The sequence below is a fragment of the Alosa alosa genome, chromosome 21, assembly GCF_017589495.1.
Source record: "Alosa alosa isolate M-15738 ecotype Scorff River chromosome 21, AALO_Geno_1.1, whole genome shotgun sequence".
Lineage (NCBI taxonomy): Eukaryota > Metazoa > Chordata > Actinopteri > Clupeiformes > Clupeidae > Alosa > Alosa alosa.
In genome coordinates, this window is record NC_063209.1 from 24,680,169 (window position 1) to 24,752,257 (window position 72,089).

General features: G+C 43.5%; 1 protein-coding gene across 2 annotated transcripts; it reads right to left on the minus strand.

Moving 5' to 3' along the window:
* Positions 1–2,528: 2,528 nt before the first annotated feature.
* Positions 2,529–49,280, minus strand: glra4a (glycine receptor, alpha 4a). 2 transcript variants are annotated; one of them, XM_048232051.1, is made up of 10 exons: positions 48,849–49,280; positions 22,651–22,757; positions 20,745–20,812; positions 19,257–19,480; positions 17,959–18,041; positions 9,361–9,498; positions 9,045–9,259; positions 8,477–8,626; positions 5,054–5,116; positions 2,529–3,548 (listed from the first exon to the last, which is right to left on the minus strand). In XM_048232051.1, exons 1-10 carry the CDS (start codon positions 48,914–48,916, stop codon positions 3,246–3,248), a joined length of 1,419 nt encoding a protein of 472 aa, XP_048088008.1. In that variant the 5' UTR covers positions 48,917–49,280; the 3' UTR covers positions 2,529–3,245. The 2 variants fall into 2 exon arrangements, with proteins under 2 accessions (XP_048088008.1, XP_048088009.1); XM_048232052.1 differs by lacking the exon at positions 5,054–5,116.
* Between the last annotated feature and the right edge of the window lie 22,809 nt (positions 49,281–72,089).

Below are 72,089 nucleotides of genomic sequence, written 5' to 3' on the forward strand. Positions count from 1 at the left end.
TACTGTACTTAAGTAGAAATTTCACGTATCTGTACTTTACTTCGCTATTTAAATTTATGTCAACTTTCACTTTTACTCCACTACATTTTCTAGATAAAATGTATATTTTTACTCTGCTATATTTCCACTAAGCATCTTCAAGTACTGCTACTAAAACAAAAAATTAGAAGAAATGTAAAAGTACCGCAATAAGGAGGTTTTGGCGAATCACTGCTCCTAGATTTCATTACACACGCGCGCTGCCGCTTCTATTTCAGCTTTGTTTGTTGCTAAAGGAGGACGCACAACTGAAACCGCCATGGAAGCACTAGCACCTACTGGAGGAGCTCCCGTTATCAAGGACGACCACCCCGACCATAGTGGTGAACTCGGTGAACAGGGTAGTGTTGAAGAGAACGTCATACACCCGTGGCCATATTTTCAAGAAAGGTTTCTGTACATTGGCAGCTTCTGTGAAGCTAAACACTCCGCTACCTGCCTCAGCGGCCTGAGAAAGGCTATTTAGCATCGCAGGACTTGTCTTCAGTCCAAGAAGAGTAAGACTGAATCAGGCCCGGATTAGGTAATCGGGAGACTCGGGAGAATTCCCGGTGGGCCGCTTCACTTTTGGGCCGGTCGAGGAAAAAAATATTGACATTTGTCACGTTAGTCTATCTTTTCTTAAAGTAGGACACGTTCCGCATTCTGTGCATTACACCAATGCAATGCCTCTCTGCATGGGTTGTAGCCTACACGAGGGAGTTCTCCCCTCCCAAAAAGAGTTGGTTGGGTCCATAGCCCGTTTTTTCCAAAAAGTTTTCTCAGATATGGATAGCCGAGCCGGCCCTACAGTAAACACATCCGTCAGGAAGGATGGATGGTAGAAAGAGACCAGGAGAGACTGAGCAGCAGATCAACCAGTCGACCAGTGAAAATGATGTGCCCGAAATTAGTGATGAGGAGGCCATGACTACAGGGACAAGTAGAGAGGATAAATTAAAGTTATTTAATGTAAGAAAGAGCAATTACCCTACATGATAAACCTGTATGCCTTGTTTGCTCAGAAGAGGGTGTAGTAAAGGAACAGGCTAAATCACCAAACAACAATATAGCCTACCCATGCAAAAACATGTAGCCTATACATTAGTCAATATGCCTCTTTGTGGAATAGGATAGGCTACATTTCAAAGGCTTTTTTCTTTTTCTTTCTTTCTTTTCTTCTTTCTGTTTTTGTTAACTTGTGGAATAGTGGAATATTTTTTGTTAACTTCTCAGTTGAAGTGAATTATTATTATGGTTTATTATTATTATTACACATTTGTGGTTTATTATTATTATTATTACACATTTGTTGAACCACGGTACTAATAAAAACTACAGGATAGTAAGAGCTGAAATGTTTTTTTTTTTATTAATAAATTTAATTAATTTATCCAATTTCCACCACTATGTAAAACGTTGGCCAGTCTTGTGCCTGAAACTCCCAGGCACTGAATTCTGGCAACTTTGAAAACAAGCTTCTTTTGAAGATGAACACCTTTCAGTTTCAACTAATGACTGGCATATTAGTAGCTGCTGGACATAGGTGGCCTGTGTGTGAGAGTGAGATGGTGACCTGGGGAGTAAGCCCTAGAAATGCTCATACCACATGACCAAAATGTTCTCCCTACCAGCAGGTCATTTCTTTTTTAAAGAAATAAGTTATTTATTTTTCATTTTTACCTGAAGTTCATACAAAAGTGAAATTTCTGTTTCTGTTTTTTTCTTTGACGTCAGCTCTAAAAATATGCTTTGTTCTTTGAACTTAAGAGAATTGTGCCTGAAAAGTGTGATTTTAAGTGAGATTAAGAAGATATGGGAACCCTGAATATGCTTTATGCTTTACTATAAGAAAGCCAAAATAAAGTTCACAATAAAAGTTCAAAATAAAACCGCTTGCTTTTTACTTTTTACTTTTACTTCAAATACTTAAGTACATTAAATATCAGAAAATTACTTTAGATACTTAAGTACTGTATATATCAGATACTTTAAGACTTTTACTTAAGTAATATTCTAAAAGGTAACTTTCACTTCTACCAAAGTCGTTTTCTAGTATGATACTTGTACTTTTACTCAAGTATTGCTTTCTAGTACTTTATACAATACTGCACACATGCAGCATGTTCTGCTGGTAGTAATGGGGGCCTTTGTTTGGGAGGGAAGCTGTGCAATTTCACAAAATGATAGAACGGCTCATGTATTTTATGTTTTCTTAATGGAATCAGGAGCAGCATTTCTGACATTCCCTAATGGAAACTAATGGAAAAATATGACTCCAAACAATTGTCCTCAGAAAATCAATCTGTAAATATCCTGACTAAGTATTTTCAGTGAACAGGCCAGTTTATTTGCTGAACATTCCTATTGCTTTTGTGTGGCTGCAACAACAGAGCCCCCAGCCCCCTCACAAAGAGATAACCACAAGAAACACACTACAACTCCGGTTTCCTGGCAGAATATCCATTTTATTCAAATTTAGACAAAAAGAGATACACATTTGTGCTGTCTGCAATCATTGAGGAGAGGAACTCTGTTTATGTACAGTTTCTTTTTACATTATATAATATCTGTGTAGCCTCGTCATACATAAGTGAACAACATACCATCACCTGTTGATTAGTCACTGATATTAAAGACCCCCTTAGTTGTTTGGCAATTGGAGGTTGTAAAAAACACATTATTTTTTAAAAACATTCATTCAAAGATGCGCTGTGTGATGAAATTCAAGTCAGTGTATTCCATCTGGTTAAAGGACGAAGAAAAAAAAAGAAAATCAGTCCGCTGAAGACCTTGTCTTTTTGCCTCCAGGCCTGGACGGAGTTCTTGAGGCACTAAGACCTGCATCGCTAGTCATCTGAAGCCATCCTCTCAAACATAGATGGACTGTTCTAGAAACAACAGCTCAGTGCCACTCAGAATCCATGTGGCTGGAGTGGACACTCTCTCTCAGTCACTTTTTTACTTTTCTCTCGATTCTTTTCATATGTTTTTTGAAATCCTGAAGTCACACCTGAGTGAGCACATAGGTTTAGCACTGACAGCACTTTTTTTTCCTCTTAAAATAGCAAGTATATGCCACCGAAATATTTCATTCTTTTTTTTTTTAAATGTGGTTCTGACAGGCAGTTTTGGTTTAAAAGAAGAACAAAAAAAGAAAAAGAAAAGAAAAGTCAAAGTAGCAATAAATATTCTGAACACAGAGAGCCAGAGAAGCGAAGGGCGGGTTACAAGTTTGCATGGATGTCCTCGTGTCGAAGCACTTTGTAGGTGATCCAGTAGAAGATGTTGAAGATGAGGAAGCTGAGGGGGAAGAACGCTCGGGAGATGGTGTCGATGCGCTTGGCCCGGTCCACGAAGCGTTTGCGCACCGAGTCGCTGTCGTACAGCAAGGGTATCGGGGGCGGTGGTGGCGGCGGCGCAAACACAGTGGACCCCTCCACGGTCGTCCCGTCCTTCGTCTGCAGGCAGTGGCCCAGGCCGTAGCCACGGAAGTAGAAACCTCGACCATCCCTCACCAGGTCCTCCTCCTGGAAAGAGAGAGAGAAAGGGAGAGAGAGAAAGGGAGAGAGAGAAAAGGAGAGAGAGAGAGGAAAACAGATGAGCAGTCGATCTGCGTTCACTATCAGCGGGTATTCTAGCCTCTTTCATTTACCCTCGGTGCGCACTTTCTAAATGGTGATGTATCGTTGGTGTCATGGGTAGGCTACTGTGTGTTGCAGAGATTATTATATTAGAGGATGAAATGCTGTGCTTCCTGGATTTTATAAGATGATCAAGGAGCTTGTATCCTTTAAGTGTGTACTTTCTCCCGTGTCATTGATTTTGTGATATATCCTCATCAGATGACTACTGCTAGTGTACTACTACTGATATAATTATCCTCATCAGGAGACTACTTCTAGTGTACTACTACTGATATAATTATCCTCATCAGGAGACTACTTCTAGTGTACTACTACTGATATATCCTCATCAGGAGACCACTTCTAGTGTACTACTACTGTAGTGCATCCATTTGGATGATGATAGTGAATACTTAAGTAGCCTAAAAAATAAAACGGGCAAAAATATTAACCTTTAATTTCCTTAATGGATGGAGGGCACAGACACACAATTATTCAGGAAGTAATGGCCCTTTCAGAAACAGCCATGTGAGAAGTCAGACTCTCAACAAAAACTCACAATAGGTATTGCGGTTTGATGGATGACCGTGCACTGTCCTCTCCCCTGAAACCTAGCCTCTCCTTTCAGTCCCTCCCTATGGAATATTAATGGACATATGGCTGGCTTCTGACATTCCCCTTGAAAGACGCAGTCGGTGCGACCGATGAGAATGTATGTGGGCTCTATTTTGGGTGCCCTAGCAGCTGATCCACCTCCCCTGACCCATAGCGCTCATCCCTGCTCTTCCACCCACAATCCTTTGTGATCCTACTACACCCTTGTCATATGGACTGACACTCAAGCAAGGATATGTGTGTGTGTGTGATTGTAGCTCTAGCAAGTGTGTGTGTGAGTGTGTATGTATGTATGTGGGGGGGCCACTAAGTTAGGCTGTAGCTATCTGCCAGCAGTTCAGCGTGTCTAATCAATGCCTTCCACCAACAGTCCCACTGGGTGGTCGTCCTGTATCCAGCTGTGCTAGTTACTGTTACTTAGCAACTCTGGTTTTCATCCCGTCCTGCTCTCCAGCTGCGTGTGATTCGGGCCCCTCGCATCACTTTGTCTGTTGCCCGGTGACAAATTGCACCTTGTTGGGCGGGGCGCAAACTTCCTGTGCGCCCCTTAATTACGTCCTCTACCTCCACCTAAACCCTGCAGTACATCATGTGCTCAAGTGTAATGAAGCGTTAGGCTTGAGATAATAGAGCCTCATTCTTTTTTTGGCTAAGGCGCTCTCGCGTCCTCTCTGAGGAGATGAGTTGCCGTCTCTCTCTCTCTCTCGCACTCTCTCTCTGTCTTTCTCTCTCTTTCTCTCTCTCTGTCTCTCTCTCTCTTAGGCCTCTGTGGTTAGGTGGGGGATTGTTCTTACCTCATTGATCATCGCCATGCAGTGTCCTGAATCGGGTGAGCTTAGCGTGTAAACTGACTGTGTCTGTGGAAATGTTTCAGTTTGAAGTTACACAGCACAGGTCATTTTGCTTTCACATTCAAAAGCCCAGATGGAGGTACATGACACCACACTCAGTACAACTTGGAGAGGTTTAAGGGGAAAGGAATGAAAGGACTGAAAACAAAATAATAATAATACCGATAATAATAACAATATTAATAATAAAATGATAATAATAATATGAAGACGTAAAATTCAAAACTGTAAAATGTATTTAGTTGAAATCAAATGAAGTCAAATAATACAAACAAATAAAAAAACATCTTGACAACATGAGGGAACACTGGGTCACAGCAGGTTAAGAAAACAACCACTGCACATTTGAGTTAAAGTTCATGTAGGTGGGCAGGGAACACAACACCTCTGAGATTGCTAAGGTAGGGGCTGGAAGGGCAAGTCCAAGTTTACTCAAGCACATCTCACGAATGCCACTGCTACACCAGGTTTAAGGTGTGAGGTTGAAGAGGGGGAGGGAATGTTACACTCAGGGATCACACACTGGGCTCTAATTGTATTGACGGATAACGAGCGAAGTTCATCGCGTATGAACTAAAGTTGTAACATAGCACACGGGGTGGGGTGGGTGGGGGTGGGGGGCATTACACTGACCCTCCCCATGTTTTGCGCTTTGGATCCTGCTCCTGTTATCAAATTAGCCAAATGACTTTGGCTAGACATTAAATCAGCTTCAGTTCATGCCCGGTGGACTCGTTCTTTGCCAGTTGGCCGTCAATAAAAGCAGGGCCCGTTCTGCCTGGGCACACAGCGGCTGTGCTTTACCCGTGGATAGGTGGCGCTGCAGTGCTGCTGGAGGCTGCTGAAGCTGGCGCTGTTAGCGGCTCTCCGCAGGGAATCGACACTCCCGGTGGGGCATACCAAGTCCTCCATCAGGTGGGGGGCATGAGCAGACAGATCAGAGTAATGTGAGTCTGTTCCCTCCTTTGCAACTCGGCAGTGTGTGGTGTCAAGCTTTCAGCTCGTCTTAGCAGAGCTGCTCTAAAAAAATAGTCTGACTGTACACAAGTCTTACACATAACACAGACAACAGTGCTCATGAAGGCCAAAGAGAAAGAGGTGAGAAAACGAGCTTTGAAATTATGTGAGAATGAGACAAAAGGGAAAGAGGGTGGAATGTCCTCACACTTGCTCCCATCAGGATTTTTTAATGACTATTCACCAGTGTTACGTGTCGAGTTTATGCTCTTTATCAGACTACTGACTGAAGACTGAAGTCTGATGAAGAGCGTAAGCTTGAAATGTAACACTGGTGAATAGTCATTAAAAAATCCTGATGCGAGCAAGTGTGCGGACATTCCACCCTCTTTTCATTTTATAGCCTAACACTTTTTGTCCAGCACCTGCTTTGGATGTGCGCACCTACAAACAACTTTTTAATGTGACAAAAGGGAAGTGCCTGACATGCTAAGACAACAAACCGCACAAGATACAACGTTCACCTGGAAATCCAGAATTCTCGCGCTTAACTATGCCCTTGTAGCTGAGCTGCACCAATCACATCGGTGTATCTGATATAGGCGGACCAGAGGCAAGCTAAACAGATGACGACAGCGTTGCAACACAGTCAGTAAACATTGATCGTAGTGTTATCCAATTGCATCGAAGTCCGGATTGGTGCTTGGTGCCGTCCCTTGAGTTGGGCCATTTCCATTACGCAATGCCTGACCCTTAATCTTTTGGATTTGGGTCTGGATTTCCAGGCTAACATTCATCACCAGACAAACACAGAAGTGAATTAAGTTTGATCTATGTGTACTTATGTTATGTTATGTTTATGTTAATGTTTATGCCAGTATATGAGTAAGTAAGTGTAGTATATACTGTAAGAATGTGAGGAAAACAAAATGCATGAATATGAAAAAGTAAGCTGTCATGTGCCAATGAACATAACTCTTATTCTTCATCATAGCAAAAGCAGGGACTTAAGGACTTAATAATCATGTCATAGAGGTCTGCATATACCCAGCTGTGACAGAATGAGATCAGCCTCCCAGTCATGGGGCTGCACAGCAGATGTGGGCAGCTTGTGTAATGGTTCTTTAAAGGTCCAGCTAGGAGCAGGAGGGAGACAGTATTGATTAAGCCTAGTCAGAGGCCGGGCACCACCACGCTCCATCGGTCCAGCGGAGACGGCTCTGTCAGCCAGCAATCCCCGCCATACCGATGGGGCCCCAGCGCCGTCTCCACTGTCTGGGAGACCTTGACTGAGTCACGGGAGGGTGGAGGGAAGGGAGGGGCCACCCCACTTACACTCCTATGGAGAGTTATGCTGATTCCAGTCCCATTATTGATTTCGATCCAAGGACTGCTTCCAGTAAATCTGGAGGATTTGTAGGTTGGGATGGGGATGGGGGTTAGGGTTGGGGTGGTGGAGGTGGGAGCCTTGACTGGGAACGGCGCCCGGCCCATTTGGAGCAATGTTTAATGGGGTTGTTGTGGGCTTTGTTCCTTGCTCCCGAGAACAACTTTGCCATTTTTTAGTAATGTCCTACAGCTGGTAAAACGCCCATTTAGCGCGAATGAACATCACTCTCCTGCAGACAGACAGCCTGGCTGTTCCACTGTGCGGGTAGGGGATGCTGTGAAGCAGTGCAGTGCCATAATCCAAGTGCAGCCTATACACCACCCCCCCTTCACTCTTTCTTTGGCTTGTTTTTGCTCAAGTGTTTAGCTCTTCAGTGGCTTTAGAACAGCTCTGAAATTGGTGGGCGTTTTGGGCCTTTGTTTATGGGGCTGGAGAGATGGTTCATTAGGCAGCAGAGACGGAAAGTGAGAGAATGAAAGAGAGAGAGAGAGAGAGAGAGAGAGAGAGAGTGTAAGAGGAGAGAGAGAGAGAGAGAGAGAGAGAGAGAGAGAGAGGAGAAGAAGAGAGAGAGAGAGTGTAAGAGGAGAGAGAGAGAGTGTAAGAGGAGAGAGAGAGAGAGAGTGTAAGAGGAGAGAGAGAGAGAGTGTGTAAGAGGAGAGAGAGAGAGAGAGTGTAAGAGGAGAGAGAGAGAGAGTGTGTAAGAGGAGAGAGAGAGAGAGAGAAAGCAGGGAAGAGACAGTGAGTGTGGATTCTAGACAAAGGTCAGTGATCACCATGGAAACAAGCTGATGTGAGTTCCCCCACATGTAATGTGGCATGCTGCTGTAGCGAGGGGGAAAACGTGTGCAGGCTAAAACAATGTGTATGGACTCCTCCAGTCTGGGTATAATCAGACATGACAGAAGCGCTGTAGTGTGTGTGTGCTTGTGTGAGTGTGTGTCTGCTTGTGTGTGCTTGTGTGTGTATGTGTGTTTGTGTGTGTGCTTCTGTGTGTGTGTGTGTGTGTGTGTGTCACTCACCATTCTCTGCCTCCTCTGCTTCTTTCTCAGTCTGATAAACTCCTTGTGTTGCCTGGAGACAAAGTTGACCGCAGCGTACTCAAGCAAGGCGGCGAACACAAACAGCAGGCAGACGGCCATCCAGATGTCAATGGCCTTCACGTAGGACACCTGGGACACAGCAAGGTCACCCAACCCCGCCCACCCACAACCCAGTGTCAATAGGCAATCAATAGAGACCACACCAGGAGGAATAATGAGAAACTGGTCGTAACACCGATTCTGCCTGTGGCTAGTCACTGACCCACAGCCCCTCAGAAGTTAAAATGGCGCTCGATTACAAAGTAATCTTCCCATTTAGCTGTAGGATGAGGTCCTAAAGCTTGACCTTAAGAGGGATGATCTGGCAGTGATCTCCAAGAATGGCCTGGATCTATGCGACGATGTGAGCTGCGCAGGCACTCGACATCTGGCACACATAAGGCGCTTACGATGTGGTCACTAACTCTCTTTCTCTGCCCTCGGCCTCCTCTGCCGCTCTGAGGCTCTGAGCCGGCCCTCGACAGACCCCATGACTGGGCGGTCTTACCTTGGGCAGGGAGGCCCGCGAGCCGGAGCTCTGCGTCGTCATGGTGAGCACGGTGGTGATGCCCAGGCCCACTCGGGCCGGTGCGGCGTCCATGTTGATCCAGAAGGACACCCAGGACAGGATGACGATGAGCAGGCTCGGGATGTACATCTGGATCAGGTAGTAGCCCATCTGTCTCTCCAGGTGGAACTTCACTTCGATGCAGGTAAATTTACCTGGGACACAACACAGAAGAGGGAGGGAGCTCATTGTATACGTCCAACCAGTTAAAGGATTGTAGAGACAAAAGAGAAGATGTATGGTGAAGACGTAGAACCTGTGTTGTAGTGCTTGGTGCAGTAGCCAAGGTCTTTCTCCTCTTTCAGGACAAACTGGGGCAGCATCAGTTCATCTGCCACTTGGACCGGGCCATCAGATTTCCATTCAAAGATTAGGTCATTCATGGTGTAACCAACTACATGGAGAGAGAGAGAGAGAGAGAGATGAGAAAAAAGCAATAAAAGATTTATCAAATGTCCTGCATAAACCATGCTGGCTTGTGAAATGTGAAAGGACTGAGAGAGAGAAAGAGAGAGAGAGAGAGAGAGAAAGAGATGGAAAGATCAGTTGTATTTTATAGAAATTAAGGTACAAGCTTATATCAGCATTTTACAGACACCCTGCATATCTTTCACACCATAACCAAACAATACAATGTTTATTTCACGGATTTTACAGGTCATCAGTACCTGAACTTCATATGAAATGCCCAAGTGACATTTACAATGGTCAACACCAAAGATCTGACCTCAAGAAAGTATACGAGTTAACTGTCTGAAGAAAAAAAACAGTCTGATCCTGTACAGTTAAGGGCTCTGCTACCACTGTCTGGTTGTGGAAAAGGTCAGAACATGGCTGCCAAGATAGCAGAACATACGCAGTCACTACATGACACATATAAACTAAGGCTCGCTCTCTCTCTCATTTGAAACAATACGCAGTCACTACATTACACATATGATCAAAACTAAGGCTTGCTCTCCCTCATTTCAAACAATACGCAGTCACTACATGACACATATGATCAAAACTAAGGCTCGCTCTCTCCCTCATTTGAAACAATACGCAGTCACTACATGACACATATAAACTAAGGCTCGCTCTCCCTCATTTGAAACAATACGCAGTCACTACATGACACATATAAACTAAGTCTCGCTCTCCCTCATTTGAAACAATACGCAGTCACTACATGACACACATAAACTAAGGCTCACTCTCTCCCTCGTTTGAAACAATGCGCAGTCACTACATGACACATATAAACTAAGGCTCACTCTCCCTCATTTGAAACAATACGCAGTCACTACATGACACATATAAACTAAGGCACTACATGACACATATAAACTAAGGCACTACATGACACATATAAACTAAGGCTCGCTCTCCCTCATTTGAAACAATACGCAGTCACTTCATGACACATATATACTAAGACTCACTCCCTCCCTCATTTGAAACAATACGCAGTCACTACATGACACATATAAACTAAGGCACTACATGACATATATAAACTAAGGAACTACATGACACATATAAACTAAGGCACTACATGACAAATATAAACTAAGGCTCGCTCTCCATCATTTGAAACAATACGCAGTCACTACATGACACATATAAACTAAGGCTCACTCTCTCCCTCATTTGAAACAATACGCAGTCACTACATGACACATATAAACTAAGGCTCACTCTCTCCCTCATTTGAAACAATACGCAGTCACTACATGACACAAATAAACTAAGGCTCTACATAACACATATAAACTGAGGCACTACATGACACATATAAACTAAGGCACTACATGACACATATAAACTAAGGCTCGCTCTCCCTCATTTGAAACAATACACAGTCACAACATGACACATATAAACTAAGGCTCGCTCTCCCTCATTTGAAACAATACACAGTCACAACATGGCACATATAAACTAAGGCTCACTCTCCCTCATTTGAAACAATACGCAGTCACTACATTACACATATGATCAAAACTAAGGCTCGCTCTCCCTCATTTGAAACAATACGCAGTCACTACATGACACATATGATCAAAACTAAGGCTTGCTCTCCCTCATTTGAAACAATACGCAGTCACTACATGACACATATAAACTAAGGCTCACTCTCTCCCTCATTTGAAACAATACGCAGTCACTACATGACACATATAAACTAAGGCTCACTCTCCCTCATTTGAAACAATACGCAGTCACTACATGACACATATAAACTAAGGCACTACATGACACATATAAACTAAGGCACTACATGACATATAAACTAAGGCACTACATGACACATATAAACTAAGGCTCGCTCTTCCTTATTTGAAACAATACGCAGTCACTACATGACACATATAAACTAAGGCTCGCTCTCCCTTATTTGAAATAATACGCAGTCACTACATGACACATATAAACTAAGGCTCACTCTCCCTCATTTGAAACAATACGCAGTCACTACATGACACATATAAACTAAGGCACTACATGACACATATAAACTAATGCACTACATGACACATATAAACTAAGGCTCACTCTCCCTCATTTGAAACAATACGCAGTCACTACATGACACATATGATCAAAACTAAGGCTAAGGCCTACATGACACATATGATCAAAACTAAGGCTCGCTCTCCCTCATTTGAAACAATACGCAGTCACTACATGACACATATAAACTAAGGCTCACTCTCCCTCATTTGAAACAATACGCAGTCACTACATGACACATATAAACTAAGGCTCACTCTCCCTCATTTGAAACAATACGCAGTCACTACATGACACATATAAACTAAGGCACTACATGACACATATAAACTAAGGCACTACATGACATATAAACTAAGGCACTACATGACACATATAAACTAAGGCTCGCTCTTCCTTATTTGAAACAATACGCAGTCACTACATGACACATATAAACTAAGGCTCGCTCTCCCTCATTTGAAACAATACGCAGTCACTACATGACACATATAAACTAAGTCTCGCTCTCCCTCATTTGAAACAATACGCAGTCACTTCATGACACATATATACTAAGACTCACTCCCTCCCTCATTTGAAACAATACGCAGTCACTACATGACACATATAAACTAAGGCACTACATGACATATATAAACTAAGGAACTACATGACACATATAAACTAAGGCACTACATGACAAATATAAACTAAGGCTCGCTCTCCATCATTTGAAACAATACGCAGTCACTACATGACACATATAAACTAAGGCTCACTCTCTCCCTCATTTGAAACAATACGCAGTCACTACATGACACATATAAACTAAGGCTCACTCTCTCCCTCATTTGAAACAATACGCAGTCACTACATGACACAAATAAACTAAGGCTCTACATAACACATATAAACTGAGGCACTACATGACACATATAAACTAAGGCACTACATGACACATATAAACTAAGGCTCGCTCTCCCTCATTTGTAAACAATATGCAGTCACTACATGACACATATAAACTAAGGCTCACTCTCTTCCTCATTTGAAACAATACGCAGTCACTACATGACACATATAAACTAAGGCACTACATGACATATAAACTAAGGCACTACATGACACATATAAACTAAGGCACTACTTGACATATAAACTAAGGCACTACATGACACATATAAACTAATGCACTACATGACACATATAAACTAAGGCTCACTCTCCCTCATTTGAAACAATACGCAGTCACTACATGACACATATAAACTAAGGCTCGCTCTCCCTCATTTGAAACAATACGCAGTCACTACATGACACATATAAACTAAGGCTCACTCTCCCTCATTTGAAACAATACGCAGTCACTACATGACACATATGATCAAAACTAAGGCTTGCTCTCCCTCATTTGAAACAATACGCAGTCACTACATGACACATATGATCAAAACTAAGGCTCGCTCTCCCTCATTTGAAACAATACGCAGTCACTACATGACACATATAAACTAAGGCTCACTCTCTCCCTCATTTGAAACAATACGCAGTCACTACATGACACATATAAACTAAGGCTCACTCTCCCTCATTTGAAACAATACGCAGTCACTACATGACACATATAAACTAAGGCACTACATGACACATAAACTAAGGCACTACATGACACATATAAACTAAGGCTCGCTCTCCCTCATTTGAAACAATACGCAGTCACTACATGACACATATAAACTAAGGCTCGCAGTCCAGGTTTCTCCGAATTGTCTGGACAAAATGTGTCTCTCTTAATGGATGAAGGGACAAACAGCTTCCTGACCCTCTCAACAACCCCGCCCCCACACACACACACACACACACACATCATGTACCAGTTCACATACACAAACTCATACATGCATGGATTTTCATGACTGAATACAAATACTGAATAAACAGCTTTGTTTTATTCAGTTTTTTTTTTTTTTTTTTTTAAATAGCAATCCATATCTTGTTTTCTGATCTTGCAAAATGCTTGGTTTCTGAGAAGCCAATAACTCCTCATGAATTGAAATTGACAAAGAGAGGAAGAGAAATCATGTAGAGGGTATATATCCCCATCCAGCCATCACCTCCCTGCTGTTCCCCATCTGTCATGTTAAAGGGCACTCTCACTGGAAGACGCCCTGCTCCATCCGCTTGCCATGGGGTTTGCGATCAGTTGGACCATGCGTTATTATTATGCTAGTGGCACGAGAAGACATGTTTGTCAAATTATGTCAAAAAGACATCTGTCTTTTTAAGAACTGGCTAGGGACAACGGATGGAAATTAGCACTCACAAGCTAACTCCGTCTTATTTAAAGCTTGTCTGTTAATTAATGAGCATTGTTCTAATAAATAAACAAATAAATAAAAATAAATGTTTGTGCATGGCGGATGGTGCTAGGCTAATCCACGCTGGCCGGCCTCTGTTTGCGGTGGTCACTCTGGAGGCCCTTTCACCTCGCTCACCCGCTGGCTCACTCACTCTCTCTGAGTAGTAGTGGAGGTGTGCACATGGAACAGGGCAAATGGAACTAGAACTGCAAAGGAATGAAATGCCCGCACTCTGCTAAATCTCCCATATATTTAATGTGTTGCAACGTTTCGACCCCTGAGGAAGACCGGGTCAAACGCGTTGCAACACATTAAATATATGGGAGTTTTAGCAGAGTGCGGGCATTTCATTCCTTTGTCCCTCGCTCTCTCTCCCTCCCTCTCGCTGTTTGACGAGGCAAGTGCCCGTGTTGACCAGGACGTCACGCGTGGGCGACTATGGCGAGAGATGTTATCGCTTTATCCCGTTTAACCACACTTCACTCTATTGGCGTCTCCAAACCCTTCTCTCTTTTGCACACCTTCAACCATTTTTTATCTGTTCTGTGCCGAGGCGAGATTACGGTGCCCATAAAAAATGCATGAAGCATACAATAACAGTGTAGAATGCTCAACGCATCTGAATAAAACCGATGTCTATTGGGGAGCCCCTTGAGCTCGGAGTTCGAAAGGCATCAATTATTCAACATATTACGCCCTCCACCCCTCTCACATCCCTCCAACGCCCAGTTTCTTCCCGCTGGCGGCAAAAGCAACAAGACTACTGGATAAAAAAGGAAAGCCCGGGCGGTGTTGCTTTCGAGCCTTCCAGTTTGATGTCATTCAAAACAATCTTTTCAAACAAGCGTGGAGAATATCATTTTTTCCCCCCTCTAAGATGATGAAATGCCTCTTTGCCTCTGTATCTCTGAGCTACGGGAAAGGACCACTAGCTGAATTAATTTATTCCATATTTGTTATCAAAGTGAAAAATTCTTGCATAATGTTTTCAGAGAGTGTGGCTTTTGAGTGGTTACCTATAAACTCTCAGTGCATGCTTGTGCATACTCTAGCTATCATTTTATGGGTCATGTTTCTCCTATTTCTTTAATGGGGAGATAAAAACGCTGCCAAAAATAAAATGTCCAGCCTTAGATTAAGAGAATGCTATGAGAGTGAGTAGATTACTGTATGAAATGTGCCACTGGGCACAGCCTTGAAAACTCAACCTGATGGATTTACTGCATATACATCGACTTTAATGCTCCGTAATCCCAAATTGGGTCATGATAGCCCCTGGTGGAGCGTGTGTTGTGTGTGGAATGGGCTGCGAGGGTAATAAATGTAAGTGCATACATTAAGTTCAGTGGTCTCGTGGCTATTATGACTCCAAACCATGTGTGTGCATCAAGGATTCTGCAAATCCTCGAAACAACCTGTGCACACAACTTACTTGACAGTATCGACATAAGAGTGACATGACACCCTTAAACCCTAACCCTAATCCTAACCTTAATTTGTTATGACAAAAAACTTAACTCACTCAAATGTCACTTAATAACAGAAGTGTTATGTCATAAACGTTTAGTGTTCATGACACGTTCATGACAGTGTCATGTCACTCTTATGCCGACACTGTCAAATAAAGTGTAACCGAATTTCAAAATTGTAATCTGGAGATGACTGGCATGATTTCCTGTCCCTTTTGTTCTCAGTGCTCTACATTAAAGGATAATTCCGGTATTTAGCACTTTGAGTCCCTTTTCTAGTTTGTTTTGGATGAACCAGAGTGGTGGACACTGAAATTTTGACGAGGGGTCCTGTCTCGACTTTCTGGCTCGTTTTGAATAGCCTTTGACTGTTTCAGAGTGGCTGGCTATGGGCATGCACAAAGATGTCCTTAAAACAACACTTAACGTTCGTTTTCAAAACTGTGCAACTCAATTAATCTCCTTTTAGTCTGTTTCAAGCACATTACTTTCCTTTATCACTAGATGTAGGCCTAAACCTACCACTCCCAGGCTCTAATCACCAATACATTATCCTAGCATCATAACTACCTGAGCTAAGGATGTCCTAAGATCATTCACTCTTTGGTTTTGAATTAAACTTCTCCATTGTAGAATATCTACTAGATTACATGTCATAAAACTAGCTGACTATGCAGATACACCTAATCAGTTTGCTTTCACGCAGTTCCACCCTTTTGTACGTTTCTGACAGGAGGTTTTCCAGCCTCGGTTGACAACTGTCAGCGTAATTGCAATTCTTGTCACCCGTCAGTCAAGAAATACTCACAACAACTCTGACCAATTAAAAACTCAGAACTCAGCTTGCTGCCAATCACACAAACTCTCCTCCGGCTACATGTCCAACACACTCCTCCGAAGTCCTGATAGAAAAGCCCTTGATTTTGCACACCATAAATCCTTCAATCCTCATTCACTCGGATTAAAAAAAGAAATAAAAAAAGATTCTCTCTTCCGCCTTCATCAGCGGCACTGCGCCCGCGATGTCCTTCCTGGGAAAGGTGATCTCACCCTTCGGCGGTGTCCCAACACTTGTCAAAACTGCGCGCTGCTCGCCTGAAGCCAAGGTGAGGACGCAGCCTCTAATCAGAAATGATTAGCCCCCCCGTAATAGACTTGTCAGACTGTAAAGCTCTGCTGTCTGTTTGCCAGGAGCTTTCATCTCCCCATGGACTCAAGTAGAGGGCATGAGTGTATGCCTGATACACTGGCATACTCTTCACAGAAACAATATCTGCGGATAGTGTGAGTGAGAGCACCAATTCTGGATATATCAGACAACGGCTCGTTCATTATCAACTGAATGTTAACTATTTTTGTCAATGTCATCATTATATAATGAAGGGAAACTTTAAACAATGAGAGCTAAAACTGTTGGGATATCGCTGAATGTTCTGCATGAACAAATACGTCTGAGTTTGTTAACTAGCCTCTAAAGCACAATCCTCCAAAACATCCCTATCACCATATTCAAAACTTTCCTTAAGAATTTGGACTTCTTAAAAAAAATGAAATCTCTTCTAAATAGTCATGAAAATCACACCGTGTAGAATGGGGAAAGAAGCTGTCACGGTGTGATTAGGGTGAACATGACCTATCTCTCCATGTGTTTCACAATCACCTCCAGCCAGTGTGTGGGAGACAGTCTGAGCAGCTTTCGTCTTAAAAAGATGCATTACAGGTGTGTCCCATTGGGTTCACCTGCCGCCTACATCTAAGCTCCCTTTTCTCTCTGGGGGGGGGGGGGGGTTGGGTCACCCAAGGGGCCAGCCAAGGGGCCAGCCAAGGGGCCAGCCAAGGGGCTGGGTCATCATATACGGGACACCAAATGAAAGTTTCATTATTGATATCCTGGAAATTGGTTTCCAGAGTTGTGATGGTATCAGGGCTAGGGGGTACGGAGGGGGCTGTGAGTCATTTATTTTTCTTCCGTTTCCTTTTTATCAAGGTGACCACGGGAGGTGCATTTAAGCGTGGGTTTAGCTGATATGTTTTCCACATAGGCAAGAAATGCACACAAAACACATAGAGATGGATTTTTCAAATGTTGTTGTGGACCAATCTGAATGTAATCACCCTTGAGGGACATCTCTCTCTCTCTCTCTCTCTCTCTCTCTGTCATTTCTGGGTCATAGAGTTGTCACTCTGAATAGCAGTATCTTAGCAGCTATCACTCACACCATTTAAATAGTGTTATTCACGCTGTATGTAGTGACATTGTTTATATATATATATATATATATATATATATATATCATGGTTACTCCTTGTGCTGTTGGGTTTTTATGGTCACACATACATCACACATTATTATGCTGTTTGAATGTCAGGAAACCATTGAGGTGCTATGCTGACGAACTATCACGAAAGTAGAGTGGGAAGCAAATAGAAGCAGAGAAAGAAAGAAACAGAAAGAGAGAGAGAGAGAGAGAGAGAGAGAAGGGAGGAGGAGAGAAGGAGAGAGAGAGAAGAGAAAGGAGCAGAGAGAGGGGATAAGAAATGACTCACAGCTCTCAAGCTGCATGGTGCAGGTTTGAATATCCATCGGGAAATTCTTCAAGTCCATTGGGCAGGACAGGATAAGCGTGAGCCTGAGAGGAAGAGAAATGAAAGACAGAGAGAGAGAGAGAAAGACAAAGACAGAGAGAGAGAGCAGAAGATGGAGACAGGGCAGTTGGAGGAAAGATACAGGAAACAGGAAGCATGCAATAGCAGATAGATAAGAAGCTGAAACTAAGGGGGAAAGGCTCAAAGAGAAACTCGACGATCATACATTTTACTTCCCTTACGCTCAAGTCATGACTACCCCGTCGCTGTTTCTTTTTTGTAACTTGGTCTCACACACACACACACACGCACACACGCACGCATGCACGCACACACTGGCAGCTCCGTGGTAATAGCAAACTAATTGCCGAACAGAAAAGCCTTCTTTTTTATTTATTGCCGAGCTTGTGCATTAAGTCCTCACGGAGCCTGGGGAAGGAGACTGAGCTATTAGAGAGTTTGGATAGAGCTGGGGGCGAGTGGGGGTGAGGGCTGTGTAATTACCTGCCCTAATGCATCGCTTCAAGCAAAGACAAGAGCCGCAAGCGCTAGATGCTCAGAGCGCCCTATTTCTATAGCACTGTGATAGGGTGAAATCTAAGCCTGTGGAAAACACACACCGCCCCCCACACACACCCCCAGCTTATTCACTCACATATGCGCTGATTGATGAACCTTTTAAGGTCTCCAGAACGTGTGTAATTTATGCTTCGCTCCGGACAAGGCCCCAGAGCGTGGCTTTTTTCGTGTGGTGCTCAATGATTTGTTTGCAAATAAATACACACACGGAATCAATATTTTGTGCCGCGCTGCGCATTTCACTGCCACACATGGCAGACAGGCGTGCTCCCAAAAGAGACCAAACAATAACAGTGACCTGCTCAGAGTGGAGGGATCACATTCTTATTATTGTTTTGAATTTGATTATCTCAGAGCTACAAGTCATGCTTTGTGTCAAACGCACAACCACTGTGTACTGAACAGAGTGTGTCTAGACAACATAATTAGTATTGGTTTAAATTTTCAGTATGGTTTTCAATGCAACAATGTGTTCTTTGTTGTCAAACAGCATATATTAACTCCAGAACGAGTGATTTACTGCATAATATTTACATGGCAGGATATATTGACTGCCATTTTGTTCCAATGGTGAATTTCTTATGCTTATTTCTTCAGCACTGCACTCCTCAGCTCAGTGTAGTCACATGTAACTTGAGACGTTCCAGTCTGTGAGTCCATTTCCAAATGCTCCTCTGTACCTGATGCTGTAGAGCACATTCCCGTCCTGAAAAATGCGAAGCAGCTTGTTATCTGTTGTGACCTCGTGAAAGTTCGCCCCCTTCTCGTTGGCAAAGAACAGGTCAGGCTTCCAGATGGAGTCCAACATGGAGGGGTCCAGGTCCAAGGAGACGTCAGGGTACTCGCTGTAGGCCAGTCGAGGGTCATTCCACTGTTGCCGTAGAAACACATTGAGTCTATAGTCCTGTTGTAGTAAACGAAAATAGTCTGCATAAGCATGATGGAGGATTTGGAATTACTGAGAAGAATAAAGTGATTTAATTCATTCAGGTACGGTGCATTGTTACGAGCAGAGAAGTAAATTGATTCTCTACAACCTAGACATCTTAGCTGAGTGGGAAACAGGAACGTTAATCCTTTGTATGGCAGTGAGCCCTCACAAGTTTTTATGTCCGTTCCTTTCATCCTCACCATGTTATTCATCTGTGATTTCTCATCAACATAAGACTAAATTGAAGCACACAGTAAGACACAAATGTAACATAAGACTAAATTGTAACTTACAGTATGACATAAACGTAACATTTCACAGTCTGTCATGATGAGTACGGTAACATGAAAGGTGATTTCAGTTTTACTCTGCTCTGAAGATTCACTCCACTTACCAAAAAAAAAAAACTTTTTAAATCTCCAACCTACTATCCCCCTGAACCACACCAAAAGAACCAAATAACCACTGCCATTAAGTGAACATCCAGTGACACTCTAGCGAAGCCTAATGAATATGTTTAATGGCTTTCCCTGGGAGGAATTTCCTCCAGTCCCCTCATTGCCCTATAACGCACAGTAGCTGGGCGGCTAATGAACTGACTGTAATAGAGGAGCCTTGCGATGGGTATTCCTCAGGCAGTCGTCCCAGCCTGCCTCATCACACCGCTGTCATGGCACAAAGGGCAGCAGAGAACATTTATCACCAGAAACTACATTACGAGGCCATAACAGCCATCCCCATTTATCCCCCACATGGTTATACACAAAAGCCATAGGCAGAGGGGAGGGATATCCACATGGGTCCTTCCGTCCGAAAGTATTTTTCTCTAGAGGCCACTGAGGGCAGTTGTATTCTCTGCTGATCGAGCGGTTTGCCTCCAGATGAAGCTCAAGGGACTGAGTATTTTATTCAAGGTCTGTTGTTGCTGTTTCCTACACGCATTGTTTGACTCATTCGTTTCTTTTCCCACCCCCATTTTCCCTTGGTTTTTAATTGCTTGGTGGTGAGCTCATTATCTGCTCATGAGCTGATGCTGTGGTCATATGGGTGAAGCTGGAGGTCAGAGGTCAGATGACCCCATGGGAATGGAGATGATTTTTCAGCCATTTCACTGACATCCAGTGAGTCCATTGAAGTAAGTAACTTATTCATAGGTGCAAGGATATTACAAGCCTGGATAAGATATATACTGTAGATGAAAGCTGTATCTGAATAATTAATAATCAAGGTCACTTACCATTGTTGTTTCTGTGATGGACCCAAAACTGTTGATAAATATGTTGCAGGTGACATTTACAGGAGGACCTGAGAAAACAAAAACAACACTGTTTATGCATCATACAACTCCTACAGCTGCTGAATTCAGTTAAACATTATCAAAACATACATTCTAATATGGCTAGTGTCTGAATTCAGTTAAATATTCTCAAACACGTTCTAATATGGCTAGTGTCTGAATTCTGTAAGTGCAGCGTAAGCATACACTTAACACACTTAACAACACAAACATCCCATATGCAAAATTAATTTAAATCTAATCAAATATTTAAAGGAAAATTCCGGTATTTAGCACTTCGAGTCCCTTTTCTGGTTTGTTTTGGATGAACTAGAGTGGTGGACACCTAAATTTTGACGATTGGTCCTGTCTTGACTTTTCTGACTCGTTTTGAATCGCCTTTGACTTCTCAGAGTGGCTGCAAACAGGCATATTTTAGGCTACTCAAACATGTCCTAAAACAACCCTTAACGTTCGTTTTTAAAACTGTGCAACTCACCGAGTGGTTAGTGGTGTTCGTTGATTATTAAAAGCAAATATATCGGCGCAATGTATGATTTCCAGCCGTCTTATTTGCTATTTTGGAACTATTCACAACCGCTCAATATTTGAACCTGAAGCATAGACGGTGGCGCAGTAATATCAACGTGCAATGAGTCTTCCAACAGAAATCAATGGGATTTTGCAAAATGCCAAATAAAACACGACAGAAACTGTATTTCGCTACGCTACTTGTTTTGGAACATCAACGAACACCACTAACCACTCAGTGAGTTGCACAGTTTTGAAAATGAACGTTAAGGGTTGTTTTAGGACATGTTTGAGTAGCCTACAGTATGCCTGCTGGCAGCCACTCTGACTAGTCAAAGGCGATTCAAAACAATATTCAAATCGAGTCAGAAAGGTCGAGACCGGACCAATCGTCAAAATTTCGGTGTCCACCACTCTTCATCCAAAACAAACCAGAAAAGGGACTCAAAGTGCTAAATACCAGAATTTTCCTTTAAGGTGCAGTGTGGTAAAACATCTGTGGATTGCTTCATGGCTGTACAAGTCTAAATTATGATAATAACAACTTCCTCTCAACTAAAGTGTTTTCTCACGTTCCTATTCCACAGTAATAAATCTTAATTAAACAGTTATAAACACTTAATTAACAAGTGTTAAGGACTGAAGTATAAGACATCTGGATCTCATAATAAATGACATTAAATTGTTTAGATTAAAAAGTAAAGGCAGCACTGACTCATACAACTTTGTTACAGCCTGAGATATTTAAAAAGTGCAATGTAAATAGGAATGTAGCACATCTGTAATTTGTGCATTGGCTAGTTTACATTTTTCTGATATCATGATATGGCGAGTCTATCACCATGGGTCTGTGGCTCTATATGCCAGGATGTCTTTCACTTCATTTTGTTTGTGCCAATCAAAAGCAGCACGGCCATTAACACTGAGCAGTGACCATGCTGTGGATTAACAGTCTGGATTAACACTATGAGGACGCTGCCACAAGTCACATGGTTTTAACAGGACGGAATGGTGTTGACATTCAGGATCAAAAAAAGCCTCAGTCTGCCTCAGTGTTTCGATTTGCTTAAGCAATGGAATCAAGCTAAGCATAGCAGCCTTGGGGCGTATCACCACAACAACGCAGAAAAGGATCAAGAGAGAGGATTTGCCTGCAGAAAAAACCGGTGGCCGAGGCTGTGGCCGTGATTATGATACTACGTAAAAGAGAAATGAAAATGCAGGACCAGTAAAGGTTGTCCTCAATCAGCCTAATTAATGCTGAAATAAAGAGGTTGGGGGGTATAGGGGTAAGGATGAAAGTGAATACTCAGTCATGACAACTTTGTGCAATCACCTTTGAAGTTGGGCCTGATGCGCGCGTCGTAGCCAGAGGTTCTGCCCATGAGTTTATCAAGGAAGTCAGATGGGGACAAGGGCTTCTGGGATTTGGAGCTGCCAGGTCTGAACGAGAGAGAGAGAGAGAGAGGGTGAGTGGGTAAGGTTAGTGAAAGGGAGAGAAGAATAGAAAACAGCAAAATGTAAAGAAACAGGTAGAGTGCCTGAAAGAGAAGACTTTTCCCACAGGTACATTAATGATCATACTGAATGAGCATAATCAGTTATAATACACTAACTCTACTAGTCTTATTGCTGGGATATTATTATTATTATTATATGCTAATTTAACAGTAGACATGTTTGTACTCCTGTGGGTTACAGTATGTGCTATTTTGTAAATTAAACCTTCAGACATTTGTGTTCATCTGTTCAGTGAGGCTAGGGTGGACAGCAGGAGGTCCATTGGACCTCAACCCATCAAACACACTCACTTTCTCTCTCTCTCTCACTCTCACACACACACACACATAGACTCTTAAGAGCTATCACTATCTGCCCCTGCGCAGGGCAGCTGTTCAGATGTGTGAGTGAAGCGGGTCAGGCCTGTGAGTGAGAGCGAGAGGGTGCTAACTCCAGCTCCTGACACACTGACGGCTCAATTGAAATGCTGAGAATGTCACACTGGGGGAGAGCGCTTTGATTCAGGCCCCAAGCCCTGGCACAGTGTGTGTGTGTGTGTGTGTGTGTGTGTGTGTGTGTGTGTGTGTGTGTGTGTGTGTGTGTGTGTGTGTGTGTGTGTATGATAGAGAGAGAGAGTGTGTGTGTGTGAGAGAGAGAAAGATAGAGAGAGAGAGAGTGTGTGTGTGTGTGTGAGTGAGAGAGAGTGAGTGAGGGAGTGTGTGTGTGTGTTTGTGTGTGTGTGAGTGAGAGATAGAGAGAGAGAGAGTGAGGGAGTGTGTGTGTGTGTACGCGTCTGACAGATCCGACAGGCCACAGAAAGAAATCCCAGGGCCCAAGGGCCTGTCCTCCTGTGCATACCCCTCCCCCCCCTGCTCCATCCCTGTCCCACCACCTCTCTGCACCCTCACTGCGCTCCACTGTGGTGCCACAGATTCCTCTCCTGCTCTTTTGATGCAATTGTGAGCGGATCACAACCTTCCCCCAGCCCCCTTCCCTCCACTCCCGCCCGCACGCCTGTGAAGTCTTGCTCGGCCGCCGCAAATCCTGTCCCCGAGGGCTCTCTGTGTTGGGGTGACTCATGCGCCTTTTAGACTCTGATCGCTGAGGCACCCTGAACTCAGAGCGTCTGCCCACTTGGTCTGGGGCTGTTTCGCCAAATGCTAAATGGCGCCGTGCCGTTTGTGGCGTATAGCGATTTACTCATCTATGCTGACCGCCTCCGTACGGGTGACTTGAGACGATTTAATTCAGCCGAGTGTACACGTGAGCGTAACCCGACTGCATTTTTTTTTTTTAATCCTTACTGCTGGAAAATATAGGAGCACTGCATCCGAAACACATTTTAAAAGTGTTTTGTAAATAAAATAAAATAAAAAAAAAATAAAGAGTACGAGAAGGTGTTTCTTTTTCTCTGTTCCATCATTGCGTCTACTCTAGTGCTGGTGCTTGTGTTTTTTTTTCCTGTGAGAGAAAATCAACATGAAGCATACATTTTTAAAGACGACGGAGCGAACCGGGGCGGAATTTTGATTCGTGGCAGTTCATCAGAACATGTTCACTGAGATGGTAATTGTTGAAAGCCTGCCAGATCCATATCCAAGTCTTTCAGAACTGCAGTTGCTAGGAGTTGTTTGATCGACACACATACTCATCACCACTGTATTCAAACCTCACGGATTATTGGAGAGTAAGACTTACAATATACCTCAAATATCATAGAAATGCATACAATAAGCATACAGCTCATTTAGGAAGAGATACATGTACACGTTAACATGATTATGCGTTTCTCATCAATGGAATGTTTTACGCTGAAAAAAAAAAGACTTAGTTCCAAAAAAACAAACAGTTATTTTCAAAGACAAAAGCTGCAATGACAATCACATTTCATTTGACAACTGTAGAAAACTGATTTTCTCCAGGCAGAGGATTTGCAACTGGCTGTGGCTCAGAGCATTCAAAAGCGAATTGGCGCATGACAGTTATCTTTTTAGCCTTATTGAAATATTGACACATGATAAACAAGTCTCCTTTAATATGATGGCCCATGTTAGTGTGCATTCCAGAGAATCATTTCAATAGTGCATGGAGAGCATCACCAACAAAACAAATAGATACATAAATAAGACATGTTCCATTTATATTACTATCAGATAGGTCCAGGTTAGACAATATGTGTGTTCACACAGACAACAGATCCTGCTTGCATCCTTTCAACATGTCAATGAAACAATATCTTTTTTTCAATGCTGACAATATTGTTTCTCACTGAAACTGAGTTGTGTGACTCAACATGTATTCTTATGTTCTAAAGTTGCGGTCCTTAATTACCATCCATTATACTCTTCCTTAAATGCAGAGAAATTCTGGCCACGTCCCACTAGCTGTTCAAAAACCTTTTGGATCGAAGAAAGCACCTTTACCTTTACCTTTCTAAGCATTGCTTCTATTTGTACATAGTTAGTTACCTTAGATAAACCCGATAGTTGTTTTCAAGGTAGCACAGAAAACATTCACGTTAGTGACATAACTTCACAGAGGTATCTGAAGCTTTCACTCACGGGCACAAACAATACAAGGCACACACACTCACTGTAGGAGGTCTATGCCAATCTTGTAACGCTCTGTAGCTTAGTCATATGTGCTGACCACAGCATTTTTACTCACTATCCTCCAGAGGAGTCGGTTATGGAGGCCCAGGATGACCTCTCCGATGGCCCTCATACATTCATAATTGGCCGCATGCATATTCTTCTCTTTGTAATTAGAAAAGACACAGATTTCTTTTTTTTCTTTCTAAAAAGCGGATAAAAACTGCCACCCCGGAGAAATGGAAGTGCCAGCGAGTGAGAACAAGAAAGAAGAAAAAAAGTGGCGCTCTGCTGAATCACCTGAAGTTTAATGTAAAGTGTTCCGCTGCGGTCTGACAGTGCCGAGGTGGCGCCATGGCGGTGAGGGTGTTAGGGTTGTCTGTAATGATCCTTGACAGGGCTTTAGCGAGGCAGCGGCGAGCTGTTCAGACCAGACCGCCGCATCACCGGGGGGCATTAAGATGCGGCGTGGGGGCAGTTAATGAGACTGACCTTTCAGGCTCCACCTCCACCATGCGTACATTCCCCCCACCGCCCACAACTCTGTACCAGTGACTGAACATTGGCACGAAGCCTTCAGCAGAATACCTTGCAATGGCATTTAACACATCAAGAAACTTTGTAGATGCGTAGCAATTTCCATTTGCATTTAATTGCTTAATGTAAATTGCTTAATGTGATAAGACTCTAGACAAGATATCCGCAATAAGGCCCCTAACATGAAAAGTCAGTATTTTTCAGCTGGCACGTCATAAACAAGTGATGTTGGACAAATTGCTGGCTGACTCAGCTGCATCAGAGAGAATTGGCTAAACAATTGGTCAAAACACCTGTCAACCATTTATTATCCTCCCCAGATTGTTTCTTGCAATTTATGTCAGCAATAAACCTGTGTACATTTTGCCATTTTATAGGGATGTAACTCTGCTCTGTAATGCTGTTCGCTAATGCTGTGCGCTATACATTTACACTTTGCACTGTTTGAATTTGCAAATCTACAAAGAAAACATTAATTCTGTTGTTGCAGAAACTCTGATCAAGAGCAGTCAGGTGACTGCAGATCCGCGCCCCGTTGCGCAATATCAACCAAAGTGAAGCCGCATTACAGAATCTAGATTCTGAGCCGATCATTTGACCGAGATGACCATGTAGGAGGACCAAGACGTGGTGGCCTTCTGCTGTGTATAAAAATTTGAAGGAAATCGGACCAGTACTTTTAAAGGTGGACACACACACACACAGAAATTATATCAATACCCTCTTCCCCTCTTTTGGGGGAAATTAATATTAAAGTGGTAATTAATATTAAAGTGACACAATGTAGTTCTTTTACCTTAAAACAATGACTTCAAACTCATTTTGACTCCAGACTGACTTGGTGTCGCTGGCATTGCCCATGTGTGCCCTGAATGCCTGGGATTGTACTATGTACTATGTTGTCATAGGTAGGACACAGGTAGGTTGGTTTTTGTCACTTTGGGTACCCTTTTAGCGCTGAATGGATACCTAGTACGTCGAAAATGGAATCAAAGGGGAATTTCTACATTGTGTCTCTTTAATAGGGTAAGACACAAAACCTCCATCAATCTATCTTCTCTTTATATGAGTGAACACCTTCAGCCAACGTCTACACACTAATCCCCAACAGCCTGAGGAAAGCCCAGTGCAGTGCAGTGCCGTCCCATCATCGTATCGACCACTTGTGCAGGGTGTCAAGTTACATAACAAGTGGACTGACAGAGGAAGTGGATGCTACCCAGTGCAAGGTACTGACATTTTTGTATTCGTGAATATGAGATGAGACATTTTGATATGCATGATTTATAGATATGCTCGTTGATATTGAATATTAAGTCTGAGATTCTTTGGGGAGCCTCCTGCACTGTAAAGCAGTTGCTGTCCTTTAAACAGCTTGAGAAAAAATAGTTCACGATAACCAATGTGTAACCCTCTGAGAGGTTGTTAAAAACATGCAGAGATAATGAGCACAAGACTCATTAAAAGCTATACAGTACCCAGAACATGCAAGCAATGCTTCGAAGTTCAATGTAGCCTCACTGCCACAGGATCTCTATATAATTTCATTTCATATTTGAATTCCATGTAATGTATTCACATTGAATGCTGAGCGTGGTGGAGTTGGCGCAGTGAAGACCTGTCATCATTTCATTTTCAGTGAAAGGTTTATCTCAAATAAGAGGCAAAGTGGGGATCCACCGTACTGTTGCACACAAAGAGCCTCATTACTTCAGAATTCTGCACCCTCTCCTGGAATATCAATTGAAAAAAAATGTAACAGTTTAACTTTTTCACTTAGGGAATCCCAGACAGTCCACTGGTTGTGGAGTTGAGGTGTGACTTCATTAACTGACCCCATGTATACACATGCTGCTGCCCCACATCTATATTGTTCTAGCTGATATTAATGACACACATATCGTTGGGGATCACTTTCAGAGCTATAATGACATGAAGAACGATATTGTTGGGGATCACTTTCAGAGCGATTTGTTTTGAGAATGATAAAAAGCTGATGGCCAGTCAGAATCCATAACATTTTAGACATCACATTCATTAACACAAGGGGAGATGTTCCTTATCGTTTGCCAGCTCATATTGCTACAGTTATAGTTATCTTTATAATTATCATTCCTGATGCTGTTTGTTGTTGCTGCTCTCCAACACCTGCCACAATAGTTCCAAAAATATTTGCACCAATGTCTCTGCCGACGCTCCAGTTAACAGATAGGTTTCTGAGGTCTCATATAGCCCCAAGCATTCCTCAAAAACACAATCACTGACCTAATTTACTTGCGAAGATGCTATCATTTGCCGGAGGCTGTCTTGGCATTGTGGCAGCATGCTGTAGGGCATGACAGTGTGTGCGGGTGGATGAAGCCTTGTGTGCTGAGAGCTGTGTGACAGGGGTGCCCATAACATATTACCCAGGTCTGCTGCCATCTACGCCAACAGATGGATGTGAAGATAATGAGACAATTGGGAAATAACAGAATGTATCTTGTGCGGATACTGCTTTGAACACACACACACACACACGCACACACACATTGTCCCAAAGCAAAGGCACACCATCAAAAAAATCAACGTATGATATACAGTGTTATAAATGCTATCTGAACATGCAAGCCATCAGGGAGGAAAATATGTGTTGTTGAACATGACAAAAGAACCAGATTGGGATTTCAAGACCAGCTATTTTACCCCTTATTATATCTATATGAGTGTATTCAAATAGATGATGGCATATAATATATTCATACGAGTGTATAGTTTAGTTTAAATAATGCATATTTGTCAAAAATGATTACCCACATTACTGGGAAATCCAAAGCCACAAAAAAACACCAAAGTCATTTTTATTTCATAGGTTATTTTCCAGAGCAGATTAGTTTCAATTAGATGGAGCCCATATTCCACACTTGATTTGCAAACATATGCCTCTAATTGCTTTTCATTAGTGAACCAGTGATCAGAATCCATATTAATTTCCAAAAACGTGGCCATTCTTTGGATTCAACCTGAGCTTAGTGGGAGCGCCATCATTAGACTCCCATGCATGAAGCTCAGAGGAGAACAGACGGGAAGTGGGGAATTAAACAGATCTTACAACCTGTTGCACCCATGTGAATCTCCCCTGTGGAAAGCATAGACACTAGTAGTGCCGCAACGGCAGCCCCCCTGCAAGCTGCATTTATCCTCTGCACTGAATAAGACATTTTTCACACCTCTGTCTCTCTCTCTCAGAGCAAATACCAGAGCAGGAAATGAGCAAACATGATTTTTTTTAAATCCTTGGTGAAGGCTGACGGATGGTCGGTTGCTCTTAAGGACCGGTCATTTTGGCGTTTACAATAATGTATTGCTGATGGCATGCTCTGGCTTGTTTTCATTAAAGCAGAAACACCATATAGCCTCCTCTGAGTCTGACTGGACGGCCTCTGTCAATGTAAAGCCTGCTTGCTCTCTTTTGATCAATAGCATCATTGGGGAATAGGATTTTTCAGAGCATATTGCAATTTTCTCGCGCACATTTGTCTTTGCCCACGTGACCACTGCCATTCGATGGTGATGACCCTTTTCATAGAGACATGTGAGCGGCATTTTGTCCACAGAGGGGGTCTTCAATAACCCCCCCCCCCCCCTCGCCCCCCCCCTCCCTCCCAGCGCAGCATCAGCTGTACAAATGGCCAGGCTTAGAGACACATTTTGAGGAATTGGCACATCAGATGGAGGGGTCAAGCTGTGTTCATCGTGAGCGAGAGATTGAAACTGAGGCCAGATAGGCCCTGGAGAAGGCGATTTCCCCTAGCCATGACGGGGCTTTTGTTGGGGAGCGAGAGGTCTGATCTGTGGATCCAGCATAGTGGATCTCTGACTTTGGTGTTTTTTTGTGGCTCTGGATTTCCCAAAAGTGACTTTGGACTGAAATTCCGCATCCACATTATTTCGTTTATGTTTTAAAATGAAAATGATCATTGTCCATACTAGAGTATTCAGCACATCACATTAACATTTGAGCAATAGGCTCAACCTGCCTCTTATGTAGGTAGCTGCAGCATTGTAAAATACAGCATTTAACTCAGCAATAGCTGCCAAAAAGACAGCAAGTGTAACGGAGGCGAACTGAGCTAGCGTGCTAGTTGCCTGTGTAAATCCTCACAGCCCTAACCTTAAGAACGCTTCTAACCGCTGAGTTGGAAGCCTGGGCTTTTAGCTCAGTGGTTAGAGCGTTCGACTCCCATGCCGGTGTGTGTTGAGGTGTGTGTTGAGGTGTGCGGCTTCGAGGGCCGTGAGCGGTGTACGAATTACGACCTCGGTTACATAAGCAAAGCTTGTAATTACTGTATATCCATGTTGGTACTGTCGGTAGTGGTGGATAATTACAGAGCTGATACAGAGCTTCATTGTATTCGTTCTGTGATTGGTTCCTCCGTTGATGTGAAAACAAAGTCCATGGAATCCAGGCTGCCTAGCAGCGTGAATAAAATGTTGTGCGTAAGGCAGCATGGGAAAATCCAGGCTAGTAGATATCCATGTAGGTACTGTCGGTAGTCATGGATAATTACAGAGCTTATTCTTCTGCGAAAGGGTCCTATGACAAGAGTTACATGATGGGAGTATGATGAATCAGTGATGAATCACACCGTTACTCATCTTTTTTAAATGTCTAGTTTTGTCAATCCACATTAAATAGGAAATCCGTAATACGGGGCCAACAGTGTTTACGCTCCGCTAGAGTAGTATAGATGAGAGCTAAACATAACAAAAGTGTTGAGGATTAAAACAAAAAAAAAGATTAATTAAGACGCCAGGTAAATGTAACCAAGTTCAAACTAAATTTGTGTTCTAGCTACTACGACACAATGGGAAGCTTGGGGAGTTTTGAAATGATCATCTCATAAGAACAGTGTTCTCTGATCCCCTTCTCTCACATCATTATAAACACTAGTTGAATCATCAGGACTCTGCAGGCTATACTGGTATGGTATACTGCTATGGTTTCTCTTGCATCTTTTCTTTGTGAGGCTTTGTGACATTATTCTGCTACAGGAATACTAGCTCTATTTTTGCAGAACCCTGTTGAAAAATTGGGTTGTTGCACAAAAAAAACTTCCATTGAGCTTATGGCATCTATTGCAGAGGGAGTAGATTCCACCCGGGGAAGTTGTTTGACCTTGTAGAGGCATGGATTTCACCCCTACCCACCCCCATATCCATCTCAATTAAACAGCATAGACACATCATTTTTTTTTTTTGTTATATTTTTGGCCTTTTTATGTCTTTAATGATAGGACAGTGGAGAGTGACAGGAAGCGAGTGGGAGAGAGAGCAGGGGTGGGATCCGGAAGGGACCACGGGGCGGGAATCGAACCCGGGTCGCCGGCGTACGGTGCAGGTGCCCCAGCCAGTTGCACCACAGCTGGGGCCTAGACACATCATTTCTATTGCTTTCCATTGAGGCTGCTACCCGATCTCTTCATTGTTTATATGAGAATGAGGTGTTTTATTCTCAGTGGGGATATTTTGTTGTTGCTTTTTTTCCATTGCATTTTCAGTGGTGGTGTAATTGTTTTTGAGTCATCGCTAATGGCAAAAATTAGCCTTGCCGAAATGAGACCTTACACACACACACACACACACACACACACACGTACACGCACACACACATGTGGCCGTCTGTCGGCTGAGCCGGAGGTTTTAATCGGTTGTTTCTAATCCGCACTAACCCAGAAAAGACTGCCGTCGCCGCCACCGCTGACACCACGCTACGGAGCAGTGTGTTCAGATTTGCGATGCAATCTTTAATCTTGTCGGAGTGAGGCTTGGCATCTCTGTGGACATAAAAAACCCCACGTTGTCTCTAATCCAAGCCTGGCCTGTGTCATCAAAACAATAGGGAGCACTCTGATGGCAGATTTACATTTGGCGATGGGCCCCAGCTCCGCCAACCGGAATATCTGCGGCGCTTTAGGCCACTGATCCTGTCCGTTTGAAAACTCCATAATATAATGCTGGCATTCTCATTAACATTTCCTGTTTGCAAGCGCACACACACACACACACACACACACGTATGCACACACACACACACACACACATACTTAATTTACAGTCCAAGCCTCATGCATGTAACGTGATTAACGCTGAGCAGAGGATCCATTTTTTTTGCCCCTCTCCTCATCACATCTTAATTACGGTTGCTGTGTTTAATTGGTGTACAACTGAAAGGGTGAGAAACTGAGCTCACTTTGCTCTCCCTCCTCCCCTCAGTTCACTTTTTTTTCTCCTGGTTTATCCTTGAGTCCTTTCCCTTTGTTTGTGGAAAGAAGCAATTCAATTAATTTGAATGTGTTATTAAATATAAAATGCTCGTATGATTTCATTAAAATGCAAACGGAGAATATCAGAGAGACAAAATATAATTGAGTTCATCCCATGCAAAGTTACAGTATCAACTCCTTAATTCATTAGGCTACATCTTCTCCTCTCAGATTTAAAAGCTTGCCCACATCCATGGTTAATGATCAATGTCTCTTGTTTGGTCCAACTTATTTATCAAGAAGTCCGTGACTAAGATTTATTGAGAGGTTTTTGACACATTTCCTGAGGGGTTTTTGAAAATGCTCTTTTTGAAATAGTCATTTGTATGACTGGATATCCTCTTCTGATATCACTCAAACATACCAGAGGGACAAAAAAAAAAAAAAAAATAAAATTGAGCACTAAACTTTTAGGGAATTAATATGTTATAGATTCCAGGAACTCTGTCTCCCCTTGGCCGTCTGTTTCCTTTTCACCTTCTGGGACAAAGTAATTCAGAATCAGGCTGACCTGCCTCCTGTCAGGCTGAAAGACTGCTCCCAAGTCCGGAGATAGACTTGCGGATAACACCGCAGGAGTGATGGATAGAGTTGATGAGCCAGTTTGCGACTTGACCTACTGCTTTGGTGGATTGATCGACCCGGAACAGACAGACTTGCTCACTGTTTGTCAGCAGAGAGTTCTCAAAGTCTGGTGTTGGTGGTTCTACTTTGTGTTCACTTTGTGTGTGTGTGTGTGCGTGAGTGCATTCCCGTGTTTGTGTGTGTGTGTTTGTGTGGAGTGAGTTTGAAATGTCCACCCCTGCTGAATAACTTTGTGAATAAGTCCATACATTTCTTTTCCACTACTTTTGTGGCCATTCAGCACAGCACATTGAATTAATTTGAGCCATGAGAAACAAAATTGACTCAGGGAAAAGCAGTGGCATGCCAAGCCATGCATAGGACTTCTGAAGTGATTGCTCTGTTAAGACTCCAACAGTGCTCCCAGCACTGACATACAGTAGAAACCAGTCGCGGTCATTGTCACAATGCACTATAGTTGGTCCAGTGCGATGCCATGTTGTTCTCACAGCACTTCATGATGGACTACTGTCCCATGTGGAGTTTATTCAGGCATGTTTGTTTATGCATAGGAACGAAACTGACACATAGTGAGGCAAATTATTGTAGTTAAGAGACTTGGGAGGTGTACAAACCTCTCCTATATTCTCAGAAAATCTATCAGAGAAAAGCACTAGTGATGCAGAAATGTCCTGGGTGTATTTTTTAGGGAGGTGAGGTTATAGAGAGGCAAATTAGAACTGTAAAATGTTCATCCAAAACCTGACAAGTGTCACAGCTTTTAACTGCCTGAATGGCATTCCGACTCCCTTCAAAAAAGGTTCAGTGTTATTAGCCCAGGTAGAGCGCCTCTCACCCCATGCAGACCACGTGAATATCAGGCTGGGAAGCGCTCACTGTTCACTCCCTTACAAATACCTGGTTACTGACAGGGAAATTTGCTTTCATTAAAGCTTCCTCTGTGTGCGCTGAATGGAGTTTCCTGCCCCTGTCAGCTGCGGTTCACCTTGCCATTCCTCACGGCTTAAAAAGCTGACTTGGGATATGCCGCTCCAGAGGATCCCATTGATCAAGCGTGGGTGTGCATGTGTCTCTCAGCGTGTCTGTTTGGCATGAGATATACAGGGGCGGGAGAGATTGGGCCGGCAGTCAAGAATGGGTGAGCGGGAGAGTCGGGCGGAGAGACGTAGTCACGGCGATGGACGGGTGGATCTTGGATGGTGCTGTAAGTAAGAGAAGCTGTATTTACACTTTCTTATGATGGACACTACTCCACACACACTTTGATACATGAGCCTCCCTCTATTCATCTATCTGTGTTGTGTGTGTGTGTGTGTGTGTGTGTGTACTGGTACGTAGAGTGTGTGGGCCCTGTGTATATAATTACAGCTTACTCTCTGGTTGGTGCTGAATGTGATTAATTTGCTCTTCTGCTACCTGCTCTGTGTGTATATAGATGACCGTGCCACCTGGCATTACGAGGGGGATTCATCATAACCTGCCCAGAACGTCGCCAGCGCCTCCTATGGCCTCCCCTCTCCACCCCACCCCACCTCCTCTCTTCTCCTCCTCCTCTCCTCCTCCATGGGATGAGGGATCTGCTGAGTCACAAGGCTAACCCCCCCCCCCCCACACACACACACCACCACCACCACCACCAGGAGGGTTTCCTGGCTCAGAGAACCCCATGGGCTTCCCCCCCCCCGATTCTCCATCCGTTGGTTACAGAAGGCTACGGGAGCTTCTGCGGGCTCCATCCTGACTTCCTTTTACGTTCTCTGGTGGGCTGGAGACTCGTTGGGTTGTAAGTGCATCTCTCACCAGCTTGGTAGCCTGCCTTTATTATGGTTGGATGGCAGGGAGGAAGCAACCCTCTGTTAATGAATTGGAGGGGAGGTTTACAAAAATAATCTCTCTCTGTCTCACTCTCTCTCTTTCTCTCTTCTACACTCACATAAACACATATTTTGTCTCCTAATAGACACATAGACACACTCTCTTTGCTATTCGCCTGTATGCGTGGGATGGTGGATGTTGACTTTGACTGCAAAAATCCCTGGCAGAGGTTTCAGCTCTCTCACTAGTCTGTCAGACTCTCACAAGTCTGACAATGCACAACTACTGATAACACTGTCCAGTTGCAATGTGCATACTTAACCAGAGAAAACTAAATTAATAAAAAAAGAAAAATATCCCTACCACTGTTGAATCATAGGAACTTTGATATGATTCAAATACACCCTGGATCAGCACAACTATTTAATTTTTCTGAATCCTGTGAAAAATAACAACCCATTTGATTGGCATTTCTAACTCATCCACTATCTGCGACTACAGTATTTAGCCTGTGACTCATGTGTGCACTAGTAATAATAATTAAAAAAAAAAAAAAAAAACATCAGTAGTCACATTCATTTTGACTTTAGACATGCCATCAAAGAGTTTCTATTACCTGCAATGTTAGAACTGCTGAGCCCTCTCTTGTTCTCTTCAAACGAAAACGCCAACAACAAAAGCTTTATGCTATTAAAGTGGCAGATCTAACGAGAGGAGACTGTGAGTCGGATAAGCTCAGCACTCTGGGCTTTTAAAAGGCCTTCTTTTGTGCTTCGTTCTCACATGGTTCACGCATGGCACTGTGGTTTGACATCATCAGAAATATAACCCCCCCACAACCCCTGTGTGTGTGTTTTTGTCAAGGTGAAAAATCAAAGCGCTATGAGTGTTTCAAAAGCAGCTGGGCTGTAGCGGCACTTGGCATTGTGTGCTCCATCCGTCTGCGACATGGATTAGATTGGAGCTGAAGTTTCACAGAGTCCCTCCTCACATGTGCTGGCATGTCTGATTTGCGTGGCGGCGACAGAGATACGCAAGGCTCAACACAACATTGTCATGGTCTTTCCCCCCCATTTATTTGTCTCTGTGAGTGTTTGTGCATCTATTTCTGTCCCTCTAAGCTTTGCATTTACTCCTGACACAACAAGGTTTGTGATGACTCACTCTTTATGTAAAAACAGATAGAAGCAGCATGTAGCTAGTTGTTGGTAGCGTGTATGCTCACTATGACAAGCCATCAAGACTGGTAAAGCCAAATTTAAATTTAAAAATATTCAAAAATCCTTATTCTAAATAAATACTTTAAATATTCTAAAACCACATCACCTACAACATGTCACCCTTTAGTGTTAGTATCTACACCCCAACTCCCCCGCCTGCCACACCACACATACATCATTCTGTCTAGGGGCTTTCATTTCGTCAGATTTTGAAATGTTTAAACTACAAGTAGTTAACTAAATTCCCCCACTCAGTCTCTGAGAAGGCCCTCTATGTTGTCAGATTTATGTCATGAGCCAAAGAAATGTCTGTATTTGCAAGCTAGCTGAGGCTCTACTCATCCAGAGATGTCTTCGCAGCAGGGCCTCTTAGGTCATGTGATTTATGCAGCCAGGTATGTGCCCAAGATTGCAGGGAAGTTTATCAGTTAGCCTTTAGAGGATGAGGAATAGACTCAATTAATATCAGTTAGATACAACCGATAAGAATCCAAACTGCAAAAAATAGGTATTTAACTTCAACTAGAGATGGGACAGACAGGAAAAAGATTGCAGATGTTAATTAAAAATATTAAAAATAAAAATTCCTGAGGATAATTGTTTAATAAAAGTTTGATATCTTTGAAATGTTTGACATCTCTAAATCGTTAGTAGCATCATGATAAGGCACCATTTCTATCCAATTTTGTTTTTATCCAACAACTTAAATTAATAGATAAAATGTCACACATGTGTCTAAACTTGCATTTAAGATTGAGTGATTAGATCTGTTATGCCAATGTTAAAGGTTTGCTTGTTTCCTACCCGAGGTTGGTAATTGGTAAAGGGCGGAAAAGACAATGGCATAAGTGCCGTTCGTCATGTTATGAGGTTATGTGCCATCAAAATGTTTTGGAAACGTTACATTAATGTCAAAAAACTGTTAAGGGTGCCTTTAAGGCGTAATTGTTTTCAGTTTGTGCCTGATTTTCCTGTATCAACTCTGTGTTTCCCGACAGCTCTTCAGCTTCAGCACAGCCCTGTGATGTGAGAGCTCCACACACAGACCGAAGGTAAACTACTTTCCCCCAGCCAGCAGCACAGGTCACACTGAAGGGCCCAGGCCTGGAAATGTGCAGCCCCCCGCCACAGCTAATCTCTGGAGTAGGTGGCTGCGTGCTCAATCATATTCCTCTGTGAAGTGCCCGCAGGAAAAGTTGCCAGCCTTGAGAGAAGGAGGTGGCGGGAGCGGCAGCAACAGAGCCTCTCCTGGACTTCCTCCCAGAACTCAGTAAGCTCTGCTGGCTCGGCTTTGACCAGGAGAGAGCCTCTTTCTTTTCTACATCTCCTAAGCTGCACACACGGCATGGAGAAGGACAAGCTCTCTCTCTCTCTCTTCCTCTCACTCACTAGCTTGCTCTCTCTCTCTCTCTCTCCTCTCACTCACTAGCTTGCTCTCTCTCTTTTCTCTCTTCCTCTCACTCACTAGCTTGCTCTCTCTCTCTCTCTCTTCCTCTCACTCACTAGCTCTCTCTCTCTCTCTCTCTCTCTTCCTCTCACTCACTAGCTCTCTCTCTCACTCTCTCTCGTTCCTCTGTGTTTTTGTTTTGCCAACTGTTAACTAATGCAGAGGTTTCAGGCTCTTTGAAGACACCCCGCGGTTACACTTTATGATTCACCGGATGTGTTTCTCTCTTTCTTGGTTTGTTTTTACTGAGGGGACCAGGTTGTCCTTCTCACAACAGCCCATTATGAGCAGAGAAAAGGGAAACAGCGTGGTAGCCACAGCAGAGTTACTCCGCCACTCTCTCCTGGAGATGCCTGCCTCCAGACGTCAGCTTTGTCTGAGAGGAGCTCCCCCTCGGAGACCAGGTTATACAGCTTGACCGTCCGTCCCTCAAACCACGTCTGTCCTTATCTGACCGTCTCCAAAATAACCAGCCCAAATGGCCACCTTGTGCCACCCCTGTGTTGCCGATATATTAAAATGGCCAGAAAACCTCTCGCCGGCTCACAGGGAGAAAAGGTTTTTTTTTTGCCTTGAAAGACCCCAGGCGGACTGCTGCTGTGGGCGAAAAAAAGACAGGAAAAAAGAGAGAAAAAAAGATGGGAAAAAAGAGAGAAAAAAAGACGGGAAAAAAGAGAGAAAAAAAGAAGGTGATAAACCCATTGAGCCATGACGACGCTCATCTTCGAAAAAGGCAAACACAGTGTTGACCTCAAGCAGCTCTGAAACAGGTCCCAGCTTCCAGCTGTCGTACGGCAACATGGCCGCAGTCTGCCCACAGAGAGACAAGGATTGGGGTTAGGCGTGTGTGTGTGTGTGTGTTTGTACTGTATGTGTACTGTATGTGTGTGTGTGTAGGGGGTGGTCAGTGGTCGGGATTGTTTTTGGCGGACCTCAAGGTGAGGTGAAAGTGGAGGCGAGAGGTAAGGTGTCCCCCTGTGGCTGGCATCTGCTCGACCAAGAGAGAGAGAGAAAGACAGAAAGAGAGAGAGGGAGAGAAGGAAAGGTGAAGGGAGAGAGAGGGAGGCACTGCCGTGTAATGGAAGTCTAAACGGGGCTCTGGCTGTGTGCGCGTCTGGCAGATAACCAGAAGGCGAGCGCGGCAATGCATGGCTAATGCCAAGCCTCTTCATTCACTCGGCTAGACAGAGAGCTTGACATGCAGGGTTAGCTAAGGTGATGTGAGAACGCTGCCAATTAGTTTAGAGGATTCTGGATGTTTAGACAGTATGTTTCTCATATTCTGCAAGCAACGAGCAATGGTGGCTACAAGTTAACATTTTATTATGAGAGTTCTTGCAGCCACAGTAACTTTTTAACTCCTGCCAAAAGAAGGCAGGGGGTGGACTCCTACAGTCTGCTTATGCTGGGGTGTCACAAAATAATTGGCAGCCAGGAAGAGCAGAATCTATGGAGGCTTTTCTGATTCATAAATGTATTCAAACCTGGTTTGTTGGATTTTTTTTGTTTCTTGTTAAATGGATAGATAAGTCCATGAGACTAAGATTTCTCTCAACAATTATTTTCGTGATGTTGAAAACTCGCTATCAATTTGACTAGAGCTGGAACAAAAAACGGCAGTTTCTGGGCCTTTGATTATGCCAGACAAGACAGTCTGTCTGAGACAGAGACAGTGGAATGAAACAGTTTCCCCGTTAGCAAGCTAACGTGTCTCTGTTATGCTCTCATTCAAATCAAGAAAAGGTAACAGCAGGGACATTTCCGCGGCGCTGCGAGATGAGCAGCAGTGACGGCTTAATTGAGTGGTCACGACTGTATCCAATTCATCGCCACACCAGCCACGCCGTCCAATTGTCCCTCCTATTAAACACGCAGCCGAGTGGTCCGCTGGAAATTGGCTGCTCGACGATATAGCATAGTGGACATTACGGCCCCCCGCGGTCGCTCTGAATGGGGCTCCGTGCTCCTCCACTCAAGGACAGTCAGTCAATCCTACTAATGGGCAGGACGCTGGGCAGCGCGGGCCTGAGTTCTGACCCCGGCGGGAGCCGGGCAGCCTGAGCTTTTGCCCTTCAGAGAGCACCGTGACTGCAGGCCCCCTGTGCCACTGCGGCCGCCGCTGCCATAGCCTGCTCCCAAGCCCCCCCCCCAGCCCATTAAATAGCATCAGCCGCCAGGACACGAGGTAATGGAGCCAGAGCACCGGTTGGGGCAATCAATAACAGTGAATCGTCATGGCAACTGACCGGTGGAGCACAAACCCCCGAGACGGCAACCCGCTCTCGTAACCGAGCTGATGCCAGACGCAATCTCAACAAAGTGGACATTAGAGCTAGGGCCCTGGATACACAACTCTTCACAACCCCCCCCCACTCAATGTCTCAATGGCTCTTCACGGAGGTTAGTGGACGGTGGCTGTTTTTTGCTCAGCGACTTTGAGTGCAGCTGGATTTAATTTGATCTAACCTCTGAGGGGAGAGCCTCTACCGCCCCCACTATTTTACTCCGCATTTGGAGGGAATTACACGGCCCGAGTGCGTGTGAGCTCTTAGATTTCACGGTGTCGGTGGCGGCCTGTTATCTGACAAGCACAGTTGTAATCCCCCCCCCCCCACCCCAAACACTTCCCAAACACCCCCACACACACACACACACACTTCAGACACACTCCAGTCCATCTCGCCATCGCCCAAACAGACATCTCAGAGCTCTTTATTAGTCATGCATGACAATGACATCAGCACTCAGGAGAAGAGGGGAAGACTGAGAGTGAAGAGGAAAGGAGGCAAAGGGCTCGTCCCATTTCTCCCCCCTTAAAACTTCCATTTGGTTAAGGGCTCGTCCCATTTCTCCCCCCTTAAAACTTCCATTTGGTTAAGGGCTCGTCCCATTTCTCCCCCCTTAAAACTTCCATTTGGTTAAGGGCCCGTCCCATTTCTCCCCCCTTAAAACTTCCATTTGGTTTTGATTGCCCTCGACAGTAAAGTCCCCTCGACGAGGGAAGTGGGGGTGAAGATCTTTCCCTATGAATTGGGACACCCCTATATGTAAATTAGCGTAATGAACGTGCTCACCTATGTCACGCGCAGCGTCGACGTGTCTACCGGTAGTAGCCTACTACTATTTTCATTCAGTAACATGCTGGTTCCAGCGGTCATGTTGAGTATTGTGTGGGCTGTGTTGGTTTATCTACATCTGGTTAATCAACAGATATATTCGTGTTCATGTGAACGCCGAAACACACATCCTAAATATTGATGAAACTACCCAGATCAAATATATAATGTTATTTGATGGGCAGTCAGATAGCTTTGTGAGATATTTTCTAACATTAGTGTTCAAAACTCGACAGTCCTTTGGATGTGCATCAAAGTAACATATTCCAACATATTTCGAAATTTTAATATGCTTATTTGCGAAAATATATGAGCAATGCAATTGTTCCTTTCCAGCGGTGTCAGCCATCTTGGTTGAAAAATTTGGCTGGCTCGCTCAGCTCGCACGGTATCCTGGATAATTTCATCTCCCACTTCATTTTAAGCCTGCATCGGTCCTGGCTATATTTTGAGGGTTGATTTTAAGGGGAAAATAACACTCCCCCTTGCTCCCTAAAGTAATGGGACACCCTACCCCTACACGTGCACGCGCAAAAACGAGGGTTAGGGCAAAAATCTAGGGGAAGGCGAGGTATTGGGACGAGCTCAAAGGGATGGATAGAGGGAAAGGAGGAAGAGAGATGATAGAGTGATAAAGAAAAGGAGGCAGAGGGATGGAGAGAGGGATAAAGAAAGGGAGGTAAAGAGATGGATAGAGGGATAGAGGAAAGGAGGTAGAGAGATGATAGAGGGATAAAGAAAAGGAGGTAGAGAGAAGGAGAGAGGGACAGGTGAAGTGCAGTGTATGGTGCACAGAGACTGGAGGAGAAGTTCCTTTGTTTTGAGTATTCTGTTTACCAGGCCTCTTCTCCGTTCCATCGCATGTGTCCTTGACATGCGTCCTCTCTCAAAAACACTGTAGAGAATGCAGTACGGTGGATCTGTATCCATGGGTGTTGCTAAGCAGTAGGATCATTTCCCTCTTCCCATGATGATGCACCATGCACAGTAAATCTACAGACTGATTTACCCTCAGTTTTTACACTTTAATAGCAAGTAAACATACCATGGAATATGTGACATAGCAATAAGACACTCACAGGCAACAGAACGAGCAGACACGAGGTGTCCTGTTATACGGAATTAATGGACGGGGGGGGCAAAAAACTCCCCGGCGCTTGTTGTACAACTTTCGTTGGCCCAGTTAGCTTGTTTACAGTTGATTCCATTGTTGCAAAGCCTGCAACCAAAGATTCTAGAGCGCTGCAACTGTCGTCCTACTATGGTTGTTATAGTTACCATTCATAAGCATTGATATGGAACGGTGTCCTGTTATTCAGAATTAAAGGCCACCCCGTCAGCCAATCAGAAAAGAGTATTTCTTCTCTCCGGGTGATAAATAGCAATAAGACACTCACAGGCAACAGAACGCTTTATGGGTAGAGGGCCTGTTTGGTAGAAGAAACAACAAGCAATTAATTACAAACAAGCCCAAACTTGATCAATATTTTCACCACATATCTTTTTAGCTGACCACCAGAGCGCTGACCTGGAGCACTGACCATTCTGCTGGACATCAAACACATACAGTAAGATCAAACAGTAAGAAGCAACAACAAAGAGCACTTTGTTGTGTTTCACCATTTCAAAGGGCTACTGTCTCCTCTTCCAGGCTTGGGTAAGTTCAATCAGCTCAGTTGCTATGAGACTCACTATATTTAAAGTAGTGCTTTGAGACATTCAAAGTCAAAGTCAAAGTCAAAGTCAAAGTCAAAGTCAGCTTTATTGTCAATTTCTTCACATGTTCCAGACATACAAAGAGATCGAAATTACGTTTCTCACTATCCCACGGTGAAGACAAGACATATTTGACCAATTTTAAGTCCACAGACAAACATAACATTCAAGTAAACAAAAAAGTAAGTAAATAAGTAAATAAGAGGGCACATATAATAATAATGAAAAAATAAGAGCAGCAAAATTTTGTTGAAATTGTGCATAGACAGTCAATAAAATACTAGTGCAAATACTGTAAAATACTATAAAATACTGTTTGACCTAAGTAATAAAGAAAGTGGCATAGTGGTGCAAGTTATGTAAGAGCAGCAGAAGTGTTGTGTTTTCAGGACAACAACACCAAGTTGTAAAGTGTACAAGTGTGCAAGTGTTCAAGTGTGCAGGTGGAGTAGTGCAGGCGGCCATTGTGGGTCCAATGTCCAGGATGTTATGTAGCTGAGGGTGGAGGGGAGAGGGAGGAGAGAGTTCAGCATCCTTACAGCTTGGTGTATGAAGCTGTTAGTGAGTCTGGTAGTGGGGGGCGCAGGCTTCTGTACCTCTTCCCAGAGGGCAGTAGATCAAACAGATTGTGAGCGGGTGACTTGCATCACTCACAATTTTGGTCGCCTTGGGGGTGAGGTGGGTGGTGTAAATGTCCTTCAGGGAGGGGAGAAGCACCAATGATCCTTCCAGCTGTGTTCACTATGCGCTGCAGGGCTTTCCTGTTGTATTCAGTGCAGCTTCCGCCCCACACAGCCATACAGCTGGAGAGGATGCTCTCAATGGTGCCTCGGTAGAATGTGGTCATGATGGCTGGTGGAGCACTTGCTCGCCTGAGTTTTAAGCAGGAAGTACAGGCGCGCTGAGCTCTCTTCGCCAGTGATGCAGTGTTGGTGGTCCAGGAGAGGTCTTCACTGATGTGCACCCCCCAGGAATTTGGTGCTGCTCGCTCTCTCCACCACAGCACCGTCGATGGTCAGTGGCAGGTGTTGGGTGTGACCTCTCCGGAAGTCAACAACAATCTCTTTGGTCTTGCTGACGTTCAGCAGGAGGTTGTTGTCCCTGCACCACGTGGTCAGATGGTCGACCTCCAACCTGTATTGAGTCTCGTCGCCCTTGGTGATGAGACCCACCAGAGGGCACCAGAGGGCACCAGAGGGCATTCAGTACTAGGCATCATAAATGCTCATGCATAATAATACACACACACACACACACACTTATCAGTCAACTAATGAGGAATCACTATATTTGAGCATGCACCATTTTCTAATTGCAGTTTTCTGTTCAGGCTCATAAGCCTATCTAGTCGGACTGGTTTGATTCCTCCGTGTGTGTGTATGTGACGAGGAGAACATAATTGCTCGGAACATAATTGCACATTGCAGTGAACTCAGCTGTCAGAGGTCTGGCCCAGCCAATAAGCCCAGATGCAGCGTACCAGGGCTTACTGGGCAGTGAGAGAAAGAGAGATGGATAGAATTTGAAAAGAGACAGAGAGAGAGCAAGTACAGAATGAGAGACAGACAAAGAAAGAAAAGAGACAAAAAGGAGGTAGAGATATGTAAAGAAACTGAGCAGAGAGTGAAAGATAGAAAGGAAAAAGAGAGATATGAGAGAGATGGCAAGAGAAAGATAAAAGAGAGTGATGAGGATAGAGAGAGAGAAAGGGGAGAGAAACAGAGGAGAGACATTCCCCTTCGGTGCAGTGTTTAATGTGAAACGCTGGCTGTGTCTGAGCTGCCTTCCTCTCCTCCACAGCCAGCTGTGTGCAAGCAGCAGTTAAATGCATTAAATGCCCTTTTGCCCCCCCCCGGGACCTCGTAAGCCCCGACTGCCCAGAGGATGCCAGCCGAGCACATCCTACTCACTCCCTGCCATCTTTGATTGCAAGACGCTAAAAAGAAACGCTAGACACAGGCTGCTCTTCTTCTTCAGCCGACAGACATCGGCATATGTGGAAATGGATTCCCAACAAGTATCATGGAACTGTCTAGACGTCTAGAGGAGAGATGGAAGGTTGAAATGAGGACCAACGCGCAGTTACACTTCATAATTTTGTTTCGAGTTGTTTACTGTGAAGAATTACGTGGGGTGGGGTTTGGTTTTGTGACTGTGGCAAAGAAAATTTTTCCCCAAATTTGCATGCTGTTGAGAGGAGAAAAGACTTTACAGAATTTTAAGGAGCCACTCATTAAAAAGCGTTTTTAGAGGCTGGTGCCATAACTCATCAGACCTGGGCAGGGGCTTCTGTTTTCAAGAGGGTGTGATAAATTCTACTCACTCTCAAGTCTTCTATGTTTTTTTGTAAGCACTTTCCAAAAGCACTGCCATCAGAACCAACCTCAACCACCTCTAATGTCTTAAAAAAGTTGCAGCTCACTCTTCCTCTTCTCGACCAAACTCACCTCTTGTTGGATCTATCTTACAAACCTCATCTCTTGAGGTGGGCGATGTTGTTCTTTTCCCCTCGTCACTTCTGGTACCTATCCGTGCTCAAATCCAATTCCCTCTTGGGCGGCATGTGTGTTTATGTCTCACCCTTCGCTGCCAGTGACGCTTATAGCACATGCACGACATGCGTTTCTCCTCTTTCGATTGCATCCCTCCATCTCGTGCATCACATTCATCTTTGTTTACAGTGATGCACTGAAGCAAGGAAACAAATATTGGGAGAGAGGTGGGAAGCCCTGGCATGCTCTGAGCAGATGAGTTTATGGCCAGTGTGCTGTCACACACACACACACACACACACACACACACACACACACTCACACACACACACACACTCAAATGCTCTTTTCTTGTGACCTCTGCTAAACCACATGGCAAACATCTCCAAAAAGCTTTGTGCACACAGGCTTATCACTAAACGGTGCGTGAAAAGATGAATGCTGTGTTTACGTTGGCGCAGATGAAATCAGTGGCACATCGCTATCTGCTGGACTGGGCACGTAATTTTCTTCACCTTATTAGCTACTTATTTATACAGTTGGGCTGGCATTTGTGTTTTGTAAGTTGTTGACGTTTAACAGTGGAATGTTAGAGGAGAGGGTTACGGCGTAGGAGCCTCTCGTCAGCACTCCACTGCCAAATCTGATCAGACAGGAAGAAGTAGCTCTGATTATTTCCAGTTCTTGTGCTCTTGCGCTCACGCTCGTCCACTGAGTTTCTACTGGGCCTCACATACACACACACACATATGCGCACAGGCATGCATGCACACGTACGCACGCACACACACACACACTTTTATTGAACCCTAAAAGAATCTTTCTTGAACTTCCTACTCTTACTTATCCCTGTTTCTTATTAGCAGGGGTGTCCACCTGTCTTTGCTTGGCTTTTCTCTAGGACATAAGGCTGTCCAAGACTTTCCCCCGTCTTTGAAATAGAAAAAAACCCTCCACCAATAACAACAACACTAGCTCAAGCCCTCAGGGGTGACTAAAAGTGCCTGTTTGGTTTTTCAGACAACACTTGTATGCCTTGTTCCGCTTAATTATTGATAGCGGGCACAAAATGCGGTTTCATTTGTGCAAACAACAGACGTTTCCTCAGCCTCAGCGGAGTTCAGCTCAAGGATCCCTTACCCAAATGTGATTACTAGCCCTAATGCAGCGCAGGCCTGTCCTCAGGAATTCTTTCACAACATTAAGACGATCACCGTAGCTTGCCTTGAATTAAGACCATTAATGTCTGTGCCTGAATGAATGTGTGGGCCCGAACTGAGACATTTTAACGGTTACTGCTGGTTAATTTGCCATATTTTTGGACAAGTGACAAGCTGAAGCATCTTTATATAATTGTGTTTGGCTCATATGACCTCTCATGACCCCTGGAGTTTTAAATTCTCTTTTTTCTCCACCTCGATATTGGCTGTGGTATTGATGGGTTATCAATGAGCAGAGCTAGGGTACACAAACACAGTGGTGATTGTTTGCTATTCCCAAACATTCCCCCTCCTGGACCCCGGCCAGGCTGACCGGCAAACGGATGTCTCATTTACATTTCGTATTTAATTATTCAAGCATTGACCTGTCTGACACACACACACACACACACAGACAGACAACCCCCCTCGTCCCTACACACACACACAGGCGCTGCCTCTCACACCTCTCAGGAGGGTTGTTAAATTAATCTCCCTCCCCAATCTTGCACCAGCTCAGTGTTGTGTTGTGATGTAGGGCTGTATTTGAGGGTGATACTGGTTTGCTGACATCCCCCTCAGCAGACTCTCTCTCTGGGTACCTGCTAATCAGACCTACAGACACAGCCATAAACAACGCTGATTTACAGATGATTTACAGATGTTTTTGTGTGCGAGTGTATTGGTCAATGTGCAAGTTGGGAGGGTTTGTGTGTGTGTGTGCGTGTGTTAGTGTGAGACTGTGTGTGTGTGTGTGTGTGTGTGTTTTGGCCTCCATTTTCCTGCCTCCACCACATTGACGTGTCCCTGGCTGCGACCGCGGCACCCAGAAAGCACTCCGCTCAGCTCAGCTTCCCCAGGGAAAGGATCCCCCTCCACTAAACATTTAATTTCCTCACTGAGTGTGAAATCCTGCTTCTGTCAGTCCCAGGGTGTGTGTGTGTGTGTGAGTCTGTGTGTGTGTTTGGAGGGGGGTTCTATGATGGGGATCTTGCCCAGGGCTGCCCTGCTTCCCGTCTCAGATCTCATTCTGCATCTCAAACCTTCATCTGCCCGTGGACAGCATTCTCTCCACTTCTCCATTCTCCCTTCTACAGAGCATTCTCTCCATTTCTCCATTTCTCCCTTCTACAGAGCATTCTCTCCATTCTCCCTTCTACAGAGCATTCTCTCCACTTCTCCATTCTCCCTTCTACAGAGCATTCTCTCCACTTCTCCATTCTTCCTTCTACAGAGCATTCTCTCCACTTCTCCATTCTCCCTTCTACAGCGCATTCTCTCCATTCTCCCTTCTACAGAGCATTCTCTCCACTTCTCCATTCTCCCTTCTACAGAGCATTCTCTCCATTCTTCCTTCTACAGAGCATTCTCTCCATTCTCCCTTCTACAGAGCATTCTCTCCATTCTTCCTTCTACAGAGCATTCTCTCCATTTCTCCTTCTTCTGCACACTCTCTCTCTCTCTCTTCACCAGCAGCTCCACTTCATGCAGTTTCTCTCACACTCTCTCTCTTTTCCTCTCAGTCTCTCCATCTGCTCCTCTTCTTCCATCTTCTCTCTCTTGTGTTCTATCAATCTTTCTACCCCCTCTCTCTCTTGTGTTCTGTCAATCTTTGTACTCTCCACCCCTCTCGTCCCCCTCGGCTGATTTCCCGTAGGAGGTGCTGCCTGCTCCCCACATCTCCTGTGAGCCTCCCGGTGGGAGGTGAGGGGGGGGGGGGTGGGATTATGCAGATCTTAATTCTGGGGCACTTCTCACACACCTGGGGTCGACGGGCCATGAAATAGGGAAAAGTGCTCGCCACAAAACTTTCTTTTTTTCCGCTTCGCAAGGAGAGAGAGAGAGAGAGAGAGAGAGAGAGAGAGAGAGAGAAAAAGGGTAGCATAAGAGAGAAGAGTAGATGAGGAGAGAGAAGGGTAGAAGAGAGAGAGAGAGGAAGAGAGTAGGGTCAAGGTGGACTGCTAGGGGGCTGTTTTTCTCTGGGTTGCAGTTTCCTATTAGACCACCTTCCTTGTCAAACGGTCTGATACATCCACTATATTTGAGTTCATGACCATCTCCCACGCAAACCCTGCAAGAACCAATATGTTCTGTTCTATGGGATTCATTGGCTTGACCAACTTCCTTGAAAAAAAAAAAAAAATAGGATTCCATGTTTATTTCTCTCTTTTTGTAATAGAGCTTCTCCATCATCCAGTAAGTCCACTCATGCTGTGGTCAGTGTTTGTGTTCTTACAGACATGTCATTTTGTGATGCTGATGGTCTTTTTCTGTCTGTCAGGCTGTGCTGGAGAGGACTGATTTTTTTATGGCTCTTTTCACGCCTTCTCCTCATGACCAATGCCAACAGAATGCCCGTGACAGGCTTTCACAGTCAGGGGTGAGAGGGTTCAAGGCAAAATGCAATTGCTTTGAATCCATTTTTTCCCATTTGACATGATATTAAACATTAATATTAGCTTGAAACCAGAAATAAAACCCAATACAGCCAGCTTGTGTGAAAAAATTATGACAAAGGTTAATCAGGGGAATGTCGTAACATCTATTTTTAAATGACTTTGACTCTGTCCACTCTCCCCTAGTTATGTTGCATTACAGTAAAAATTTTAAAGGATTTTTTAAATCTTTTAGTAATGAACATCAATATTTTTTTTTTTGTTCTTCTGAACCACATCACCTTCCATTTACCATGTATGCGTCAGTTTCCAGAATGGAACTTTTCATATTTTCTTTAGTTTGTCAACTTTCCTTTAACCTAATTAGAACATAAATTTCACAGGCTACAATCCCTCTGAGGCACCTGGCAAACATGAATATAATGACATTTTAGTGGTCTTATTTCCTCTCTGAGATAAATCATTCAGAACATGATCAAATTAAAACTTAATCCACAAATAAGCCACTTGCATGTCAACAACCACAATTTTCTTTACCAACCACATTTCATGACACCACGGCCCATCACTGCACAGTCACAGACACAGTCTGATATCCTTAGGAGCGTGTCTTACCTGATCAACCCCATTTGGAGAAAGCAGAAAGACAAGACATGTAGTAGCCTTATGACTTGGGAGAGCATTCTCTTGCTCAGTCCAGCCTGTCCAGACCGTGTTGAGGAGTTTGTGCAGGTTAATCAACAGAGTTTTGCTTTTAGCCAATCCACAAAGCGGCAGGTGAAACCAGGCAACCAGGCATGGTGTTGCTGAGTGATCCGAGGGAGCTTGCTTCTGTGTGGAAAGTTCTGTCTGGTCCCCCTCCCTTCTCGCGCTCTCTCGCTCTCTTGTTGGCTGTAAAATCCACAACAGTCTCCCCCCTTAGTTGTCAACAGTGAGAGTGCGCATGAATCCGAATGCGCGTGTGTGTTTGTTTGTTTGTTTGTGCGTGAGTGTGTGTGTGTGTCTGTTTTGAAGCAGAGTGTGTGCTTTTCTCTTTCTTTCTCTGTTTTTTATAGCCAGCTGCTCGCTCCAGGAATTATAACGGGAGAGGATTTAAAGGGCCAGCAGCACATTTGTGGTTGCCGCGACCTGTGAGCGCAGTTAGAATATGCGCGTGTCTGTGTGTGTGCGTGAGCGTGTCGGTGCGTGCGTGTGTCTGTGCGCACGTGTATTAAGGGCTTTCGGGGTGGTATTCTCTGTGGGATTGTTTTCACAGAGCCATAAGCTCTTTATTTCTCTCCCCCAGTTTATATTAAAATTAAAACTCCAGCACGATGGGAAAGCGGAGAAAATAAGAAGAGAGTTGGAGAGATAACAAAATAAGGACATAGGCAAAGAGGAAAAGATAGACACAGAAAAATACCTCTAGAGAGGGTTAGAGGACCCAGAAGAGGGAAGAAAGAATATGGACCCTTTCAAGAGAGTTCCATTATCAGCATCATAGTTGGCCCCACAAGGCTTCCTTTTTAACATTCCATATGTTATCTTAATGCAGAGGAAGTAGATTGGGGCCCAAATAGAATGTTCAAGCATTGTTTTTGTTTACCTTGTTGAAAGGGTCTATATTTTTTGCAATACTTATTCAAATTGAAAGAGGACAGAGTGACATGTTTTGAGTGCATATGTATATGCATATGCAAACTCATCTGCAGATAAAATGATTGAAGGATTAAAGGATTGAAGGAACACATTTCACACAAGACAAAGAAGGGACCTGAGATGTGTGTCGAGTGTTAAGCGTCGGCAAGAACACATGGCACATTCTGTTGTGTTTATGACATGGCAATCAATAGGGCCAGAGCTACAGAAAGAGACATGTAACGTGTGGGGGTGTCAGTGGAGCAGCGTTAGATTTTATGTGCTCAAGTTGCCATAAAATGGGGAGAGGGGTGGGTGGCATATCACTGCTGCTTACTGCAAGCTTCTCGTGCTGAGCCCGTGTTGAGGCAATTTTACACCAGGTGTTTTTATTGCTCACGTTTGACTTTTCCCCTTCTCATTTTGCTGGCAGTGTTTTTCAACTGCTAAACGCCGCCAAGTGAATCATCCAAAGAGGCTTTATGAAACAAGAGGGAGAGAGAGAGGGAGAGGAAGAGAGAGGGAGAGAGAGAGGAAGAGAGAGGGAGGGAGAGAGGGAGAGGAAGAGAGAGGGAGAGCAAAAAGCAGCACAGAACGATGGACGTGTGTAAGCTTTCCGCGGCCAAAACGCTGGAAGGAACCATTAATGGGTTTGTAAACTTGAGATCAAAGGGCTTTGGCTCGACATGACAAATCACTCACGGGCCCTGACCATCAAATTGCTTCTGTTCTAGTCATCCGTCTTGTCGGCAGACCCCCGTGCACACTTGAGCATATCCTAAGGAGATAAAGGTCTCGTTCTTTGCAAACTGTCTTTCTCTTTCTCTGTATATATGTGTGTGTGTGTGAATGTGAGTGTGTGTGTGGTGGGGGGTGCACACGAGATTAAACCCTTACCTCAACACAATTATCTCTCTGCGTTACAGAAGCAGCCTTATTAAAGATGCATTACATTCTGCCACACAAATGAGTTGGGGATATAAAGCCGGCAGTCAGGAGTCATTCTTTCCCCATCCTGCTTGAAGGCCATGTTTGAAAGAAAGGAAATAAATAAAGAAAAAGTCATTTTTTATCTCTTTTTCTTCTCTCTTTGCGTGTGTGTTTTATGTATGTGTGAGGTTTGTCCCTTTGGGAGCCAGCACACAAAATGTTAGACAGCCTGCACACAGAACCTGTGGTAGGTTGGCATAGGAGCGTTGCTCTCTTTGTAGTTTCCCTTTCTGCTGAGCCGGAAGTTTCCGACATATGGTCACCATGACGACAGCCTGATCCCCACACACACACCTGTCACATTATCAGCCCAAACACAGATTAACACACCACTATAAACACATACACATGCACACAACAAACATATCCATACAGAATAGCACCACCTCAGGTCAGTGGGGTGGGACCAGGATCATCTCCCAGAATCATGTGAGGCAAAGGATGTAGTGGACCAGGATCAGCTCCTAGAATCATATGAGGCAAAGGATGTAGTGGACCAGGATCAGCTCCTAGAATCATGTGAGGCAAAGGATGTAGTGGACCAGGACTCAGGGCAGAGTGATGAGGAATAAAGAGGAGGAGGAAGAAGAAAAGGAGGAGGAGGAGAAGGAAGAGGAGGAAGAAGAGGAGGAGAAGGAAGAAAAAGAAAAGGAGGAGGAGGAAGAAGAGGAGGAGGAGGAGAAGAAAGAGGAGGAGGTGAACAAGGAGGCTTGGGGAGAGGTGAAAGTGGCAGGGGCTTGGTGGTGAGAGCCGTTATTGAACATGGCTGGCCCCCGACAGCCTCATCTCCCAGCCAGAGCTGCACAGCCACTAGAAGCTGTTGGCTGCCAGAACAGAGTCTAGCAGGAGAGCATCTGGGGACCGAGGGTACATCTGTCAGCCACACCAGAGAGAAAGAGAGAGAGAAAGAGACAGAGAGATGTAGCTGTGGAGAGAGAGAGTGAGATGCAGCGATAGAGAAAGAGAGAGTGAGAGAGAGAAAGAGACAGAGAGATGTAGCTGTGGAGAGAGAGAGTGAGATGCAGCGATAGAGAAAGAGAGAGTGAGAGAGAGAAAGAGACAGAGAGCGACGCAGTGGTGGAGAGAGAGAAAGAGAGGGAGACAGAGGTAGAGGAAACCCAAATATAGTCGAATATTAATGGTGTGTGACATCCGTGCCCCATTGGTTGGGATGACTTGGCTGCAAATCAAGTCGTGAACGCACCCATTTCCTTCCAGCGTCTCACTCTGCTCCTTGTCCTGTCTGATCACTTAGTTTATGTTTTGTTTTTCCATTTCCCCCGTTTTGTGTCTCTTTTTTTAATCAACTCCCCGTCTGCCAGTCTTAATGTTGCATTAATGCAACCCGCAGAAAAGACCATACTGTCCCAGGCAGGCAAACAGCACATTAGAAGTAACGTGTCTTGTAGCATGCGCTGCCTTACCACAGTTGCCTTTAAAAAAAAAAAGAGCTAGAAGAACGCTGAACAGCGTGTGGGAAAGACAGTGAAATGATTTTCACGCCTCTCATCTTTGCAATTAATGAACACGATTAATGCATGTAGGTAAGAAGGAAGACAAGAGCCACAGTCTGAACGTACAGCAGCGCTTGACTAAAGAAGCACCCAGACAGCTTACTGAATCCCCGCTGAGCCCAACGTGGTTTTGCGTCCGTTGCTCTCTGTGGAAACGTCTAGCTTGCTGTCTATCTACCTACCTACACACACACACAGACACACATACACTCAAGACAGTGCTTCTATCTTAGATTTGAAATGTAACCATGGTAAAGGTGTTTACACACCTATTTGGAACCTCAGCTGACCTTCTAGACTGTTGGCTTTGTCTGTCAGCAGTAGAGACTACAGTAGTATTGCCTGGAAAGCATTCACATCAGTGTGTAACGCTGCATACATCATGTTGTCTGTCATCCAGCTCGTCTTCCCAGTGGCCTCCTGTCTCTCCACAGTGGTTCATTTCATTGAGGTATTATATATAACTGGAGATAGTGACTAAGTCCCGCCCCCATTCATTTTAATGGCCCATGCTAGGCTAGTTACTTCAGCCAAAAAAGTTTGAAATTGACCGCAGCCATCTTTATGAAAATGGCGTTTTATGGGTGTTCGTTTCCGGCACCAGGTAGAATTAGCCTATTAGATTCCATGTTACAGACAGAGACAGCGTAAGGTACAACGGTATGTCGTTGATGAAGATTGGACATTCCCTCAGAGGAAAAGAAGTTGTTTGTGAATGCGCTTCACTTCACCTCGTTATAAGCGCAAATGTATTTCATTGGTTAGGATAACATTTTGGGAATGGTGGTAGAAGTTTGCCCTGTCTCTGAAGTCCTAGGTTATTTAATGTGATGTTCATATGTGATAATAAACAATGCGAATCAATATTGACTCACTTTAGGCTACACAAATAATGATCCCTAAATGTTACAGTATATTTGGACAGGCTGTATACTAATTGCGCAATAAGCTATTCAACGAAAATGATTATAATTAAGTAGACATGGGACAAAGAAACTTGTGGATAGCTGGGATTTGTGCTGCACCCAGTGTGAATTTGCAGCTTGTTAAAGCTAGGCTACATTTGCAGGCAGACGAAATGAAGGCAATGCAAATTAAACTTACCGATAGAAGCGCAAATCCCTCGGGTATTGAGGTTCGAGCAGGCATTTCAAGAGTCTGCAACTGTTGTTGGATATTTGGCTTTTGCTTCGACTGGCAGCCTGGCCATTTAAATCAAATGCATGGCCTAATCATGTCAATGTTGAAAGAAAGCAAACTAAATAAGCTTTTTTTTAAATGACTTGGGGAGACATACCTGTAGGTTACATGATTCCGACGTTGCGTTAAAGGTAGGCTACTACAGCGTTTTAAAATAGTTTTCATACACAACGCAATGAGTAGGCTAATAATTGGATATAGGTCATTGCTATGCATACATGTATTGTCATAGTCAGTTACCTTGTCAACATTTACTTTTTTTCTTTTCTTTACCACAAAGTAAATAAGCCTAAACAATGTAGGCACTAAGTCAAGTATCAGTAGCTTAATCCAAGTAGTTAGTTGTTTTATTTGTCGTCTTCCAGAAATGCAAACCAACATGGACGTGCGAGGACACTCGTGCCCAACACTAAACTCGTGCATGAGCTGTCATCTACCAGTCAGCATGTAAAAACTGGTGCCGGAAGTTGCAACCATGTAACGCCATGTTTTCAAAAATGTCGGCGGCCAAATGCCATGCTAAGTGGCTGAAGCTAACCCTGACCCCCTGGTTCATTTGCGCCGCTTGCTGCCTCTGCTGTTTGTTTTGTGCTGTGCATTTAGAGCCACAGGTCCCTGGAGGTGGAGGTCCACCTGCCACTGGGGGTGCCCTTGGGGTGCCTGTGGGGTGATGGTGAGGGGTGATGGTGAGGGAGTCTTGCCTGTGGGGTGATGGTGAGGGAGTCTTGCCTGTGGGGTGATGGTGAGGGAGTCTTGCCTGTGGTCTTCTACTATCTTCTTCTATCTTCTTCCCCTCCTGCCGGGCTGAATATCTAAATTCACACTTTGGTTCAATACTAAATGGTGGTTTCGGCTTTCCCCCTTTCTGCCATTGCCTGTACAGTTAATAACATCCCTCCTCCAAACTCAGACACTCACTTGACAAGGTCTCTCTATGACAAAGGCAGCAACCCACTGAGCTTGAGGCAATGTTGAAAAGTTGCAGCTTGTCTGACAGGGAAACTACTTTTTTCTGACAAATGTCAAAATGTCTATAAATTTACTTAAATATGTATTTCTTGCTCTGAAACCCTGGGTATAATATATTACATGCTGACAGAAATATCAACATAAACATGAGATATGGCTTTGTACTTGTATATTAACACAAACATTAGATATGGCTTTGTATATTACACATATTGGTAATACTTTACTTGACAGTATCGACATAAGAGTGAAATGACACTGTCATGAACATATGACACTGTCAGAACACATGAACCCTAACCTCTAACCCTAATCCTAACTTGTTATGACAAAAAACGAATGTCACTTAATGACAGAAGCGTTACATGTATGTCATAAACGTTTGACTTGTTTATGACACATTCATGACAGTGTCATATCACTCTTATGTCGATAATGTCAAGTATAGTGTAACCCACATATTTTATGTGCGGGATGAAAACGTTTCTCCCGTATTAAAACACTTAAAACATGTTTTGTAATATTTTTTAAGATGGATATTTGGGACATTCTGACTCATTCTGATGTTTCAGTTGATGGCTTCTCCACCCACATTCTCTGCCTCCACTTCCCTTTTCTACAAGTAGCAGAAACACACTGGATGTTAATGAGATTTATTAAGTGTGTGTGTGTGTGTGTGAGTTTTTTGTACAGCTGCCATACTGCACCTGCTGACAGTACAACACAGTAGCAGTTCTTGTTGACATTTATTTTCATAGTCAAAGGGAACAGGGCTACACATATTCAAAAAACCAAATGTGAATCATAACTAGACACCATTACCAGTGAGCACTCACTCAAACGAATAGTCATTCAAGTCAATCAATGCATATGTATCAACCTGTCTGTCCCAATATAAAACACGATTAGACCTTATCTGAATTAATATACTTGCATCTATTGGAGTGGCACAAAATCAATTCAAGGATGTGCGATAACAATTCAGATTCATGGAGTTTTGCTCATTTGTCAAATCGAGTGAAAGAGAGGTTTTAAAGCATCTTCATAAGTCTACATCTAATTTTGTTAAAACCGATGGCAATTAACACTCCCTTGCCTAGAGATTAAATCCTTGTCAATGGCATTTCGGGAGCCATATTTAGGCGAGGGTGCTCCAGAGGCTTGTTCAAAGGCTGGAAGTTACAAAGCAATTAGATTCGTGTCTGATCATATCTAAACCACTCATCCATAAAGATGCCACCACTGCTTTTTATTGGGTAATCTCTTTGGGATCCTCCTACATCTGGCTGGGGCAGTGCATATATACGTGGACATTTGTGCTCAAACAAGATCTGACTTAAAATCCTAGAGAGCTAAGAGAAATGGCTGTAATATTTGCGCCATTGAATTACATGTTTGAGATGTGTGTCCCAAAGCAAAGATGTGCGCACAAGGAGGCAGCTGCTGTAGCATGATGTTGGTGGTAACTATGGAGACTCAGAGGAGTAATTCCATCTAGAGAGGAGATGAAACTGGCAGATGGACAAAACGCAATATGTCAAAAGTCATTGAGGCACTGACTGATTTAAGCTGAAGCAAATGACAGCTTCACATGAGCCAGGCACATTGGGGGTTCACTGGGAAAGAAAAAATGTATAGTTTAACTAATGGCTTTTATTTGTCCAGCCTTGGAAATTAAATAGTGGTTCCTTCTTCTCTTGAAATGGACAAAATATGTTTTAAAACATCACTACCAAGCCCTTTCCAAATGAATCTTCATTTTCAAAAGTGATTCGGAGCAATTCACTTTGCTGAGCTGAAATTCTTTTCAAAACTGTGCCAGCAAAGTGACTTTTAATCTTTCTTCAAATGAATAGCAAACCATCAGTTACTTTCATCAGATAATGTTTAACAATGCTGGTGTTTGGCCGCTCAAAAATTTGAAGCATCTCTGGTTCAAGAGGATTTTTTTTGCATTTTGTGCATAATTCACAGAGTATATACATTCTTATGGGATGAATAATGCAACAGCATAAATCATTACTGGTTTATACTGTCAACATATTTAAAACATTAACTCATTTCTCTAAATATAATGAGGAAATATTATATGTAGGGTTTAAAGCTGCTGCGACCCACATTTAAAATAAGGGGAAAAACTCATCTCTCAACTAAAGTTGGAACAACATAAATACAGAAAAGTAGAAGGTTTTATATAGTTCAGTGAATGTTATGATCAGAATCTCTGTTCCGTTTTGGGCAGTCCCACAGCTGGAATGTCATACATACTTGTATAGAGAGAGAGCATCAGCTTTATATGTGAAGAAAATGTGCATCGTGTATGCGGATGATTTTACTGAGAATTAACATTATGTGGATTTACCACACCACACTTTCCCTTTGTCTAAACACACCCTACACACACACACATCTCCCCCACCCCTACTAGACATGCTGACCTCTTTTACTTTGACCCCCCTCGCTGTCTCCCAGAGCGACAGCAGTGGATGGAAGCAGCTGTGGATCCCTCTGAGCTGCGTCCATTAACATAAATAACCACACGCGCTAAACATGACGAGGGAAAGGTCACTTCTTTATGACAGATGTAGTTAGAGCCATGGGCTGTAAAGGGCAGAAAGGGTAAAAGCAAAAGGACCTGAGTCTGTGATTGAGATTCGCTCCTACTGTGCAATCTACATGCATTGACCACTGACTGACCACCGTGTGTGATCGATCTTTACTTTCAGGATGGCGTCTTTTGCTCAGAATTTTTGTCTTTTACGCTAACTGTTTTTTCAAAGGTCTCCCAGTGGAACTGTAGCTAGAGTCACTTTCTCTTTGCTGAAATGGGTCTTTATCTTCAACGAGCTGGAATACATTGACTTTTTCCTCCTGAGAGTTCAGTAGACTGGGCTCTTGTAAAGTGGGTCTTTAGATAAGGACTTTGGAAGCCAAAGACTGTCATTCATTCAAAGCAGTCCCTTACCGACCTTCCCGACTGTTCTCTGGCTCATTCTGTACGGCTCAAGTGCCTTTCTATGGCTGACAGCCCCGTCTTTTCACCTGCAACTGGGGCAGTCGGGAGACAGCTAGACGGCCATTCTGGAAGCTTCTTTTGCCCATCTATTGGCATGCTCACCTGTCTCTTCCTCACTCAAACACTCTAACTCGCATGGATTTTTCCTTTTTTTTTGGGAGATGTAAAATGTTTTCTGGGGTGATTGTTTGGGCCTTGTTCAAATGTGTCAAGCACATTTGGTCACTTCACATCTGTGTGTCTTGTCTGTTTTTAGTCATGGAATGAGCAGTTTACACTTTTCACATCGCAACGCACCACATGTGCAGAGATCAGCTATATTCATATGCATACTTCCATGCTAAACACAGATGCACACACCCAGCTATTATTCAGGCATATGCTCAACACATTTACACTCTCCAAGCTGCTCGCTGTCACTCACCCACAGATCAAGAGTTATGATTTGTATGTTGGGAAAGCAGGATAATTCATTCTCTGTCTTTATGCTTCATGAAATACATGGGATGTTTTACCAGACCAGAAACAGAGGCTTTTAATTACACCGAACCCCCTCAACACTCACACACACACCACTAAAGTCCATGCCTGTAGCTGCTGCCTGTGACAATGAAATACAAGTCTAATTGCTTCCTCCTCAGCGCATGTACATTTTATGGGCCTGAAAAAGGAGACGTAAATCACTGTAAGGGGCCATTTCCGCGCATATCCATCTTTCATTTGGGTTTCATAGCGTTTTCAGCGCCCCTCACCCCAATAGCTGCACCCACCCCTCACAAACAAATGGCGTCATGTTCGCCCTACACTTCTCTGTCCTTAATGTCCAAAAAAATGCCCACCACGTTGTCCTTGCACCTCATTGCAATAATTAAAGATGTCCTCTTCTCTAGGTGAGATGAAGGAGAGAATATGGAGCAACATAAATAAAAGTTACATCTTCCATCGGAGACCATGAATGAGGTTCTGTATGTTAATGATCAACCTTTTCATGTAGGGTATCCTCGACGCTCGAAGGGCTTTAAGATGTTGGAGCGTAACAATGTGCTGCCTATACCTCATGTGGGACGCACTCCAAATGCAAAGCATGATTAAATGAATGGGGAAAGGTGAATAGACCACAGGAGGGCTGGGCTTTAATTATACCACTGGCCTGGGCTTGGCTGAGGTGTTTGAATGCATTGGCGGTGATATCTTTATTTTACTGTTTAAAATCGCACATGTGGTCAGCAGAGCCTGTGATCGCATGCCCTGCTGGGTGCTTTACATTTCTCTCCTGGTTAACGACTGTTTGAATAATTCTTTATCATCCTTCCCCACCATAGCTGTTTGCGTGGGTGGATGGAAATACGTGATATTTAAACATCTAGCTATCACAAGCCACTTTTTCACTTGCCATAGAGGTGCATATTAGATGCTCAAGGTCATGCAGGACATCATTTTAAAAGCACCACTTTGACATGGACCGATGCCCGATTATGGTCTAGATCTTTTGCTCCCGGTGTTGTTGTGTGTTACCTTGTGTAATCTCTCTGATTGCTTGAGTAAAGGTCCTGTCATGACAAAAGACGGCCATTCTCGTGTTTGCCCATGAAAGATGAGTCACATAAAGCATGAGATAAGCCATGATGAATGGCTGGATGGGGAATACATCGGCTTAGACGCGACCACTAAGAGGACATCACCTCAAAATAAAGCACTGTTACTCAACTGGTACATGCAGACCCAGAAAAAGAACCTAGAACCCAGTCTAGAAAAATAACCTAGAACCCAGTCTGGTTGGTTGAAATTGGTTAGCATGAAATATCTTATGTAAGTCCTTTTTGTATCTACTGTACTGTGTTTTATGGATATACTTTGCACAGAGTGTACTAAAGAATATGTTCGATATGGAAATAGGAGCTATATGAAAATGACTTTCCTACAGAGAAAAAATGAGGAAGAGTTTCAAAATACAATATCAATCAGCTGAGAAATGGGTTTTGGAGGAATTTTGGCCTAATTAACACCATGTTTATCGACCCCCACTGTGGTTGGAGTCAGCCAAGCGGTCAGAGTTTATTTGTTTCCGTCTGATTGTTATTGATGGTGAGAACCAAGTCGTCGCAGCGGTGTGGAGACGCCTCCGTAAAAAAAAAAAAGTGCAGCTAATAGGTCTGAGAGGGAATAAGTGTTGCAGTGGCTGGCTATGTCCGCACTCAGGCCTTTCTCCTTCATGATGAAAAGAAGGGAGAGGGAGGAGGACAGATCGGGGGAGGGGGAGGAGCATACCACTGTTGACCCCTGATGCAAGCCCACAACCAAAAGCCAGAGGAAGAGAGCGTTTCTGGCTTTTGACGAGACAGATAAGTACCTACTTCGTCGACATTGCAGCTGTATGGCAGCTGGGAATTATTCAAGTACATGTATTTATGAGCGTGATTAAAAATGTATGGCACCAGTACGGCATTGATTAGGTTTGATTTGACACTAAAAGAAATCAAAGGGAGCAGTGTGAGAGAACGCCGAATCATTTACTCTAATGATGTGCTGTGAGGCATATGAATCAAGCTGAATTACTGTAGCAGGGAAGGGCTGCAATAGGTTATCCTTTGGCATCGGAAGAAAACAAATTCTGCACATGAGCGAACTGCTTGTGCTTGTATTTAGCACCGGGCAGTACCTTTCTGACTGAGAAAATCAAAGTCCATTACAGGAAGCCGGGAACCACCGCCAGGAAAACAGTAGACTGTCTAGACTTTTTCCCCTCTGTGTGTACCCGATACTTGCGGACGGAGTGGCACTAAAGTGGCAGCTGCTTTCGGTCTCTCTCTCCTTTGTGTTCCCACGCTCGATAGTTAGCCTAATCTCCCTCCCTCCCCACTCCATGCCCCCAAAATGCATGTCCTTCTTTTCTTTTTTTTTTTTATTGTTGTTGTATTATTAGAATATGTGCATATTTAAATACAGGGTGCGGAAAATGCATTCAAAGTGCATACACTATAATCAATATTACAGATTAGCAAAGGTGGAAAAGATGTTTTGGATTTCAGATGTTTTTTGCCGCTTTCTGGCTATTCAAACAGTGTCAAAATAAACAAAAACCTTCTCATCCAAGAGAGACAGACACTGTGAGCAGGGGTACCGGAGAAGTAATTGATTTTTTTTTTTTGCACAAGTGGAGAACAGGAGACCAGTCCAGGAGGGTAAGATCACAGAGACACTGACACAAACACATGTGGGGCACACTTCTAGAAACCTCCGCAAAGAGTCATTAATGAGACAAGTAGGATGGAGACGGTTCTAAAAAAACAAACACAAAAATCAAACATATTCACCTCCAAGGACATGACCTTATCCGTTCTTCCTGAGAACAAGTAGGTCTGTCCAAAAAATCAAAATAAGCCCAAAGCAAGAAACCCCAACAGCACAATGATCTTGAGACCAATTAAAAACAAGAGGGCAAGAAACCGCTGGCCTTTACCGCGGCAACTAGAATTGTATGGGTCCACTAAAAACACAATGTTCTAACGGTTTTACTGGATTCAGACATCCTCACTCTTGTGGCATGAGGTTCTAAAACAAAATCCTCGAGAAACCTCAAACAATGACATTGGTTCACAGGTCAAATGTAGATGTAGTCTGACCTCTCCTCCTCGCAATTTGATGCCAGAAAACAGAGAAAGATAAGAGAACTGGTTCCTCTAAGCAAGCACACTCCTGGGTATAGCTGTTTGACAAGGCTTTCCCTTTCAACATAATTTTTCTTCACCTCATACTGCTAAAAAAAAGTGCCTTGTTGAACAAATGTTGCATTCTCCAGTGAAAGCACAAGTCTTTGTGCTTTGTGCATTTTCTACAAGTCTCTCTTGATATTCGGCTGAACAGCAAAGGAAATGCACAATTAGCTGTTTTTGTGATACAGCAGAACTATAAACACAGATCTCTCCACTGCCAAGCTCGGGGTAATTGACCAATCTATCCAGGGGGTCAGGATTTGGAGGGTTAGCATGGCATTTGGCTGCCAACATTTTTGAAAACATGGCGTTTCATGGTCGCCACATCCGGCACTAGTTTTTACATGCTGATTGGTAGATGACCAATTCATAAACTCATGCACGAGTTTATCCTGCGATCCCGTTGTCCATTGTGACAACCCGTAACTTGTGTTAAAATGACGTCACTTCCTCGTAAGACTGAGCTATACAGTGGTCTTCTGATGAAGTGGAGTTCTTCCACGAAAGCTCAGGACCCCTCTTTTGAAACTCAACATGGCTGTTTTATTGCTTAATTTTTAAATGTTGCGGAACATTTGGAATTTTATGAAAGCGTTTTCAATTAGAAGGATTTTAACTGAACTTCTACAAGGGAGAGGACTCAAAAGGTCTACAACATCGGACTTCAAAGGGCTGTGAACACTTAGGGCTGTATTTTGGGCACCAGCGCATGGTGTAAAGTTTGTTATTCACCCGCGCGAAGTTTAATTCGGTATTTTGCACGTTTATTTTTTAAGCATTGTGCCCAGGGGTGTGACAACCTAGGGAGGGGACTAGCACATTGTCTAAAAATCGCTATCATACACCACCTAAACCTGGTCAGAAGTCAATGGCGAGTTGTTCATTTGCTATTTTAAGAGCGCATGTCAACAGTCATATTGGCAGGTGCACGCACCATCCTTCTATCATTCATGAACGCACACCAGCGCACGTCCACACGATTACAATGGGAAACATAATTAGAATAAAGATATTACGGAATACTGTACATCTCATGATGAGTAGTTATTCACCATCATTTGCAAATTGGTAATGACGGTTAAAAGTGATTAGGGAGAGGCGAGAGACACGTTATGGAGCACAGCTGAAGACGCACTGTCACGCGATATAAGCAACTCCTCTGCAGGATAAATGTTGTTTTATTCAGTCATTTGAGCAACATTAGGATAAGTGTTGCTTTTTCCAGCCTATGTTTTCGGTGGTAACCCATTGTCAGTCAATAGTGAAAGTAACTGCATATAACTGTCTTGTCGTTGACTGAGTCCTTGGTGAAGTTAGTTTCACTTTGCCAATGAGTTCAAATAATAGACGAGTGCAAATGCGTGAAGGCTATGCTAGGTTTTAGTAAAGCATGGTTTAAGCCGTTGAATACCAAAATACCGATGCATTTATTTGACATATTGCGCTTTGCGCCGGTAAAGGGAATGACAGATGTCATTCTCATTGGTTTAAAAAAGATGTTACGCCCCAAACACACCCATATGACTGATTAAAAAACCTAGGAACACCTTGTTGCGCCATGCGCTCCACGTTTGACAACGAAACTCCTTCCAATGTGAACTGGACATCCTACTAAATTTGAATAGACTTTTGACGAGTGACGATGCACTTTAGAATGTCATGATAGGGCCCTTAATACTTGTGGCTTTGGACTATCTATTTGCTAGCTGTGGTTCCCTAACGCAGAGATGTGATGTAGGCACGGATCCAATCGCAGCACTTTTCACTCACGCCGATAGGCTGAGAAGGCGTCAGTCAATCCTTGAGCCCGCCCCCAGGGCTACAAATATTCATGACGGACACCGCCTCTGCCTCTTTCTATACTTCACTTCGAAGTGATCCTTTGAAGTAGCCTGGCGGGCCATCGTATATCATTGAAATATAGTCTGTAATCGAACCATTCACCTCGCTTAATCCAAGGGGCGGGCGAGAATTGTCTTTCAAACGGCTTAGGCATGCAATAGGCCAGCGCTACGACCATATCCGTATCCGGTCGGCAAAACGGCAAATACATCCTTCTTCAAAAGTAATGACTTAAGTACATTGTGTTGCTCAACTTTCAAAGAAAAGCACAAGTCCAACTCCTCCAAAGTTGATGCCAACGCCGATTCAAACAACCGCTCTTCGTTCGCCATAGCCACCTTCCTTGTTGTTCACAGTCGCAGGACTGTCGTTATCCTGTTAAGCCCGCCTTAAGACTCTCTAACAAAATAGAGCGCTGTGATTGGATGACGTCCACGGCGTCAGCCAATAGAAATCCCTATGGTTTGATACTAGACGTACAGGCTGAGCAAATTAATTTGCCGCCGCTAGGGTGCGTCTAGATTTCTAGGCTACCTTTGAAGTTTTTCACTAATAAAATCACGTCCTCTCTGATTCGAGAGTATTGGTATTCGACTCTGTGAGCCTTACTCGCTTAAGCCGGCGAGTGGATTTTCACTGGTCACTGGCTTTGAGTGCCACGAGTTGGATCTAACTTAAGAAGTTAATGTTAACTGGCAAGCCTGTTAGCCAACTAGCTTGCTACTGTAGTTCCTGTCAGGCCTGAGTAGCTCAGCTTGAGACTACTGAAGCTAATATCCAGGAAGAGGCTTACAAGAATAAGGTTGTTCCCACTGTTGACTCGCATGATACTGATGATACACACAATGCTAATGCACACACCCCACAAAACACTACTTCCACAACACACAAACCTCTGGCTTTAACAAAACTTTACTTTAAGTGTATTCAGATATCTCACCATATGCATATCTTAAAACAAGCTCTTAACACACAGGTTTTTCCAAAGGGTATGTCTAGTGAAAATGAAAAGTTAGCAACATATCTTAAACCAGTGTGGGATAATTTTTATTTTTCTCATCACACCAGTTGTCTTGCATTAATTTTGACCACACCAGCTTGTCCTAGCCCCCTTGTGACTCAACAGTTGACTGATAACACACACACATGGATGAGAGTGAGTTTACAACTCATGCTACAGCATTACTCAGAGACTAAAATTAATCTGTTGAATTCTAAATGTCCTTTTGCAATGGCCAGCTGGGAACAAGCTTGGGCCAATGACATCAAGTTGTCATAAATGATGTGGAACAAGAAATCAAAGGGAAAGCAGAGGTTGTGGCACTCTCATCCGATTCGGTTGATTCTGTCTCTTCTGTCCAGGGGGTTTCTTCTCCCATTTTCAACCCTGACTCTTTTCCTCCTCTTGCTCCTCCAGTGCAGCCGTGGAAGCCGAGAGATAATGCTCCTGGGGAGATTGCCGTTGCCGCTAGTCCTCCACATACTGTAGGCAGCCATCTACCGCTCTAACTCAGGTTCCACCAGATTTGAGCACAAAACCGTTGACTAGCTCTGATCCCCCAAAATCCAACGTAAGGGTGGGATCTAGAGTAATCAGCAATGTCAGTGTTCCTACTCAATTTAACATTTTACCTGCATCTCAGAATAGCTCCCAAACACTGGTTGAGAAGAATGTGATGAGCGGGCAAGCAAAGGGATCAACATCTAATTCCCATACTGCCCAATCTGAGTCCTCTCCCAACCCCCTTCTCTCCAACCTTTCTCCAATCCTGGCTGCTACTTCTGAGATGCAGAGTGTCCAAATTCCCAGAGCAACCACACAGGGAGAATTAAAAGTTATTCGGCCTAGACTACGTATACCTACGCGTCACGGCCTAGACTACGCATACCTATGCGTCACGGCCTAGACTACGCATACCTACGCGTCATGGCCTAGACAACGCATACCTACGCGTCACGGCCTAGACTACGCATACCTACGCATCATTTAAATTCTACTCAAAAGAATAAGGAGTGGTCCCTTAACCCTTAGAACCCAATTGACGCAAAGTGCGTCAAAAAAGACACCCTTTCTTCTCTGTTACATTGCTCCGGAACTGTTCATCGTAGCGAGATGAAACCTTTATTGCATGACAGAGCAGAAGTGGGGCTTTCCAAAGAGACTACACACTTGTCTGTACGATCAAGTATGAAAATTAAAAAATCATGAATTTAAATCAAATTGCATCATATTTACAGTCTATACTTCTCTGCTCACACCTGCACCCATTACTCGTTTGAATTACTTTTCGAACCCGTGATCGCATCGATATTGCAAGCAGATCGGATAAAAGAGGGGACTCAGGGCTATCCATTGGTACCATGTTTTTTCGATCCTTCTGGCTTATAAAAACAGACGAAGTGACTGCAAAATAATAACGTCATGTACACAAACCAAGCTGCACACCCATTACTCTCGTTTGAATTACTCGCTGACCTGTGATCGGATAGATATGCCATGTCAGATGAAAGAGGAGACTCAGAGCTATCGTTTGATACCAAGTACATCCTTCTGGGTTATAAAACAGATGAAGTGACAGCAAAATAATAACTTCATTTAGCTGGACTTACCCCACGTTTTTGTCTGTTCTTGTGGTAAAGCATGTTTATAATCCAACACTATCGTGTGTTGGTTTTTAGATCCTAGCAAATTCCTGCATTGCATCCCAATTTGTTCAACAAAGAAACACCTTTATTGCCTTTACTTTGTTCATGGCAATGCAGTAAAAAGTTGAGAATCATGAGTGCATTCACCATAGGCACGCAGGCTAACACGCAACATCGGGTCAAATCAGGTCAGATCAGTTCGTGTCTCAGATATGGAGCGCAGAAAGGTAATTTTTCATCACTAAATAAAAAATGCCATTTATTTCCGTAAATTACACACCACATATTTCTGTAAATTGCTCAGCCCCAGAGTATCCCTCCAACATGGCAATTATATTGCCCGATTCAGGACAGTCTGCACACACATGAAATGCATGTAGAGCTATGAGCTTGCTGTGGTGAGATACATGTTGAAATATAAGAATTTTTATAATACCCTTTTTCTATTTTAATTCTTTAAAAATCAAAATAAAATCAATGCTAGTACTAATACATGAAATGATGGCAGATCTGAATAGCATAGACTCTGCTGAAAAAACAATATATAATATGTGTGTGTGGCACTTACAATGACCAAAATAAATCCTTCTGAATAAAGGTAGTGAAAATGCCCTAAAAACAGCTTAGAGTTCTAAGGGTTAAGGTGCACAAACCTATACTCATTATTGGAGATAGTAATTTATCACACATTCCACTCTATGATCCCACAGATATGCAGATCGATAGCTTCCCAGGAGCTAATGCTCACCATATTGCTAAACTACTTAAAAAGTTGTCACCTAATGATGACGTTAAAATAGTGATTCTCTCTGCCGGACTTAATAACCGAACACAGGACTTTGATAAGACGGCAAAAAAACAAATGCAACACAACAAGTCAGAAAGCATGATATTCACCTCGAGTAACATAGCGTGGTCTAGTGTTTGTTTTTAGCGACACAGCGACATTGCTAGTCACTTTTACCAATACCAATGGATAAACAACACATTTCATGATATTCCACGAACAACAGGACAACCTTGAGGCATTGGAATGTGTACGAGTAATTTAAATGGACATTCAGACTTCGGTCCTCCGGTTTGTATGAGATCACTTCTCGTCAGATGACTTCAAATGGGCGTGTCGTTGCATAATTTTGCGTAATTTCCGTTTTTTCGGACAACTTACCACTAGGATGGACAACGGGATCACACGATTAGTGTTGGGCACGAGCGTCCTCGCGCATCCATGTTGATTAAGCATTTCTGAAAGACGATAAATAAAACGACTGCCTACTTGGATTAAGCTATTAACTGGTGGGTCGGGACCGTTCTCAGTTATCAGATCTAATATCAGACCTTTCAGATAGGACAAAATGGGACAGAAACCCCACATGAGAGCATGAAACCATCAAAACTAAAATGCCACATAGAAACAAAGCACCCTTATCAAAAACAAACCTGCCGAGTGTTCTGAAAGGTGACATCAGGAGTTGAAGGCTTCACAAATGTAATGCCAAACATCACCACGTACCCAACAAATAGGCCTACAGGCATTTTGCGTGTCTTGTCATGTAGCTCAGGGATGGGCAACTTTGATGATAGAGAGGGCCACAAAATGTTCTTGTCGCTGTCAGAGGGCCTGATGTGACCGTGCACGTCTACCACTGGGATATCAGGAGTGTTAAAAATATATACAGTAGGCCTAGCCTATGTCCGCACGGTTTATTAAACATGCATTAATTGAATATTTTTAATATTGCTTCTATTCATCAATGAACTTGAAATAAACTAAAAAATATTACACATTCACAATAAACCTTTTTTCCCAACTGTAATGGGTAATAGTGACTCTTGTAAAAATGCTCTGTTGTTAGTGCATTTTTACCAGGGTTTCCACTCTAAGTCAAATATAAAATTCCATGACATTTCCCTGAGAAATTTCCCTAAGCTGCATGTAAATATCGCTCGCTAGTGAAGAAAGCTTGACTCCGTCCGCTGGATGTTTTATATAGGAAGCGCCCCTATCGGTGGACCGTATTATTACAATTAGGATCCTGTTCAGATTCAGATCTGATAAAAACCATGTGAAACAAACATTTAAGGACATTTCAACAAACATTTAATGACATTGATCCGCGGGCTGCACTGAGTGAAGAGGAGGGCCGCCAGTTGCCCATCCCTGATGTACTGTAGCTCACCATATCCGTTGGCTTGAACGGCAAAAAATAAATATGGGCCGCAACTTCATTAACATGTGAAATTGTGGGGCCCAAAGCCAGACCAGTTAAGAACCACTGTTTTAGGTTGTGCTGTATTGTCCTTTGTGGTAAATAAAAAAAGAAAAAAGGAAATGTTGTCATATTAGGTTAGCCTACTATTATTTGCATTATTTGTGTGTTGGCAAGGTAACTGACTCCAATTATTAGCACTCACTGTGTCGTGTAGGCTATGAAAACTATTTTAAAACGCACAGGCTGTAGTTCCTACCTGTAGTCCATGACAACACAGCGTTGGGAACCTATGTCTCCCCTTGATTTAAAACAAAATAAATGTCTATGACATGAATGTTTGCTTTCCTGCAACATTGACATGATTAGGCTATCAGGGTTCCTACACATTTTCCATTTCAAAATTCCATACTTTTTCCATACTCAAATATTCAAACTTCTCAGTAGATTTTTCTGACCATATTCTAGACATTGTCAATGGAGCGTTCTATTAGCATTTGAAGAGCTGTATAATAATGTTTATTATTAATTTGTTAGCCCTCAGAAAACACTTGCCTATTGTTGGATACTTTTCATTGGGGAAGTGCTGTGTTGGAAGGTGCACTCACATTTTTAGTTCTCTGTAGATACAGCATAGCCTACATACATGTACTGTATGTTGGAGACTGCAGAGGCCTCACCGTAATCAGTATTATTTGTTTGCAATAAAAGTTTATCAGATAATGCAGTATCCATGTCTTAGCAACTTTTAAAAAATCAAAAATGTCTACCAGTGTTTTAGCAGAAAATAGCAGAGCTACGCAAACATACCAGTGCACAATAGGGCATGTGCATAGAACAGGGTTTTTGGTACCAAACTCCCCTTGTGGGAGAGATTCTTTTCTGAGGACCCCCTTTCAATTGTATCTTGATGATGTGGACTGACAGTTAAGCTACACAGTACTCAGTTCCTACTCAGTAGGAATGGTTCATTATGACCTGAGTGAAGTGATTAAGCTTAGTACTGTAGATGCAATAGTCTGGAAACACAAATATTTCTCCATACCCTTGTTTCTTTTTTCCATACTTATCCAGACCTGGAAATTACTCAAATCAAATTCCATACTTTTCCAGGTTTTCCATACTGCGTAGGAACCCTGGGCTATGCATTTGATTTAAATGGTCAGGCTGCCAGTCGAGGCAAATATCAAATATATAACAACCTGGTCTTTCCCCTTTACTAATAGCCTAGATAGCATTAAAGAAAAGTTTCTGCTAGTGACAGCAGTTGCAGTCGGTAAGTTTAAAGGGAAACTTGGCAACTATTTCAACGTAATAAACCCGTTGAGAAATCATTTGGATGGTTAAATGACCTGTTCCGGTGAAAATGGTGACTTTTCCCGCTGCCCCTAGCGTCCCCAGGCGGAAAACCAACCTTGCAACATTGAGACTACCGTCCCGGAAAGAGAAGTGAGAAACAAGAAACTCGTTTTAAATCGTTTTTTACCTTGTAACATCCACATTGTCTGCCGAACTTTTGCTAACCGTTTTGCTAGCTTGTAAACAAATCCATGTGCTTTATCGTTACCTTTTTCCACAGTTTGAAATAGCATAATGCACAATTTATCTGCCTGCAAAAATAGGTTTAACAAGCAAATGCACACTGGGTGCAGCAAAAATCCCAGCTATCCACAAGTTTCTTGCGTCCCATGTCTACTTAATTATAGTCATTTTCGTTGGATAGCCTACATATTGCGCACTTGTTATATAGCCTAATACAGCCTGTTCAAAAAGCATTTAAGGATCATTATGACCATTTCTCAAAGTCAAGGATGGGTCCTTCAAAGCCACTTTTTCATGGACGTTACGTCATCGAATCTCGCCAAGCACTGTTCCAATGTAAAGGTTGCTTTAAAATTCTATCAAGTACTGAGTCCTTCGTTCTCTTAGAATTTTTGAGGATGCATGCGTGTATCCTCTGCTTGCTTGGAACACCCACAATCCTGTGCGCACATGATTTTTAATAATGCACCTGCAGCTGCACACTCGTTAGTCTGTTCCATTGTGTGTTTTCCGAATGCTAAGAAGAAGCCTTGCCTCGTCTTTGAAGGATTTGACAGCAGGGCTCATTCTACCAAACACAAATCCTTGACTTTAAGAAATGGTATATATGTGTAGCTTAAAGTGAATCCTTACTCAATATTGATTTGCATTGTTTATTATGAACATCACATTATAGCCTAGAACTTCGAGACACGGGGGAAACTTCTACCACCATTCTCAAAATGTTATCCCAACCAATTAAATAAATTTGCGCCTATAACGAGGCTAGGTTAGCATGTTCCCGAACAACTTCTTTTCCTCTGAGGGAATATCCAATCTTCATGAACGACACACCGTTGTACCTTACATTGTCTCCGTCTAACGTGGAACCTAATTGTCTAGTTCTAGCTGGTGTCGGAAGCGAGCACCCATTAAACGCCATTTTCGTAAAGATGGCTGCAGTTAATTTCAAACTTTAGCTGAAGTAGTTAGCCTAGCATGGGCCATTTAAATGAATGGGGGCGGGACTTAGTCACCTTCTCCAGTTATAATACCTCCATGGATCCATCCTACACCTCCTCTCCCCAGCCACCCCCAACCCACATTCCTGCCTCGGCCTGGTCACACTGGTCCGACACTCATCAACCACGACTCAGCCCGTGTGCGAGAGAGCCACCAGTCATCCGCACACGGGGCGTCTGACAGACTCAATCTAATGTAGGTTAATTGCTTCCCACCTCGGCTGGATAATTCATTAAGCCCCTTGGTGTTGCAGACTGACAGAGCAGCTCGCCTTCTCTCAGGAGCGCTGCCGCTCGGAGTTTAGGATGAGCGCTCCCCTATGCCGCCCACACACACACACACACACACACACACACACCAGCATATTCCGCCCCATCACTCCATCATGAGCCTGTGGTAAAGCACTGTGGGGGCTGACTGGGAACAGCGAGGTGTTTGTGTGTGAGATTGCTGAAGAGGGAACGAAATCAAACGACCCTCTCTAATTGCTGCACTTTGTTCACACATCAGTGATCCCCAACAGTGGCGCAAAAAGTGGGTATGCGCTATATGCGGCGCATAGGGGCGCAGCACCGTGGGGGCGCCAAAGCGATGGTAAAAATAATAATAATATATTTGGTATATTCTATATGTAGCTACTGTACGTTTCTAAATCATTTCTGCATTTCCTCAATGTTCTATAACATTTTAGAGGACTAACAGGAGTAGGCGCCCTATCTCATAAGATTCCATCATAGAAAACATAGAAGAGGGAGTGGGGGAGCCGTGAGCGCTGAGTGAGCAGGTACGAGTAGTGAGTTTTCGTCTATGAAAGATGGATACAGCAAAAAAACCTGTCGGGGGCTAAACATAGAAAAAAAGAAAAATGAGATGGCATGTCAAAATGAGAGTTAAATAAGGGATGGTGAAAAGCAACAGGGGATTTAAAGTATGACGCCTGTGCTTGGAGGCTTGCAAATATTCATGTTAACAGACTAGATGGTGAAAACATTAACCTATTCCATTAAGATAGCTAGGTGGCTACCATGCTCATACTGAACTTTTAATGGCAAACTGCAAACAGAAATGTCACGCTAGCAACAACTCATTACATGTTTCCATTTCCTAAAAATCCTAATACTAATAGCTTAATATTGTGCTGATAATGTGGCAAACAAAGGCTAGAGTTCGATCAGCCTTATCCTTTGTGAGCAACAGCTGGCAAAAGGACGTTATGAGAACCGTTTAGACTCTCTTAAAGTCTTAAAGTGACAATGCACCATTTGACAATACTTCAAGTTCAAATTGGCAGAATTTCTTAAAAAATAATAATTTACACTAATAAATTCTGTAAATTATTGGCCTTTTGTTTTACTTTAGTTGTTTGTGTGTGTGTGTTTTTTTTTTTTTTTTTGGGGCCAATTTGTTGTTGCATACCCTTCAAAAAATGGGTAGCTGCGCCCCTGATCCCCGAGTAAATAATTCAATGCTGCATTTCAGATTGGTTAGTTGTTAAAGGTTCCTCAGACACTACAAAACGAAAGAGGGGTTAAAGGGTTAAGCATGAGAGCAAGGGTAGAGGAATGTGTCAATATTCAGTCATGCAGGAAGTGCGA

Bases quoted from the DNA above. Each gene is read 5' to 3' on its own strand.
- glra4a (XM_048232051.1), bottom strand. From the start codon at position 48,916: ATGCTCTCCCAAGTCATAAGGCTACTACATGTCTTGTCTTTCTGCTTT. The intron at 9,499-17,958 runs GTGAGTCATTTC...CTCTCCATGTAG, and splicing joins CACCATGCAGCTTGAGAGCT to TTGGTTACACCATGAATGAC. The intron at 8,627-9,044 runs GTAAGACCGCCC...GCTGTGTCCCAG, and splicing joins CGCGGGCCTCCCTGCCCAAG to GTGTCCTACGTGAAGGCCAT.